Source organism: Chelmon rostratus, chromosome 16, assembly GCF_017976325.1.
Source record: "Chelmon rostratus isolate fCheRos1 chromosome 16, fCheRos1.pri, whole genome shotgun sequence".
NCBI lineage: Eukaryota > Metazoa > Chordata > Actinopteri > Chaetodontiformes > Chaetodontidae > Chelmon > Chelmon rostratus.
In genome coordinates, this window is record NC_055673.1 from 19,446,956 (window position 1) to 19,517,899 (window position 70,944).

The 70,944-nt window shown below is 42.4% G+C and overlaps 5 protein-coding genes across 6 annotated transcripts; 2 read left to right on the forward strand and 3 right to left on the reverse strand.

The window, feature by feature from the left end:
• Nucleotides 1-5,275: 5,275 nt before the first annotated feature.
• On the forward strand, nt 5,276-7,963 carry marcksl1b (MARCKS-like 1b). 2 transcript variants are annotated; one of them, XM_041955666.1, is made up of 2 exons: nt 5,276-5,559; nt 6,552-7,963. In XM_041955666.1, the coding sequence occupies exons 1-2, from the start codon at nt 5,473-5,475 to the stop codon at nt 7,089-7,091; spliced, it is 627 nt and encodes a 208-aa protein (XP_041811600.1). In that variant the 5' UTR covers nt 5,276-5,472; the 3' UTR covers nt 7,092-7,963. The 2 variants fall into 2 exon arrangements, with proteins under 2 accessions (XP_041811600.1, XP_041811601.1); XM_041955667.1 differs by having other exon boundaries at nt 6,555-7,963.
• A 2,511-nt stretch (nt 7,964-10,474) lies between these two features.
• Nucleotides 10,475-16,262, forward strand: LOC121619336 (probable histone deacetylase 1-B). The gene is made up of 12 exons (XM_041954965.1): nt 10,475-10,571; nt 11,307-11,419; nt 11,845-11,962; nt 12,052-12,126; nt 12,747-12,885; nt 13,466-13,607; nt 13,698-13,790; nt 13,877-13,985; nt 14,068-14,448; nt 14,541-14,696; nt 14,779-14,824; nt 15,404-16,262. Exons 1-12 carry the CDS (start codon nt 10,523-10,525, stop codon nt 15,429-15,431), a joined length of 1,449 nt encoding a protein of 482 aa, XP_041810899.1. The 5' UTR covers nt 10,475-10,522; the 3' UTR covers nt 15,432-16,262.
• Nucleotides 16,263-16,511: 249 nt separating this feature from the next.
• eif3i (eukaryotic translation initiation factor 3, subunit I) lies at nt 16,512-20,511 on the reverse strand. Its single transcript, XM_041955467.1, has 11 exons — nt 20,386-20,511; nt 19,859-19,951; nt 19,658-19,745; nt 19,463-19,528; nt 19,177-19,326; nt 18,214-18,341; nt 17,959-18,069; nt 17,661-17,750; nt 17,466-17,539; nt 17,174-17,266; nt 16,512-17,076 (listed from the first exon to the last, which is right to left on the reverse strand). Exons 1-11 carry the CDS (start codon nt 20,386-20,388, stop codon nt 16,995-16,997), a joined length of 978 nt encoding a protein of 325 aa, XP_041811401.1. The 5' UTR covers nt 20,389-20,511; the 3' UTR covers nt 16,512-16,994.
• A 1,680-nt stretch (nt 20,512-22,191) lies between these two features.
• txlna (taxilin alpha) lies at nt 22,192-28,740 on the reverse strand. The gene is made up of 11 exons (XM_041955127.1): nt 28,679-28,740; nt 27,784-27,976; nt 26,729-26,980; nt 26,472-26,563; nt 24,985-25,155; nt 24,458-24,652; nt 24,169-24,288; nt 24,003-24,077; nt 23,801-23,893; nt 23,599-23,694; nt 22,192-23,312 (listed from the first exon to the last, which is right to left on the reverse strand). The coding sequence occupies exons 2-11, from the start codon at nt 27,965-27,967 to the stop codon at nt 22,983-22,985; spliced, it is 1,608 nt and encodes a 535-aa protein (XP_041811061.1). The 5' UTR covers nt 27,968-27,976; nt 28,679-28,740; the 3' UTR covers nt 22,192-22,982.
• A 1,298-nt stretch (nt 28,741-30,038) lies between these two features.
• kpna6 (karyopherin alpha 6 (importin alpha 7)) lies at nt 30,039-45,751 on the reverse strand. The gene is made up of 14 exons (XM_041954934.1): nt 45,635-45,751; nt 42,938-43,071; nt 42,729-42,821; nt 42,456-42,555; nt 42,257-42,351; nt 41,716-41,847; nt 41,496-41,584; nt 41,275-41,374; nt 39,567-39,730; nt 39,394-39,472; nt 37,959-38,084; nt 35,703-35,830; nt 34,936-35,120; nt 30,039-34,439 (listed from the first exon to the last, which is right to left on the reverse strand). Exons 1-14 carry the CDS (start codon nt 45,636-45,638, stop codon nt 34,252-34,254), a joined length of 1,617 nt encoding a protein of 538 aa, XP_041810868.1. The 5' UTR covers nt 45,639-45,751; the 3' UTR covers nt 30,039-34,251.
• Between the last annotated feature and the right edge of the window lie 25,193 nt (nt 45,752-70,944).

The window sequence follows — 70,944 nt, forward strand, 5'->3', positions numbered from 1 at the left end:
GGAGTTAGTTTTACTAACCATGAACACTCAACCGAACACTGAGCAGCAGAATGCATTCAGTTAGCTCCAGTTCATCAATCATAAATCATACTTTTAAGAAATGAAAGCGATCAAAGTCTTGTTACGGAACCTAGATGATCAGTTTCATATTGGCAGGTGAGTATGACATCATACCTTACGTTTCCCCACCCTCTTGTTCGTCGTGACAGCACCGCCTGTGCTGGAAAGCACCAGCATGCCCTGACACGAGAGAGTTAGGTGACTTCCTCAGAGGGGGGGTTGCATGTCATTGATTGTAAACAGAGAGCTGCTGAAAAATGTGTCCATGACTTCTTCTTCTTTCTTTTGGCGCCATAGCTTACACATTACACCGACATTACACACACTATACATTAAATAGTGTACACACACATATAAACAGTACAAACACATTTCATAGTGCAAGTATGTATTGTATAATGAGAGTAAAGCTTGATTAGAAGCCAGCAACATGAAGTGACCTTACAATTTGATCAGATTCCACAAAGGTAGATGGGTATGATATGAATTATGATCATTATTTTTGATGACGAGCTGGTTGCAACAGCTGTTCTTAAGATCGAACTTAGCCTAGGTCTTCTTAGTGGAAATCCTTATATCATTAAATTTAACCAAACTGTGCCACACATACCTACCTAGAAATGACTTGTAAATAAATATTTACACCCAGTAACTGCCAGGTGTAACTGACCTACCTAACTGAACCAACTGACAATGCTACCCTTAGCTCGCTAATGCGTTACCTGTTTAGAGGCAAGCACAAATGAGGTAATGTACTGTAATGACAAAAATGCTGCTTAATAACAAAATAATACATTGCATGAAAAAATGCATCAAATTCTGAAATGTTATGCGATCAATGATAGACTGAATGATCAAATAGCGCCAGTTACGTTAGCATAATCAGATATTTCCAAATCATTCCAAACTAGATGAATAGCCTCCTATGAACTGACACATTTGTCCATGTGAACATACAGAAGTGAAACAGAGTCACACCTACAGTTACATGAGATTAGCACTTAAGTTATATATATCGAATACCTCTAACAGTGACTTCCTGTTAATATAGTTGTTTGCTTTTGACCGGACAGCCTATCAGATGTGTGCCAGGAACCAATTTCCACACCATCCCCAGTTTTAATGGTGCAACCTGATTTAGTAAATAACTATTTTGAAACTAGTAAGTAGTTACTAAGAACTCAAGAAGTCCTGCCATCCTTAAATATGCCTCCTCCATTCCCAGTTTTCTTTACAGCATCACACTCCTCATTCCAATCCTAGAATCCCTCCCTCATGGAGGTTTGTATATGTGGTGGGGGGGTTAGTGGTTGTTTGATGACATCTTATCACATCCCCTGGCCACACCTAATCACTCAGCTATCAGCACGTCATTCTGTTGCCAGTCACAGCCTGTGCCTCTGGCTGTCTTCTTTCTCCCCCACTGTCCTCTTCTTTCCATCCAGGGCCTCGGCTCCATCATACAGATCAGAGACCCCCCTCCTCCTCTTCTCTCCTCCTCTCTGCATTCCAGCCCTCAGCACAGCTATATGAACTCTGTCACAGCTGATGCTCTCCTCGCTTTGTGTGTGTGAGGGTGCATAATGTGTGTCTATGTGTGAAGGATCGCTTCTCTGTGCCTTTCGCCCCCTGACGCTCATCGGTTCCATGACAATGCTTCCCTTATATGCACATACCACTGAGACGCACACGTGCAAACACACACAGACACACATTACACAGAGCAAAGTGTCAAGTGCAGTGGTGAGGAGATGATGATCCGCCAATGTCTTCAATGCCGTCACACAGGGGCTGGGTTTACATGGAAGAAGGAGAAAGGAGCACTTGATGTAGTTCCATCTGTAAAAATTAACCATGGAGGCGTCTCTCTCGCCGCGCCCCCCCCAGGGCCGGGTTACCTCAGGCAGACTGAAGAAACCCATTCACGGGGGAAGATGGCTTGAGGAGACGGGAGGGCCTGCGTGCCAGGCATTCCACAGTACACAGTGGACACATTATTATGACATTTACAAGGCTGCTGGATAGCTACAGCGTGATACGTGTGTGAGAAAAGGTTGTCACCTCAGTGTGACTGCTATGAAGCGAGGGCAAACCACAGAGAAACGCAGAGTGAAGGAAACTGCATTGTAATGCACTCAAGGCTGAATGACAGCAAAGTTTATGCACTCTTTACTGATGTTTTATCACATTTGGCTGCATATAAAAAAATCCAGTCTGGCAAATACAATAAAACCACTTACAATTCCCCGTAATGATCCTGTTTACATTAGTGAAGTGCTGCTACTTATTTCAATTGTGGGAGATGGTAAAAAATTACAGGCTTTTGTGAGTCATACAAGAACAATTTGTTTTCTGGCTGCTCACTTTAAGATTTCAATCATCTATTATTGTTCACCTCATCATCACCTCGTCCTGTGGATTTTCTAGGCGCTTCCACATGGGAAATATGCACATCTTCAATGTAGGTAGAGGTATTTGGATACCCCTGCCCTCACAAGGTTCTTTTTTTTACCTAGTTTTGGCTATAGGCTCGTTTGAAGGAAATTATAATGCAGGAACATGCAATCATACTTTAGACATAACTGCTTTCAACAGTCTGCAATAGGCCCTTCAACCTGACTATGCTCCTGCTAGCAAGGTCCATGAGGAAATGATTTGTGAGTCATGAGTTTGACTTCTCAGAACAGTGGACGCTGTTCCAGCAGCATATTAAAGGAACAGTTCGATTTTTTTAAGAGAGTTAGATGAAATTGATACCGCTCTCTTGTGTTTTTTTTGGCCACGCTCCTGGCCTAACACATAGTCCCGTACACAACAGGACATGAATCATAACTTGTCGTGTTAATAAGTAAGTTTTAGAGGTGCTCGTAGGTTGAGCTTTATATTAACGAGCCAGGCTAGGTGCCTACCCCCGCTTCCAGTCTTTACGCTAAGCTAAGGTATCTGGCTGCTGTACTTGAGGTGAACATGATCAAAAAAGAGATCTGTATATGTTACAGGGAAATACTGACTTCTAATTTATGATTACATATTCCCATTAATACAGCCACATGAATATGGCATTTCTAGTTTGATTTAAATTGGTATTTAAAATATGGGTTTTACCGTGTTAATAAAATGTTTCATGGCCTGTGAAATACTCACATAAAAGTCTTATCTGCATAATATACACAGCTTTTTTTATAACGTGGCTAGTCTGTAAAAGTAACTTCTGTTCAGTTGCACTAAATTTGGTGAACTTGATTAACTGGTATGTGGAGTGGAGAGCTGGTGCCTTGAGCATCAAGCTGGGCTGCTGACAGGCATTCCAATGTTCCCAAGTCTCACAAAATCAATTAGGCTGATTGGTCGCAGTCAAGATCATTTGTGGCATCGAACACTGAAGCCTTTCCCTCACAAACCGATTTGGCGTAGCGTTGACAGCTGTTTGCAGGGAATGTTTGTGTGGAAGAAAATGATCAGGTGGAATGTGCGTGATCATCACACTGATATATTTTGCTCCTGGTATGTTGTTGACATAGCGGAATTAAACAACAAATCCAGTCATGGAGCCATTAGCAGACAGCGTGACATGCAGTTAGTCCCAACGCAGATCCTGTTCTCCAGTCAGAATGCCAAAAAAATGCGTCCCCACGTCCACAATGAGAGCACAATATTGAACAATAGATTAAACCATCATTCACCATTGTTTGACAAAAGTAGGTCTATTTTACTATTGAGCTGCTCCTATTGGTTGGGACAGATGGACAGACGGCTCCTCAGTAACTTACATTTTCTGTCTCTTCCTGAACTTTTCACCTGCACACTGTGAAGCATTTCTTGACCTGTGTCATGTAATCTGTCACATATTTTGCATTTGTTTCTGAGATACTGTGACCTCGACCTTGTGGCGTTTATAAGCCACACATTCTGCTGTGTTAACTGGCATGCTGCAGCTCATAAAAACTAGTCGCATGTGCTGCATTTCTGGAAAATTGTATGTATTGGTAGAACAAACATTGCTATAAGAAAAGGACATACTCTGGTGTTTATGCCATTAACTTTGCATAATATGATGAATCATGGCTGTATATCTGATGAAAGCATCCTTCTGGAAACAGCTGTGATAGATTTTACTAAAACTGATACTGAAACCAATAGAGACTCACTCAAATTTCCCTGCTTGCTTAAGAAATACCCAAAAGTCAGGGTGCTGCAGTGGAGTTTTTATTACTTCATTACTTCATGCCCTGAACTGAGAAAATCACAGGAAACTGGGACTGAAACGATCAGTTGATTCACTGAGCCGTCAATCAACCAAAAACTAGTCTGTGATGTTTTTCGTAATTGGTTCATCATTTGTCATTTCTAATCCAAGAGAGAAAGAAAGAAAGAAGAAAGCTTGCTGTTTCATGATTTTCAATGATAGTAAGTTGAACATGTTTGTGTTTGGGACTTTTGCAGTTTGAATAGATCAGCTTGAGTTCTGAAAAATGTTACCAGGAATTTTCACAAATTTCTGATATTTTATAGAAGAAACAATGAATCAGTTAATCAAGAAAACAATGCACAGATGAACTGATAAAGAAAATTACCATTAGTTGCAGCTAGCGGAAACTACTGCCATTCATTCACATGCTATTAGTCCTGCTGGATGCTGTGTAAGTAAATTGCTACAGTGAATAGAGACGGTGTTAATATATCAAATTGTAAAACATTTTCATTCCTATTACAGATTAGATGTTTACACCAACTTCTGGGAGTACGAATACTGATATCACTCCACCCAGGTCCTTGTCCACACACAACCACACATAGAAATACTTGAATAATTAACTAGAAATTACTCCTATTTCTTGCTTTTTTACTAGCAAGATATTTGTATGATTCCTCATCTTTGACTAAATGCTCAACCATCATAAGAACAGAAGTAAAAGAAAAGAAAGAATTTAATGTCAAACATGTTCACTTTTTATTTTAATGTCATGTCAGTGTTATTTTGTACTCGCGTGCCTAAAAAAACAGATTTCAGTCGCGCTAAATTGGTTCCATTGCTGGGGGTCCTCTGAGAGGCGGGGACAATTAGGGAGTCAGAGGTGATTGGCCAGAGCCGGCTAGACTTGCCCTTAGACTTCGCGGTGATTGGTCAAAGCCCAGCAGATCCCGCCCACGGGTGGCGCCTTGAACCTGCTGTATGTTGAAGCGTTGCGTTCAACCAGTGTTGAGTTTAGAGGGTCTCTCTCTTCCAGGGTGACAGGTCCATCAGCAGGAGCAGCCGAGGGGACGTAGCTGCCGTTCGAAGAAAAACCCGCACTTTTCATCGCTTCACCGCTGGATACATAACTCACCCTGGGGCTGGATTAACTTGACACCACTCTTTTTTAGTTTTTCTTTTTAATTTGCTTTAGAAGACACAGAAACTCACCGAAGACAATGGGCTCCCAGGCATCCAAAGGAAATGTGGCCGCGGAGGGAAACGCTGCCGCCGCTGATGCTGCGGCTGTCAAAACCAACGGACAGGTAATTACTCTCCGCGGGTCGCTCTCACTCTTTTTTTAATGGAGAAGGGAAGTGGAAATTGATAAAAGTTTAATTTCTCACACGAAAACATTGGTTTCACGAAATGTCGACGCCGAAATGATAAAACTTGCATGTGAGGACATTTTGGGGAAGTCAGGTGGGGCTTTGAGCATCGCCGTCTCGTGCCGATGGCTGGCTCACAGAGCACCCCAAAAACTACTAACAGAGCCGGCGTGCTGCTGTTTCTTACCTCGGCCGTCGAGGCGGGTTCATGTTTAAGTTAAGTGTGTGTTTATTTGTGGCTGAGGTTTAACCCAAAATCCACACAGCGTGTTTGACAGTGCCAGGCTTTAAGGGGGAGGGGGTGCTCGAGCGCACGTAGGCAGTCTACTACTCCTCCCTTCAGAAAAGACGAGCCTGGTCGTCGTCTGGTCACCGATGTCACTAACTGGGACTTTACCACATTTCATACTATAGTGAGATGAGTCACATTATTCATAGAGCTCATACTTTAGATCAATATTGGATCATTATGGATGTTAATTAATATTACTTGTTAATTACACTTATCAAGTGACAAAAAAATAGACTTTATTTTAATATTCATTGTATTAATTGAGCTATTCAAAATTTAGGATCGTATTTCGGCCAAACAGCGTCAATTGGAAGTGTTCTCATTCCTCCATCGATGCGCTCCGGTCTGGTCTTTGTTGAGCCGATGTCTGTCTAGTACCCAGGCGGTCTGTGAGGCGCTACCGCCGCCTATCGCCTGATTAGAGTACTGCAAGGCGTCGCCTCTGAGCCGGGCGACACGGTGGTTAATTGATGAGCACGACGATAATCTGGGAAGAAATGAGTGATGCCCATCTAAAACCGCTCCCATTTGTATTTCATGCTTGTGCAAAGAGGTTTAATAAATATAACCGTGGTTTTCTGTGTCAGATGGTGAAGCTTTACAAACGTGACTTATTTTGTGGCAACCTTTTTTTCAGGAGAATGGGCATGTGAAAACCAATGGCGATGTCTCTACAAAGCCCGACGGGGACGCTGCCGCCACCAATGGCTCGGCCGAGGCAGCCAAGGAGCCTGAAGCCGGCGCAGGAGGTGACACCATTGAGCCGGCGCCTGCGGCAGATGGAGAGGCAGCCAAACCCGAAGGCGAGGCTGCAGCTAAGGAGACCCCCAAGAAGAAGAAGAAGAAGTTCTCCCTGAAGAAGTCCTTCAACTTCAAACTCAATCTGAAGAAGAGCAAGAAGAGCGAGGCTGTGAAAGAGGAAGCGCCTGCCGCCGCTGCCCCCGCTGAGGAGAAGCCCGCTGAGAATGGGGCTGCTGCTCCTGCAGAGGAAGAGAAGAAGGAGGAGGTGAAGGAGGAGGCCGCTGCTGCGGCTGAGGCCCCAAAGGCAGAGGAGGGGCCAGCTAAAGAGGAGGCCCCCAAGGAGGAGGCCAAGGAGGCAGCTGCTCCGGCCCCTGAGGCCACAAAACCAACAGAGGAGAGCAGCTCGACCCCCGCTCCCTCTGAAAAGAAAGAGTGATTGTACCTTTAGCTCACAATGAACTGGGTGAACTGTTTTTCAAGAGAGAGAGAGAAAATTTAAGAGTATATATATATATATTTATATATATATGTGTATATGTATACATATGTATATGGATATATGTATATGTAAATATATACACATGTATGTGAGAGACTCCTTTGACGTGCCACTTTTCGTCATGATAACAAGACGACAGACTAGATTCACTAGATCACTTCCCTGGTTACTGCTCGACATGTGGACCTGGACTGAGTTTTAGGCTGTGGGTTGGTCGCTATGTGAGAAATGGATTTTAATGGCTAGAAAGCGAGCTAATGACACCGTGAAGTACAGAAGGATGAAGGATGGATGGAGAAGGATGGAGTCAAAGCATCTTTTCCCTAAAAATCTGCAGATCGAGATGCCTCCTTGCTGAAGGAATGAAGCTAGATCAGATACTAGGACACCACCACCACTTGAAATGACTGTTGAATAGAGAAAAAAAAAAATGAAATCAGAAAATTAAAGAGACTCGCCAACTTTTTACATTCCTATATTTTAACCCAAATTTGAAGTATTTTGTGGTGTATTATAGAGAACCATCTTAAAGATTCAGAGAAGCTATTACTTGTTTGTTTAAAGAAAAAAAAAATAGACAACTTTGATTTTTACCTTACTATGAAAAAAGAACACTTAAGCTTGCTATGTTCACTGTTGCGGTTTGATATGAAGCAGAGTTGTTTATCTGTCGTGTGTGAGCCTGAATCTGCTTTGTCTCTGTAAATACATCGGACTGATTTCTGTTCTTTATTTTGCTAATGTTGACAGATGTTACTGGTTTTATTGTAAAGTTGATAATGGTAAAAAATAAATGTTGGTTACCTGCCCGTTTATGTGTCTTCATGGTCATTTACATCATGCATTGCATTTGCTGCAAAGCAACAAATGTAATGCATTTAATGCAAACAAATAAAAACTACAAACTAGTATACTTTAATGAGAGGGTCAGGAGCCTGTTTCAAAGTGTTCCTAGCACTGTTGTGTGAACTAATACCCACTGGCAGCAACCCAGTAACAACAAAGTAAGGATCAGGCATCCAGATATTGTAATAATTAAAACCAAAGAGACAGTTTAAAGGCTGTTGCGCCATCGACTGACATTTTACATTGTTTTGGTGTCTGTGTATATAAGTCAAAGGACAGTATAAAGAACAAACACTTCAGCTTGGAGCAGCTTCACCATTTCCTTCCATAATTGGCCTCGAAACTCAACTGAAAGAGACTGAAGCTTTTCACCTTTTCTCAGGTGAACACACTCTGGGGTTTTACTGCTACAGCCTAACACACAATACTGAATTTAGCTTTCTACTTGTCACATTACATTTTACCATTCATTTCTCACAGTTGTCACATGTGGCTACAGTGGCTGTTAATCGGCACAAGTTACATAGTTCTGCTTTAATTTGACCCTCAGTATCACAAGGAAACATCCATTTTAAAGACCCGTGACATTAGCAAGTAATCGAAACCCAGGTGGCTGCAGTACAGAAACCTGTGCAGGTAATAAGCTGCAAAAGTTTTATTCCACTCACTCATGCAATCATTAGCCATTATTGGATCTGGCCTGGCTTCAGACAAAATATTTAAGAGCTCATACAATAATCCAACATTGACTCTAAAAGCAGCAGCCCAGTATTGTAATTGATATGGCACTCCCTCCACACATCACATGGGTCATCCTGTGGTTCTCTGTGAAACAACACCCACATGCTTGTCGCTGATTGGTCTAGAGGCAATTGAACGCATCAACACCACCGTGACCCCTGGCCCTCTATTAGTGTTATGGCCCTGAGATCAGCACCATTACCTCTGCCACCGCACCCTCGCCTCACCCTTCACATTGACAGCGTTCCCTTCATGTGACGTCCGGAGTGTGGCTAACTGAACACTGCGGTCCTGCTCTGGGTGAACTGACCTGTGTAGTTCACATGACGATATGATGAGTTGAGCCCTGAGCTACATTTGAGTCTATACTCAAACATTTATGGATTATTTCACACTGAGACAGCTCTCTGCCCATTGAAGCAGACAATTAGTTAACCACAAACAGATTTATTTTATGAGAAGTGTCTTTAAATACGTAATAAGTCAAATCATAAGAGCCCATACCTAAATGGTGCAAATCTTCCATTTCTTCACACTGTGCAAAGGCTGCAGGCACAGCAAGCTGTCAATTATTAATGGCTGCTCCACAAGGAGTGAACCTTTCCGGTGTATCAGCATGTGGTTGTTTTGTTTGGACAGTATACTATACATAAGATTGTGACTGCTCAGCTCAGGAGGGTGCAGCATTTCTCATTCAGCAGTGACGGGGTCTGCAAAGATTTGGGAGCTACGGTCAAACACGAGTGATCTTACACTGACACCTGGTGGTCGTGGTGTGGAATGGCACAAAGCTGATCACCTATTGTCTGGCTCCCCAGTCTGCTCCAGTACTTTGTAATAAGAAGCTGGAATGATCTGCAACAGATCAGCCAACAGATATGCCTGCATCAATATGCAAAGTGAGTATAAAACTAGACAATGAGTGTTTTGACATTACATGCATTCTCCAAATTATGTTTACAGCTGTGTTTTGAAATGTACAGTGATTGGCAAGAACATGCATTTGTACATTGCCTTACACGATTGAACCTGTATTGAATACATCTACTTGCAAATTTTATGCTAAATATTTTTTTGGGTGCCTCCTTAACATCTGGCCAGGAACAACAGATGAACATTGGCCTTTAACCCATTTACAGTTTATTTTATTTATTTAATTAAGAAACTGTCACCGTAACATAAACTACTGAAATAAAATAAGTGCAGAAATATGTTGACAGAGATAACATGTGGTATTTTCTGCTGTTAAAGGTCACACCTGAAGTGGACATGGCCTCTTGTTGTTGCGTTGTACTTATAAATTAAGATGAAACAATGGAGGCAATGTGCAATTGTAGCTATTATTACATAGATTAGATACATATACTTGAATAAAATACCTCCTATATATCTAAGTGTCCTCCTTGTGTACAGCCAGATGGACACGCCACTGAACCTCAGTGACTTATGACTTCCCTGCAGAGGAGGGCTAGACAAAAGAAGTTGCTCATGTGTCATCATCTGATTGTTTTATTGACTAATCCTTAATTGCAGGACGTTACAAATGATTTTGCTCGCCTTTGCATCCCTGAATGAAACCCATGCCGCTTGTGCTGTGTCCTCTGTAGCAGGTCTAGACACTGTCTGGTTGTAGCTCAACCTCGGCGGTCCTTGGTTTGTAATACCGGCGCCTCCCAGTCGGGCGGTTGAGCAGCTGTGATTGGTTGACGGGAGCTCAACGCGACCTCCCTGCTGCAAGAGAGGAACCGGTGGGCACGGAGCAGAGGGGTAATTGGTGTAAAATGGCGCTGTCTCAAGGAACAAAGAAGAAAGTTTGCTATTACTATGACGGTAAATATGCAGCATGCGCACCTCGGTTTATGAATGATTGAAGTGGCCTTGAAGGCGTGTTCATGTCGGGGAAATTTTACATGATTTTTGAAAGCGTGCCGTACAACCAAGGTAGCTAGCCGGTGTAGCGTGCTAACGTTAGCTTGCTATCTCGCCTGCTTTAGCTACATGGTATGCCTAGCTAGACGTTAGCTTGAACCTGCACGCATTATATCATCCGGTGTTCATCTCAGTTTCAAGTTATTAAGCAACCACATCAATTTCCTTATTTCATTTAAAATGTTTTATTGGATTTTGACTGGTGCATGTGAGACACCTTGGTCATTCTGGGAACATTTGAGCCATGAGGCTAACCGGTGCTAATCACATCACTGTGCACCCAACTTGATAACAACTTCCTAGAAGTGGGTGCCGATGCAACGCTTGACAGTTTGATTATTTAGCGAACAGTTTTTGTGCAAATAAGTGCCGTTAAATTCAAAGAAAATACTACATATCTAAGTGTAGAAATTATAAATTCAAAGATGATCTGCCTGAGTAAGCGCTTGTATTATATTTGATTATTGTTGGGCGTTCTGATTAGTCTGATTTCCTGTTTTATAAAATTGTAAAAGTTGAATGGAGTTTGGCATGAAGTTGTCTTCACACAGGAGCACCAAAGTGCATCATGGCTGCAGCGGGCTGTCAGGCAAATTTTGTAATGTACGATTGTCTGGATAATCTTTTCTTTCCAAGGCGATGTGGGGAACTACTATTACGGCCAGGGTCATCCCATGAAACCCCACAGGATCCGCATGACACACAACCTCCTTCTCAACTATGGACTGTACAGGAAAATGGAGATCTATGTGAGTTGTGTGACTCCACACAAACCACCAACACTTAGATCCATACGTAGATTATAATGGGAAGCATGGTGTGAGGGCATTTTGCAGCATTCTGTTCAGGTCTGAATGCGACATGTTTCAGTCTGATGCAGCCCAGTGGTCTAGTAAGTACGGTCTAATTAGTAATGCAATAGAAACGCAGTCTACATCTTGGTGTGTGCAGCACATAAATTCAGAAGTGTGATGTCCCCCCAGAAAGCATTGGCCATTCTGTGATATAGGTATTTTTCATATTAGTTTGTAAGAGGAGAGAATTGTAATAAGCACAACATTCAAATTAGTTGTCGTCAGAATATTCGGATAACCTTGAATAGAGACTTACTGACAAATAGTGAGGTGTCAGCCATCACTTTACCCTCCCTCATTGCCTTTCCTTCTGTTTCCAGAGACCACACAAAGCCAGTGGTGAAGAGATGACAAAATACCACAGTGATGACTACATTAAGTTCCTGAGGTCCATCCGACCAGACAACATGTCTGAGTATAGCAAGCAGATGCAGAGATGTGAGTGTCCGCATATCTTCCACAGGACGCTGAAGCATCCTTGTTGTCCGCATGTGTTGATTGTTTTTGTCTTGTTCTGTTGCTCACAGTCAATGTTGGAGAGGACTGTCCAGTGTTTGACGGTCTGTTTGAGTTTTGCCAGCTCTCCACAGGTGGATCTGTCGGTATGTTATTCCAGCCACACTTCCCACAATCTTCCAGTTGCACCAGCTTCATACAGGAGTGTCATTTCTGATATAAGACTAGGAACCAGAAGTAGAGGCCTCGGTGTCTGTTAGTAGTTTTCAGGAAGTATATCTGTTTGTTTCTATTAAACCTCAGATCTTGCTTTTGAGATAGAGACACACACACACATGCATAAACTAATAGGGGCACTGAGAAATTGAATTTAAAAATATAGGCCTTTTAGTCGCTCTTATACACTAAAAATAAACCATCTTGGGGAAAACAGTAGTCCCATGTGCCCAAAGACTAAATATAGCATGATAGGAAAATGGCTGTATCACTAACTCACTGTTCAGCCAAATGGTTTGACAGATTTAGAAAATTTGTTCAGATTTGTGCTGAGGCAAGCCCAGAGAACACTTCCACCAAAGCAAATTCAACATTTTCATCACAGGCACTGGAGATAATATATGCAGGTGACGGAACATACAAATGACATATTATTATACAGATGATCTCCACTGCACATTTCTAAACATTAAAATAAATAACAGCAGCTGGATCAACAAAGTGCATGAAGCTGGTGTTGTAATTTCACTCTGTTCATCCTGTCCTCTAGCTGGGGCACTGAAGCTGAACAAGCAGCAGACAGACATCGCCATCAACTGGGCCGGCGGACTCCACCACGCCAAGAAGTCTGAGGCCTCTGGTTTCTGCTACGTCAACGACATCGTCCTGGCCATCCTCGAGCTGCTCAAGTAAGCTGCCGCCTTCTTTTTGTACGTAACCCTGCTGCCTCTCCACCGACCTGCGTGGTTTCACTTCTTTTGGGCCCAAAAAAAGAAATTACGGAGCTTTTTGAGTGAAGCACGTTAAACAATTCCTCTTTCCATGCCGAACGCTATGCTTTCTTCATATTCCTGCCGTGTTTATACCTAGATGACAGTAAGTGCCTCGTTATGCTCACTTTTCATCCATCAGTACTATCTTTCCAAAACAGTTTTAAATTTCTGCCTGAGCTTTTGCCCTGTTCGAGTTGCATATGGCATTTATTTGCTTTTAGTTAGACACTCAACATTTTAAGATGGCCGAATGTTGTTTTGGATGAGTGCATATTAAATGCATCAGAGCTACTTATATAACTGAATAATATTGTTTTACTCATTTTAATGCATTTTTGAAAGAAAAACTGAATTGTTTTATGAAAGGACTTGCTACAGCAAATTAACCTCGTTTATTACCCTGACATTGTGAATATGTATTTTGCGTCTGTGTTATTTGACCTGTGACTTGAATGCCTTTTAAGTAGTCATTAGGTTAATTCTCTCTCCTCTCTAGGTACCACCAGAGGGTATTATACATAGACATTGACATCCACCACGGGGATGGGGTGGAGGAGGCCTTCTACACCACAGACAGAGTCATGACTGTCTCTTTCCACAAGTATGGGGAATACTTCCCTGGCACTGGAGACCTGAGGGTTAGTTAGTTTGTTCTGGTTTTCCTTATAAGATCAGTGTTTGTCTTATGTGCATTGGCAGTGATTCAATGATATCTCCAATGTGTGCAGGACATCGGAGCTGGAAAGGGCAAGTACTATGCAGTAAACTACCCGCTTAGAGATGGTATTGATGATGAGTCCTATGAAGCCATCTTCAAACCTGTAAGTGGTTTTATTTTGGTACTGTGTAATCACCACAGACTCTTTCCCTGAGCAAGGCTGTTAATGTGTGCGTTTGTGTGTGTCAGATCATGGCTAAAGTCATGGAGATGTACCAGCCAAGTGCTGTAGTGCTCCAGTGTGGAGCTGACTCTCTTTCTGGAGACAGACTGGGATGCTTCAACCTCACCATCAAAGGTACAGACACAATTCTCTCTCCCAAGACAATCCTCAAGTGTTTGTCTGCTTTCGTGGATTTAATGTGTGTGTGTTCTTCTAGGTCACGCCAAGTGTGTGGAGTACATCAAAAGTTTCAACCTGCCCCTGCTGATGCTGGGCGGTGGAGGCTACACCATTCGCAACGTGGCCCGATGCTGGACCTACGAAACCGCTGTGGCCTTGGACTGCTCCATCCCCAACGAGCTGCCCTACAATGATTACTTTGAGTACTTTGGGCCCGACTTCAAGCTGCACATCAGCCCGTCCAATATGACCAACCAGAACACCAACGAATACCTGGAGAAGATCAAGCAGCGTCTGTTTGAAAACCTCCGGATGCTGCCTCACGCCCCTGGTGTTCAGATGCAGGCGATCCCAGAGGACGCGCCCCACCCAGACAGCGGAGACGAGGACGAGGAGGACCCCGACAAACGCATCTCTAGTAAGAGATTTAGATGGCATCACTGGAAATAGCCGTTTAAGTAGGGATCTTAATGAACAGTTCCTTTGTCAATGGTGTGTTCTGTGTTTCAGTCCGGGCCCACGACAAGAGGATAGCCTGTGAGGAGGAGTTTTCCGACTCTGAGGACGAGGCGGAGGGGCAGGGAGGAGGCCGCAGGAATGCAGCCAACCATAAGAAGGCGAAACGAGTGAAGAAGGAGGAAGATAAGGAAGGAGAGGAAAAGAAGGGTATGACCTGTTCACAAGTCCATTTGGTATTTGTAGATGAAAAACTATCAAACTAATCACGTTTGTTGTTTTTGCCTCCCAGAAGTGAAAGAGGAGGAGAAGGAGGAAGAGAAGATGGACACATCAGGGTATGAGAATTACACATTCAAATTCTGAATAAGTAGTGCCAGTATGTAGTAGTAGTAGTAGTAGTAGTAGTAGTAGTAGTAAAAATCTGTGCAGCACTGCAATAAATATGCACTATTGAATAACATGAAAAAATCGGTTAGACTTCAACTTTTCAGGCAAACAGTAGATATGCATTGTGTATTTCGGGTGGAGTTGAGGTGTCAGGTTGGATGAATTAGAGCGTAGAGTGTAGGTGCCCAACCCAGGACCCAATGGGATCCATCAGGACCTGACCAGTGAGGCCAGGTTTGGACAAAAATGCAGAATGTTGCTTGGGTTCAGGTCGGGTTTGGTCACTATTCTCTCAGATATGGGTCGGTTTCTGACAGCAAAGTTCAGCTCTCTAGCACTCTAACATGTATATACCTTTTATCATCTTATTAGAGGCTCTAGTTTTAGAAATGAAGAACAGTGAGAAGACTGTTACCACTGAAATGTATTTGTACATGAGGAATGGTCAAAGCATGAGAAGTGGTCAAAGCTGTGTGCAAAAAATAAAGAGCAGTTACATCGACTGACTGTAAGTGTTTGTGTTTCAGACCAAAAGAAGAAGTGAAGACAACTTGAAGTCTGGCACAGGGAGAAAAGGATGGTTGTACTGTTGTCCTCAAGCCCCACTGATTCCTCTAACTGTCCTGCTGTGACGATAGGACCCTTTTTGTATTCCTGCTTTATCAAGTGTTCTGATGAGCAAACCTGGCTTACACTGAATTATTTGCACCCGTCAAGTTGCGTATCTGATCGTCAGTTCAGCACGAATGTCTGATTGAGGGTTTGCCTGTTTCTGTTGTGTGTGCTGAGTGTAAACTCCATGTAGTATGAAACAGATAGCAGAAATCCTTCTCAGCTGCTGTGTGAACCAGGTCTGCTTTAATGTGAAGAAAGTTGTTACTGTTCCTATCATGGCATTTCAGATTTAAACAAGTTTGTGGGGCTCACGCAAAAATACGTGCAGAGACATAGCGCTCACATGTAAAAAGGCTTTTGTTTTCTGTTCTCATCTAATATACTGTTAGAATTACCAGCATTTGGCAAACTGGTGTTTGGCGTGCTGTTAATTTATCAGAGAATGCATGTTCAGAATGATCACGCCTTTAGCATGTACATATTACAGTTCCTGATCTAAGTTATTTTAAATCATGAATAGTCTCTCCTTTTAGCCCATCTTCATATGCATATCTGGTCAGTGTTTCCTTTATTTTCCCTCCTGCATTGTTTGTATGCTGAAGTATGAATGGCTGTGAACCTCTCCAGAGGCTTATGTTGGGAAGTGACTTGTTTTAGATATTTTGTACCATTATACATAAAGGTGGAATGAGCTCATTAAATGGCTCTCTATATGTGATTGTTAGGAGTTCTATCCTTGTGAAATGTGCATTATCATAACTTTGTTATAAAGAAAACTGATCCACATTTTTCCTCCTGAGTTTGTATTTTATACACCCTGAGAAGAAAAATGGTAACACTTGCACAATAATCTCTAGTGAAACTAAACCTTGATGGAATTTTATGTTTTCAGATTGTCCCAAAAAGTGAGAGTGGACAGAATACAATTTGCATTTCACCAACAACTGGCTAAATTCAACAATCCTATCCAAAAGTAGGTGTTTCTGCGCGGTTTAGATTGTTGAATGAGAGTTGCACAGATCAGACACACACAACTTTAATTCAGTAATTTTATGATGATGGAATGGGTTACAACAGAGTCAAGTCAAATTCTACTTATTTGTAGAATCAGATTAAATAAAGTTGGAGAATCAGTGAGTGTGGGTTTTAAATCCAGTCACGATAGCTTTGTAGATCCAGGGTACAAAAATCCCACCAAGACAGTTTCCCAGTGATGTTAGAAAAAACAAAAACACCACACTCTGGTCTCTGAGGTGCAGTCACCTCTTCTGACCACTTTTCCTTTATTTGAAGTAATCTGTGAGACGTATACAGGCCGAATTTAAACACTGGCAGCTGACCTCTAAAAGTCTGACCTGCACGCTGACTTCAGATCAGTTCAGATGAAGGGAAGAAGACGAGGTGGTCAGGAGACTGTAAATGCACGTTAGTCTGTTGTTCCTTCTTCCTGACTGGATTGAATTTGATATTCGTTGAAGCTGCGGGGTCAAGGAGCCTGGCGGTTTACGCCTCCAATTCAAAGTCAAAGTACTGCGGGTCAAAGTAATGAATCCTTACGTATCCGTCTTCTCCTCCACTGCTGTAACTGTAGACAACAACCACAGAGCAAGAAAAATGTTAGCAGTGATACACACAAATACATTTTGACCACACTGCTTCACATTTTAGGGCAGTGCATTTACCTCTTGCCATCAGGGTGGAATGCCACACAGTTGATGGGGCCGAAATGACCTTTGACCCTTCCAAACTCCTCTTCATAGGCAGCGTGGAAGAATCTGATGATAGAGAAGAAAGGCAGGTTAAAAAAAAGGGTGAATCTTACAAAAGTTCCTAGATAGTATAAACCTCAACATGAAGTGGCTCAGCATTACAGAAATAAAGCAAAATAATTGGCTTTAAGAATTAAATTTCACTTAATGGGAGCAGACATTTTTTTTCCTGACCTCTGATCAACCTCAGCCACACTTTTCTCACCTGGCCTCAAACTTTCCGATCCTGGTGGAGGTGGTGGTGACCTCCATGGCCTCCTGACCGCCTCCCATCACCACCTGAATGGCACACACCACAAACAAGTGTCAAAAGTTAGTGATGAGATGCAGTTCACCTTTGACAAAGCCGCAAACAAATGTGCACATGGTCATAGGACTGACTGTGCACGTCTTCACTTACATGATCCATGATGGGGGAGATGGCAGCTGAGTTGACGGGCCTCTCTGTCTTGAAAGTCTTGATGTGATCCAGAGAAGTCGAGTCAAACAGCTGAGAGGAAACACAGAAGACAACCAGCTCTCAGTAACAAAATATGATATCAAACAGCAAGATTAAAAACAACATCACCAACACATGGATTGTGTACAAACGCCAAACAATCACTGGTGTTGTATAAAAACAGCGCTACACAACAAAAGTAGTGATTTGATGAGCTTGTTGTGGCTGTGTCAAAGGGCCAGGAGTACACAGGTCAGACCTTGGCAGAGTTGTCCTTGGAGGCACTGATGAACATAGTGAGGTCCACCGATGTCTGGATGTCATTGATCTGCTTGGTGTGCTCCTTGGCCTTCTTCAAGATATCTCCAGACTGTCAATCAATACAACAGGCACAACATTCAACTTTGATGATCAGGAACACTCCTCCTCTTCTTTGTATACTTCAATACACTTAATCACAATATATTCATACAGTACGGATATACAGTTCCCAGACAGACAGTGTGTGTCCAACCTTAGCGCTGAACTGGTTGATCTCTCCGTTCTCATGGCCGGCAATGACAAACTCTCCCAGAGGTCCCCACACAGCGCTGGTAATTTTGTGGTCGCTGCACGGTATCGACAGGTAGGGCTGGTTGTCCTCTGCAGTAAAAGAGGGAGAGACAGTCTTGTCATACCACTGAGGGGAGACCTGCTGAAAAATATTTTCTCACTGTCGGAAGGTAAACACATGAATGTGTCCTGGGCCACAATGATGGGTCACCTACTCAGCTAACATCCTCTGTATGAGTAGACTACACATGAAACAGGCTGTCTGATTCCCATTTGGTTCATCATAATGCAAACTATGTGTTTGGGCTCTCTTACCTGCCAGGATATGCAGCAGATGTTTGGGAACACACTGTCTGTTTTAATTAATTTCACCACTGAACATGTAACTGCAATATTCCCAGACTCCCTTAAAAAATCTCACAAATTCTTAATTATTTGGGCATTCTGATAAATTCGGCAAATGTTACACATTTAGTTATTTGTGTAAAAACAAACTACAACACATTTGGCTGTTCCAAAAGGAAAGTTGTGCATGTTTATTTGCATATCAAGCGGGGAAGTTGTGATCAAATCAAAATGAAGTATAATGCCAGGTGTGAACTGACATACTCTGTCCTCCTAGGATTGGACCACCCATGACAAGGAGCTACTTCATGTTCCAAATCAGAGCCACGAGTTCTGACTTAATAGCAACTGATAACATGAAGGGGAGTGTGTGCAATCATAACTATGTGATTTGACAAGTTTTACGAGGATGAGATCAAATTTATTCAGTGCACATTTAACAAATTAATTAACCCAGACAAAGGCTGCTAAAAGTTGGATGCAGGTGGCATGTGTCCGTAGTCCAGTTAACAATTTCCTGGTGAACAAATGAAAGTGGCACCTGACTAAAAGAGGTCTGTGTGCATTGTGTGGTGTGTACCAATCTGCTGTGGATCCCTCAGGTCAAAGAAGTTCAGGTAGCACTGGTAACCCATCTGCTTGTCTGTGGAGAACATGATGATGTTGCCGCTGAAGTCGAAACCGCACGTCCTGACAGCGGAGTTGGTGTGGAGCAGGGCGAGCTGCTTACCTACGCAGCACAGAGGGACGGAGGCACAAGGGTTAGTCCATGTAAGACTGACAATGCCAAACTGCTGCTTGAACTAGGGAATTTAAACTCTGATGCTGAAATCTGAACTTTCACAGTGAAGCTAGTTTTTACCCACCGGTCTCACAGTCCCACAGTCGACAGCTGTTGTCTGCTGATCCCGTCAATACGTTTTTAGTGTCCCCTGAGAGAAACGTTAAGGAGCCCAACGTGTATAACAGCTAGCACAGCATCACATGAATATAAGATAACCCATTATATTGTTTGGGAAAAAACAACAACATAAACAAGTGTATTTCTTGAAGAAGGATACAGTCACAGTCAACACACCACACAGCTCCTGTGTGTCCATTGTAGGTGCCAAGCCTCTCGCCATTGACAGAGTACCACACGTTGGCTACCTACAGTGGGAGACATTACAACAGATGAAGTCAGTAAGTTAATAGCAAACTTACATGTGCAGTAATACGATGACAGCAGAAGGCAGAGGACATCTGAATAACTGTCATCTCACCGTGTCTTTAGCTACAGAGAAGAGCAGGTCTCCTTCTCTGTTGTACTTGATTTGAGTGATGGACCTCTCATGGCCCTGGAGCAGGATGGGTTTCTGTGGAGAGGAGTGCACATCAGCGTCCGGCCAGTCTTACCGATATAGAAAAGACCTTCACTAGAGGTAACAATAGTTTTGTTTTCCACTGAGCCACTTAATGAAGTGTTCTGACGTTTTTAAATAGGGAAACATGAAGTGATAGTTGTCTGTGATAACAAGCCAGATATTTACCTATTTATCTTTACATACATGGTATAGCTGCACAGCTCTCTACCCTGTTGTCAGCGGTCGGTGAATCATCCTGCATCACCCACATAATACAGCTAACAGTAGCTAGCATTTATGTTAACGTTGGCTAATTTAAAAGCTAACGTTAGCTGTATAGCTAGGTATGCTAGCTAAACTGGAGCTAAACAGTCTCAGCTAGAGAACGAGAGGCATTCAGGGCAAGCTAAAACTCAAAGCAGACTGTCACTACAGTTGATACTAACCATTTTTCTCAGCTAGGTGCTGCCACTCGGTCCAGTATATTCACTACGCCTCCCGCTAAGAGAGAAAAGATTAACACTCGTGTTCCAGGCGCCTGAGCCGCGGCGGAAGAGGAAGGTGACGTACTTCTTGTGTCAAAAGGCAAGGTGGCGTTAGAGCGCCCTCTAACGGCAGTACTCTACTCCCGCACGTAGCATACAGATCATCATAAAACCGAATCCCTTCGACTCTGTATGCATAAACACAGAAGTAACATTTGCACACAGACATAAAAATATCTAAACAATGATTAAATTCTGTTTTTAGTATTTTACTACAGTGGAAAATTTATTTAAAGTGGATTAAAAGTGAAAGGTGCTGCAGGGTCCTGCATTCACATTCATCTTTCTTACATATGCTTAATATGCTTTTTCATCTTTAGTTCTTTCTGAGCCAACAAGATCAATCAACCAACAGCTCAAATATACACTGTTACATCTTTTATTTAACAAGAAACAAAATATACAGGGCCAGATAAAAGTACTGCAAAAGACAAAAAAAGGAAACATCTTTGGTTCCTTCTCATGGTCAATGAACCTCCACATCCACCACAGGACCAGAGGTACAATAAATCTCCGCTGTGAGACAATGGAAGAAATTAGGTTTGCCATTTCTATTTAAGTTGAAAATGACTGATTCTATAAGATGACACCTTGTTACCAATGCTACATATCAGGTAGTACATAAGAATGTCTGAGGAGAAGTGACATGATTGGGAGTGAAACTACAGTTCATAAGTCCAAAACATTTTCTCTAAATTTCCCTTGTTGTTCCCACTCGAATCAGTCACTGCACCTTCTAAAAGCATCGGGGAGATGCACGATATCACGATCGATGTCAAACAACAATTGAGAGGCAATTAACAGGATTCAAACCTAAGCAAAAACAGAGTTCTGCTGTGAGATATGTTGTCTGTTAATACAATACATCCATGCAGGACAGTGGACATAATGAATATACATTCTCAGCTAAGTGCTTGTCAGTTCAGACTGCAACAGAATAAAACCAAGAGGCAAGCGTTGCATAGAGCTCCTTGAACATTCTCGAGTTAAAACCTGATTACAAGCTACTGCAATTACCAGGGCTGGGAGGAGACAATCATAGCCACATAAGTCTCACATACACACACACACACACACAAAGTTTAAAGTGGTCATCATTACAATGTTATAAGCAGACTGAAAAACATGAAGAACAAATGTAGCAGAACACCTGAACTCAAAGGTTAGGAATCAAATGTTGGTCATCAAAGTAACACCTTTATACATGTTCTTAACAAGTGGAAAAAAAAAAATCAACTGATGTATTTTTATAGTGGTGCTCTGTAAGATACATACATTTCAATATCAGAGATTATGCTTCAAACAATAAATACAGACCACAAAATCAAACACTGCACAAAAGAAGCCATATGATGCAAACAAGAAAACAAAGGGACATTTAGTCTACAACCAAAAACTCTGCTGACACAAATATTGTTAAGTGTTCTGAACATTTGAGCAGTACAAGAGCAAAAAGTCAGAATGTGAACTGTCCTTCAAGCATTACACAGAATTCTATTTTATTTTATGTCATTGGAGAATTGGATGAGTCAAAGAAATAATGTTTGACATCTGTGTTAAAACTTCACCTGAAAGAAACATTAAGTTACTAAAAGTGGCCTTCAGGATACTGCAAGCTGTGAATCAAACCCCTTCCAACCACAAAGACACTAAAGATGCACTTGAGACAGACAGAGCAGCCCCCCCCCCCCCCCCCAAACCACACACACACACACACACACACACACACACACACACACACACACAATCAGTCAATCTCTGATGACTCCTCTTGCCATACACCTGTTTGTCTTGTGTCATCCCAAGCAGCACTGTTATTGATCTCGCCAAACTGGTCTGTGTTTGATGCCAGTCAAAACAGGGAATGTGTAGTAAAGCAGCACGACACAGAGGCAGTCTGTGCATTTACATGCACACTAATAATCCTTATCACAGATCGTTGCAGCTATCGTGTAAACAGGGCCGTCTTTGTCAAGTCAAGGTTTAAGTCGGAGCAGGTGTAACAGAGCTGGATTTTGAATCAGTGCATATGCCAGAGAGGTTGTGGACTGAAATCCAGGTTTCCAAACAGCAGCATGTGAAGCTGTAGCATGCTTTCTGGAGTGTCACCAATGGGGTAATTTTCAGACTAATAAATTTAATTATCTACTAACTTGAAAAACAAAACAAAAATAATCATGAAAATCTGATTATTGTGGAAATTATTATGAACCCTTTAATCAATCTATTAAATTAACCGGGTTATTCACAGTAACTGAGTTATGGTGTGCATGTAAATGGACCGACAGATGAGGCACAATCTTCCCATCGCCTTTGAAAGCCTGCAGAGCATGCTGGGAGGACACAAGTTCACCTTGCTATCTGATCTGCTTCTGCTTCTGGAACAGTGTGGGACGTCCGCTTCATCCAGCAGAGGAGTGATGGCTTGCAGGCTGGTGGCTCTTTGTTTGGAGGCGTGATGCTGGAGGGGAGAGAGGAGACGGGGAGCAGCGTTTGTTTCATTCCTGTGCGGCGATGGGCAGAGCCGTCGCCCCCTCTAGTAGGGCGTCTGTGTCCAGTTCTGCGTCACAGTGGCAGGACTGGGAGCAGGGGGTGGTGTCTGGGGCTGGGTGGCTGCTGGTCTCCAGCAAAGAGTCTGTAGGTGGTGGAGAGGGGGAATCGGTCCCTGGGTCGGAGGTGGGGGCTCCTGCAGTGCCGCTGTGAGGATCACTGAGGTTCTGAACCTTCTTGTTGAGCTCGTTGCGTTCGACTTTTAGAGCCCGCCGCAGCTTCTCGAGTCGCTGGACTTTACCCTGAAGAGCCTCAAACTCACGGTCCCGCACAGATTTCTGTAGACGGAAAGATGAAATAGATGGCTTCAGTTGAACTGAATAACTATATCTAAATTAAAAACACAGACAGTGTTCTAGCCATCTACACCTTGTTGTTTTAAGTGGTTTTTACATTTTTTGTATAGTCTTCAAACATAAGAGCTCATTTGTTGTTGGTGAGGACAGTCCACGAGACGCAGGAAGACAGGAATCAAAGTGCCCCAAACGGTACTAAACCGGTTTTATTCAGGGTCAAGCTTTTTTTGGTCAGAGCTTTGACAATAAAACCAAAAAGCTGCTTTACCTCCTCTGCCATCTCCAAAAGAGCTTTGTTGCTGCTCTCCCACCTGGACCGATACATGGCCGTCTCCTTTTCCAGCTTTTTGATCTTTTTAGTCATCTGTAACACAAAGGACACAAGTCAACAGAGTAGAAGAAATAGAGTTCCTCCTCCTCCTCCTCCTCCTCTTCTGTCTTACACTCACACAGTAACACAGACATCTCACCTTCTCCATCTCCTGTTTGAAGGTGGTGAAGACCTCGTTGCTCTTGGACAAAGTGGTCTGAAACTCCTCAAACTTCTCTGTGTAGAGTGACAGCTGGAAAAACACAGGTTTGATCATATAAAGACGCTTGTTGCAACATTTTCACAGTTTAGTCACTCACAGCTGAGCTATAGAAGGTGAAGCGTAAAGACTGCTGGGAAACCTGCTGTTTGAGGTGAACTTCCTGCTGCTTCATCAGCTCACACATCCTCTGAGACTCCACTGCTTCTTTCAGCAGCTGACAAGATGAAGGAAAGAGAAAAACAATTGTAGGATTTGTGTGGAACAACAGGACTAAACTCGATGTTGCCCGTTAAGTGTATAATTACAAATTCTTTCTCTCTGTCGTGGCGTTCCTCCGACTCCTTCAGCAGCTCCTGAGCCTGGTGCAGCTTGGCGTCCACCAGCTGCTGCTGCAGGTCTTTGTGCTTCACCACTTTGTCTATGTGCTGGTGGGGGTTTCACAAGGTCAGAGAAAGAAAATGCCTGTTACACAGCCTGCAAAAATGGTGGTCAATTCACAAGATTGTGATTTATAGACACTCCACTAGCAGTTGGCAAGCTAAACTCACATTTTGCCCTTACAACAAACAGCTGTGGAAAAAGCAGCCCACGCACCTCTTCTCGTAGTTTGTACTGTTCATAGAGCTTCTTCAGTTTCTCAGCCAGCTCTGTGTTCTCTTGTCGCAGACTGGCGTTCCTCTCGTTGTGCTGCTCCATCTGAGCCTGGATGTCGTTCAGTGTCACCTGGAAATGGGAGGTCACTTCCTTCCTTTTCTCCTCCTCCAGACGCGTTCTTTGCATCCCTTCCTCCTGTGGAGGGAAGAAGTGGAACATGATAATGTAACAAAGGGACGTTTATGTCGTGTTGCCTGCTTTCGTGAATCTTAAAGAGATACCTTCTGGCCAGTAATTCACAGACAGATATTTCACTGCTTCTACATATTCTTTTTTTGAACCGATCCTTAGTAAAATCCCTGTATTCTCCACAAAAGAGATGAGGCAGCTAATGTGAGGGGTCAGAGACTCATTAAAGACCACATTAAAATAAACTGCTAAATACACAGAAACTAGAGAAGCTTTGGTTCAGGACAACATTTATCAAATCAGGGCAGCAGTTCTGAGTCTGTATCGATGATTCGTACCTTGAGTGTGCGGTTGTGTCTCTGCAGCTCCCTGCACAGACTCTCCAGCTTGCTGCGGGCCAGGATGGCCTTGCTGTGTTCATTCCTCAGGTTGTCTTTCTCCTGGACCAGCTGGTTCTGCTTCTTCTGCAGCACTCGCATTTGCTTCTGGGTGTTGCGGTGCTCTTCCAGCTGTCACAAACACACAAATACATTTTGAAAAGTCAAAATAAGACTGACGTTACATCGCCGGCTGATGACTGGTTTGTTGATTACATGCATGGTTTAAGGTTGAAATTTATTGATCTGTTTGGAATCATACATACTCATCAATGCAGGATAACTGATTTCATTACTATTCAAACGCTAACACTAATATTGTATGTATCAAACTACTTTGTTTTCTAATAATCACTTCAAACATATAATGTAATATTACTATAGCATGTGTATACTTAATGCTGAAACAACTTATCTTTCAGCTGCCATGTAAATTATATTGTGGAGGTTTTTCTTCCTTCAGCCAATAACAACACACGTCAGCTTTCTCAAGCTCACACACATCTGAATAAAGACTGTCTGGTAAACGTACATGCACAAACACACACACACGGTGGATATAAAACCTTCCTACAGCATACACAGCCCCAGTGCATCATCTGAGGTCAGCGTTAGTGCTGCAAAATGCAACAGAACACCCTCGCATGTATTGAGGTCATAGGACAGAGCTCTGCACTGCACCAGTCTGTGTCTGTTTGACAAAGGTTGCTGCATCACCCTGAACTCTGCTCCATGTTTGCATATAGGTCCAGCAGACCAACTCTGTGTGCTAACCCAGAGTCACACAGGTGCATTTCTTCTTTTATTAACCAGAATGTCACATTTTGAAGTCAGCAGACACAACAGACACGTTCATTGACATTCACTCATAACGTTCAGTGTATTTAGGTCACCCATTTTAGAATATGCAGTGCAGAATGTATATCATCCAACAAAACAGTGTGTGGTCATTTCTACAGAAACTACTGAACCAGACAGTAATTATATATGTGATTCAAAGGGTTTTTTATGCATCTTTAAAACACTTTGCAGCACTAAATGTATGTTCCCTGGGCTGTCTTTCAATTTTCATTCTGACCCGACACAGAAACCACCAGGTGACTTTGCATCAGCTTTAAGACACTTTTATCAGACACTTGTAAAGTCTGAGGTGTTTTATTCCCTCACTATGTGGTGAGACTGACAGACTCCCAAGCTGACTGAATAAAATAAGAAAACCAAAGCAATGTCTGAGAGTCTACACGTACAAGTTTTGTCATTTGGTAAAGATTATTCCACAGAGAATAATTTTCCTTAACTACTGAATTAGAGCAGAGGGAAGTAAATTCCTTTTAATTTATATGCATGCTAGATATGCTTAATTTACTTTTAAAAACATCAAGATAAAATGTAGTTCGACAGGCTAGACTTTAGGATAAAATGGAATCCCATTTGTGGGAAACACTCACCAGTTCGGCATACTTCTTACAGAGGCCTGCAAGCTTTTCCTCCGGGGTGCTCAATGTGTTCAGAGTCTGCATGAGAAGAGTGATCTCTTTGCCTGCATAAACAAAGAAAACAGACAGGACAGGATCAGAGAGCCTGCTAGAAAATTCAATCAAGCTAGTGATTAGTTGATTTAGTAAACTTAACTGTTTAAAATATGCAATAATTCTAATGTTGTTTTTTTTGTCTCTGTATACAAAAAAAGTAAATGACTCCTTACCCAGACCCTTCACTTTCTTCTTCTCCTGAGTCTTCTTCTGCTCCTTCTCCACCCCCGTTGTTTGCTCCATCAACTCTTCTGGTTTGTCATCCTCCCTGGTCAGGCCATTGAGCTCTGGGCTGTGTGACTGGCCGTTGGGCAGGGTGCTGGCATCGTCTGAGATGCTTTCTCGACAGTAGGTGCTGAGGATGTCCTCCAGCTGCCGGCTCAGTTCCTCAGCCATGTCACACTGAGACCGTGCTGCCTCTGCGACTACACACAGTGGAGGGGAAAACCAAAGAAGGCAGGATCTTGTGATTTCTTGTACTCTAGAGAAAGATGTGAACTATATAAAGTATCTCATGACACAAACCTTGGGATTCGAGACGGCCAGTGTCAATACATCCTGCATTTCTAACTCCTGGTCATATATTAGATGTGCTTTTTTCTCCAAACTTTAAGGCTGTCAAGATGATCTATACTTTTTTGATACCACGTGTTTAAAATGATACAATTCTAGATAAATGTACATTCAATAGGACTGAAAAAACCTAAGCTATAAAAAAATATATACTACAGATTATCAACCCAAGCCTACACAGATCAAACAACTGGGAAGAAAATTAAGTGCTCATCAACCGTACATTTTACAAATGTGTTGGGATGTGTTCGGTGACTTTTGCTGTACCAGGAATTAATTTTAAAAAAAGAAAAAGAAAAAAACACCCTATTTTGTGTGTGGACTTTTTTTTCTTTTCTTCTTTTCAGACTGTGGTACTGGCAGTATTGTTTTTTTTATACTACTATTGTATCAATGTTTAATATTCTAGTATCGTGACAACATTGCTACTGTTAATCAGAACAAAAAAAGTTTCATCTCTTAAAAACCCCCACAACTGTCAATATGAGAATATCAGAAACCACTAACTCTAAAGTTAAGATGTGTTATACTGCCATCATGCTCTTCAACCATTAGTCTCACTGAAAGGGACTGACACGACCTCTGCAACAACTTCAAAAATGACAAATGACTGATGAAACACAATGCGATATTAAGTTTTAAATTAAAACTTTACCATCACTTCCTGCCTTGTTGCTCTGTGGAGGTGTGTCTGTCTGTGGCGTCTGTGGTTCAGACTCTTTGGGGCTGTTACTGTCCAAGCTGTCTTTAGCAGCTGCAGGTGACTCCATCCCTCCTGCTGCAGGTGGAGCATCATCACTGGCCTGGTTGGCACACTCTTCCGTATCTTGTTTTTTCATCTCTGGTATCTGGTACAAGTAGAAAAACCTGTAATACCTGGCACACTGGCAATGACACAGAGGTCCAATCCCAAAATCGGAACTCCTTCACACTTAAGCTATTTCACTACTTTCAATCCAAATGGCTCAGTGAAAAATTAAAGACCATAAACATCTTTTCTAGGCCAAAAGAGAATGAGTTGTAAGGAGACAGCCTCACGTAAAACAGCAACTGAATCATCAAACTGACCTTTAAATAAACATGAAATTAATGATGCTAGCTTAGCTATCTTCTTCCGCGGCAGAACGTAGCTAACGTGAATGAAATTTTGTGACACCCATCTGCAAGTTAGGTTAGTTACCGTTAGTTAACCTATCCTTATGTTACTCGTTACAGAAGCACTACGTGTACATACGTTCATGCTACTAGTTTTTGCTTGGCGTGTGGACTCAGAGGTCGTATGGGAAAGTTTAGCTACATTCCTCATCAACTGTGCCCTGTCCTCACTAGCTTTCGCTTTACCACTTGCTATCGAGCTTTCACATTACGTTGGCTAGCACATGCTAACAATTGCTAGCTGCCAGATGCAGCTAAATTAACTGGCACGGCTACCAGTTAATCAGTGTTAGCTTATGCATAAAGGACACGGACATCTAAAAACATAGTTAGACTACAAGTGCACTTCTTTATAAATTATAACTCGTCTTCTCAGATTTTAGGCAATTGTTTACCTTCAAACTCAATGAGGAAATAGCTACTGTGCCTGTGAACTGCAGGTTTCCTCAACAGCGTGAGACAGAAAAAAAAATACTTCCGGTCATAACTTTGCCTTCTTCTTCTTCTTTTTCCTTACACTTCTACCGGCGGTTTACTGCCCAGCAGGATACTTTGCCGCCATCTACCGGATTGACAAATTACAAACCGTGTGTTGCAGAAAATCCAAACTTCAGTGTGGCTCAGTGCAAAAAAAAATAAATAAAATGCATTGTTTGATGTCAGCCTAAACTTCATTACATCTTAAAATCTACAAAATGGCACTGTCTAAGATGCACTACATAAATTAAAAATCTAAACAAAATACATTTTAAATATTATAAATATTATTTGTTAAGCATTTGAAGTGAACGTTCACAGCACACTAAGGTAATATTTCAATGAAGGCTTTCCTGACTGACTTGATACCAGGATCCAGATAGACTTCCTACTAAATGTTCATCAAATAGAACACTGGAAAAGACACCCATGCTAGATTGCTTAATGATGTTCAGTCATTCAGGGAAACCCAATGTGAGGCATTTCTAATCATTTTAAAATCTTACACAATGTGGGACATATCTCCCATGAAATGAGAAATGAGAAAAGCAGAATAACTCAGAAACTGTCTACATATTTTTTCATGTTGCTGTTTGATGGATATGTTTCCTAATCTTCCCAGGCTAAATGTATATACAAGGAGGTGCCCACCTTAAGTAAACCCAGTTGCAGGGATTAAAGAAGAAACATTTGCGTTAAAGGGTTGCAACATAACTTTATTTGTTTTGTACAGTATTTCCACTGAACAATTTTAAATTCAATATATTTTCTTTACATTTTTAATATTGTTGCTGTTTCCTGTATGTATTTTTTTTTCATGTTCATGTTTGTGTGTCATGTTCAGTTGAAGTGTATTAGTTTCTCGTCACTCATTCATACCGTCGGTAAAGTCAAGTCAAGTCACAGTTGAAGATGGGTAATTTTGAGCAAATGAAAAATCATTAACAAGAATAGAGAAAATAAATACATGTAAAAGAAATGAGAAGACCAGAGCAGAGAATACATCAGGACTGGTCAGTGATGGCATATGAAAAGTATTTTACAAACATGTAGCATTGTAAACATTTGTAGCGTAGACCACATTACTTGACCAAGCCAAGCATGGCTTTCGATTTTGATATAGACATGAACACCTTCTAGGACGGAAGACAAGTCAGATTTGAGATATTTAGTGACGTCTGTTCATTCCCCTATAGATAGCAAGGTTCCTGATCATGCAGCCTGACTAGGACAAACTTTTACTCTAAACACAATTATCCAAAAATATAGTCCAGAATATCCTGATCAGGAAAAAGATCAAGAAAAGCAGAAAAGGCTTGTATCCTCACCTCCTATTTTGTTGATTTTTTTTTTTTCCTGTGACGTGTTCTAATGAGGCTTTTTCTCCACTTCTCAGAAGTGATTAGAATTGCATCTGAATCCCTGTCAATGTATCAGAACATACATATAGTTTAACTTATAATACTTTTTAATGTAAATCACTGCACAATTTCTGAATCCCAGATTTCATCTTAGAAAAATGTCAAGTAGTTGCCTCTGTTAGCTCCACCCAGTGGAAGGAGTGTCACCTGTGAGAGCAGTTTGTAGGTGGATCTTTGCCTCTGGGGTGCCGGATTTTGGACAATATTTATTGCAGTCTTCTGGATTAATTTGCCTACTTTCCCTAGCTCCCTAAACAGTACTTCAACTTGAGAAAAAATAAAACTGAGAGGAGAGGAACTTGAGCTATTGCAGCTTCTAATGAAAAGAAGCAAGTTTTAAATGGCCTGAAGGAATCTCTCAGTCATACTGACTGGGTCAACACAAGCCAATTACATCATCTATTGAAAAAACATCCAGTAATTAATTTCAACCAGCCTTCAGGATGACAAAACTTTGGTAAACTATGACAATAAGGTTAGTACCTACAATTGTCTGCTATGATAGTCACTTACATTTCCTCAATTTGCAATCATTAGCCACATCCAAGTACTCGAATGTCTCGATCAGCACAGTTTCTTTTTGCAGAGGGACTGGCTACAGGCCGTGACCTCAAGAATACGCCGAAAACGATTCTCTACTGTTTCCGCCACATGAAATCAAGTCTTTGATTCCAAAACGTTTGCACCTTAGCAATGCACAGTGAAAACCTTTAGAAGACTGCAATAGTGGGAACCATCACACCAATGGACAACAGGCAGCTGGAGAGACCAGTTTTATGCAAATAATTAAGTGACCCCCCTCCCTCCCCCTGCCCCTCCCCCCAGCATTTAGGTGCCCACAGTAAAGAATGCCACTTTTCCAAAGAAACAATGGCAAATAAGGTATCTTTAAAGATAAGGAAAATAGAGCAGCAATGTTCTGCACAAAATGTGTGCACATTCAAGTAAATAAAAAGATATAAAGAAAAATAATCTGTAAGTCAAAGACAGATACATAAGAACCTCCAGTCTTTGTTGGTCAGATTGGCACTTTTGTGAATAGGAGTGCATTTTCGTTCTTCAGAAATATAAATATTTTTCCTGGTTGATGCACGGATTCCTTTTTTTTTTTTTAACCTTGCAATTCTGGCATTATTTGTAGGGCCAAGCACAGAGCTGGCCACGAAGACTTCAGATATAAATGCTGCTCTACACGTCTCTGTCATGTAGAGATAAGTTCTTGATGCTCAATTATTCATGATTTCAACTCTCATGTCTTCTAGGAGCACACGTGTTCTGTGGATAACGTCTCAAGCTCGAGAAGCAAAAACAGAGCGCCTCGCTAACAAATGCTCCCCGTTGATTAATGCTTAAACCCCTGCATGTCGTAATATTCTGCAGCGACAGAGGAAGTTAAAGGCGTATGTAAAAATATAATACTGAAATAAACCAAATGGCAAAATCTAAGTCTGTCCATTCAAAAAGAAGTCTTCTTATATAAAAGATAAAAAAAACCCTATTTGATGAAATTGTATTTCCAAATATACACAATATTAAACAGACTGATCCATCATTTTTTTTTGTTAAGAGCAACATAATTTTGTTCGCAGTTCCATGACTTCATGTTAGGGCTGCTTCAGTAATCCACAGAACAGGGGCTTGGAGACTCTTGATGGGGACATAGTCATAGAGTCAATCAACCGCTTCTTCACACAGTGCCTGTCAGTCAAACATCACACAACCACAGTTCTGCTCCATCCACAAAGCCTCAACCCCGATCCAAGACCAGCTTCTGTCACGGCCGGAGCTGATCCGGGGTCATGGTTTGTAGGGCTAATTTAAACCATCATAAGTCATGTGGCTAGAAACAAACAAAAAAAAAAAGTTTCCGTAAAACCCATGTGAGCTCCGAATCACTTTGGAAGTCCAGGAACACGTGTTTTCATGGTCTCAATTGAAAGGAAAAACAATCTTAATTAAAACTGAACCAAGGGAAACATTTTCATAAAGAAAGAAAATATACCAAGTGCTCTCAAACAAAACAAAACAAAACAAAAAAAAAAAAACAAACAGCCAAAATGGCAAATTTCACACTTGGAGAAAAGCCAAACTTCAACATAAAATGAAAGAATATAACTTTTTTCATTCCATAGACTGGAAACTATTTCACTTGCTACTAGCCACTCATCTGTGTGAAGTGTGTGTACAGTGTCTGCTGGTGTTGTATGCAAGTGTGCATGAAGTGTGCGCAAATATATATTATATATAATGCAAATACATAAAAATTCAAATATATGTTTATACTTGAATTTTTTGTCGCAGTTAGGCTCGTCACTTGTCTGACACATATCCCTGGCCAAACTCTGGTCGTTATCAGACCCACGAGGGGACAAAGAAGCGGTGAGGCTTTCCTAGCCCGGCAGAGGATAGGCTATTTACATCAATACCTACGAATCACAATGGACCCATGCATAATCACTAACAGTTGTCCTTCCCATTCCTCAAAAATGATGATATAGAATGCCATAGGTTATATATCAACTCTACCACTATACAAAACACCACCACCGCCACTACACTAGCACTGTTAACATCACCAAACCAATTAGTTGCGGCCCACTTCCTGCTTTTTCATGCCAGCGCTGAGCAGAGTACAGCAATGTGCCTCAGTTTTTCTTCACACTGCTCTCCATCTCTCTGTGCCAACTGTCTGTGTTTGGCCAGGGATACTCAGTGACTGCAGGCAGGGTAATATAACACCATGCAAAATCCCTACCACATACATCTGGGGAGGGGGAGAGGCACAGGGCCTAGCTAACCAGCAGCAACCCGTTTACACTGGGCTCCAATGAAATCAGAAAATCCCAACGAGGACTGATGAGTCCCATGTCGTGTCTCTACCGCAAGGGGTATTTCACCCAACTTTAAACATCTGAATTCCCTGAATTCATTTCAATATAAAAATATGTCTGGTTTGCTGCTGCCGCCGCCCGCTCTTTCCCCCTAAACCCCCAGCTAAGCCTTGTTTAATAGTTAGATCACTTCATAATTCAAATATTTTGTCATTAATAACACAGCACACGACGAACATTGGATCTCTAACTATACCACCCTCGTTTATTTTTTCTAGATCATTACGCACATCCTCAGGAAACCCGATCCCTTTTCAAATACCTCATTCAGAGCCTTTCCTAAGTTCAGGTAGTTTTCTAAATTTGTACACTTCTTCCCACCCCCCTGAAAATTGTCCCAAAAAAAAAAAAAAATGTTGATAGATGGAAAAAGAAAAAAAAAAAAACTGGCTTGGGCATCTGACTCAGGGCAGTAGAAAGCCCTTGGCTTTGACATTTATACCTCTGAACCCTCTCCTATACAGATGTTTTTTTTCCCCATCAGCAGACCAGCCCTAAGCCAATCAAGAAAAAGAAAATAAAACACAAGCACTTAAAAAGTCAGATAAATAAGGGTTTGGGAAAAATAATCATAAAGCAAAAAGGGAAGTTTTTCTTTGAATTGCACTAAGTCAAACTGACATCAAGAGCTAGGCATATATCACCTCATACAGCCCAGTCGGTGGACTGTGTATGGGGATGCGTGGTTAATCCTGAATATAGGAATGTCCCATTGGAAAAGAAAGTAAAGTGTATATAAAGATATTAACCAACAAACCATCGATACTGCCAATGAGAGAATCTGAGAGCTATCAAATGGCAGGAAGATGTCTGTGTGTGCGTTTTAAGCCAGGGCAGACTCACACCTGGGCTGAGAGGTGATCACTTCCTCTTCTAAGCGTAATGGAGTTTGTGTGGCGTGCTCACTCTGGCCAGGTAACACATGAGCCCGCCCTGCAAGAAGTCAGTCCGCCGCTTGAGGAGAGAATGAAGAAATGGAGGCATTTTTAGGCTTGAGAGTGGGACAGTTTTAACTTTCCCACAATGGGGGGGGTGTTTGTGGTGATTGTATAGGTTGGGGGCTAGTGGCAGATCAGGAAAGCGGGTATAAAGGTATGACTCAGGCATCTAGGGGCCCTCCATGATATGGGGAGGTATGGAGGGGGTAAAAGGTGTATTTTAGAGGGGAGGGGTGCTGACTTATAGCTGGAAGCCCTCCATGGGGGCCTCCTGTTGGGGGAAAAGGAACTGCTGGTTGGCTTGGTCCACCTGAGGGGCTAGACTGTTGTCCTCGTCCTCCACCCCGAAGTAGTGCTCGATTAGGTCGAAGGCCTTCTGGTAGATCTCCTGGTTGTCGTGGCTCTGCAGGAACTCTATCTTGTCAAGTCCTGGAAAAACAACCAGTGTCAGATCAAAGTCTTTTTGCAACTTATCAGCCAGAAATGAAACTTTCACGATAAAAAGAAAAAAAGATAAAGCCACTCACTGCTTTCTAGGACTGGGTAACAAACCTCAACACTTCATGAGCACAGACTGGAATGTGTCTGTTTTAGTTATTTTAATTCACTTATTGTTTGATTTTAATCAGGAAACCTTTAACTACATCTTGTTTAGGCAGCATTTTAGTAGTTTTGCATATTCTGTACAATAAAAAAAGGGATAAAACTTGTTTGTATTCTTCAACTTACGGTATAAAATAAAGTCTTGACTTTAGCCCCACTGTTGTCTATGTCCAATATGATGCTATTTTGCAGATGACATTTCTTAAACAAAACATGAATGTGATGGGCTTCGAGCCCTTTGTTGTATGATATACAGTATATCATCTCTACATCATATGGAGTTTCAGTATGCCTGTGTTTGTGTGGACATCATGTCTAGTACCATAGGCTTCTTCAATGAGGCTGCAGTATGGATTAACTCCAGTGCCGTTGTTCTCCTGCTTGGCCTCCTGCTCGCCTAGCCGCAGGATGTTCTCCAGCCCGTTGAGAGCGACCTGAACGATCTTAGAGTCCATCACCGTCAGCAGATCGCACAGCGGCTTAATGCAGCCCAGGTTCACCAGATATCTATATGCAAACAGGCACACATGCACACATTTTAAGATTTGATTCTTAATGTGTGTTTTAAATACAATAAACAAATGTTTGTTGTTCATGAAATAAACATACATTTAAATATGGGGGGTGCTGACCAAATCAAACACTCATTCTACCACCTACCACCACACCAAATTCTGTTCTCAATGTAACAATTTAACATTTCTTTTCTTACATGTTAATGTAGACTGTCACTGAAGAATATTTATCAGCTACTTTTCAAAATCTACCTGAAGCACTCTTCATATCAGCATAAATTTGATCCACCACACAGCACGTACTTAAAAAGAAAATGTGTAACTTTTAAAGCTGGTTCATGAGCTCATCACAATTTCCTAAACTTAAAGACTCTTCATTTACTTAAATTACTTAAGATACTAAGATACATTTGCTGGAACAAGCAAGTGTTTGACATTTGTGCTTGAAAAATGACCAAAACAATTAATCGACTATCAAAACAGTTGCTTATTCATTTTCTTTCAACGAATTAATGGATTAATCTTTGCAGCTCTATACTACAGCCTACTGCAGTTTATTTACTGTAAATCTGACCTGATCTGTTCTGGTGTTCCTCCAGAGGTGGCATTTGTGATGGCCCAGGCTGCCTCTTTCCTGGTCCTGAACTCGGCCTTCTGTAGAATGTCAATAAGCACTGGGAAAATGTTGGCATCAATTACCGTCTGTGGGACAGATAAAATATGAAATCACTGGCATGTCTCAAAAAGAAACTTCAACATAGTTATGACATCTTTACCATTGCGACTTGCACAGAACTCAAACCCAGTGATCAAGAATGTGGTAAATGAAAGGGTAAAGCCCATCTCATGTCAGATATTGTATTGTGGGCTGGTGTGGACTGTGATAAATGGAATTCCCAAAAGAAAATGAAAGAAGACAAATTGTTTTTTGGTTGAAGTACAAGGCAAGCCAGTGCGCTGAAGTAAGTTTGCAGGGACTGGGACTGTTAAAATTGAGCAAAAATGAAAGCACATTGGTTCAAACGATTCAAATATCTATTTTTGCATCCATAAGCAGGAAAACCAATAGAAGAGACACACCACTTGTATGTTAATATCAACATAAACGCCTTTCAAAGAAATCAACATACCTACACAAAATAAACAAATAAAATAATGTCCTATTTCCAGTCAATGAAAGTGACATTGTGTGTGTGCAGCTGTGCAGGTCCGCATGTCCTGAAGATTTCAATGTCCAGGACAAATGGGAGGAATTCTGGTCACACATGATCTGATTATAGACTCTGCTCTCCCTTGTTTTTGTCTCCAAGTGACTAATGGAGTCAACAATTTTTTAATTTTTTCAGTATTGAGCGAGAGCGCAGCAGCTGGCAGCCACAAAATGATGCAGTTTAATCAGCACGGGTGTTTGAGCAATGACGTCAATGAAGTGTTTGTTTTTGCCACTGACAGGCTCAGATTGTTACGTATCTGACAACATTAGGAAAAGTATCCCTACAAAGATACCTTCTTGTTAAAGTCTAACATCCAGTTGGTTTACCAGAAACTGCTGTTTTATCACTCTGGCCAAAGCCACCAGACTCCATTCAAAGAAACACCAATTTTATCATCGCAAAAATAACCTTATTCAAGTGCAACTACAACAAAATGAAACTCGTCAAAACCTTCTTGGGTTGTCTTTTGACTGTTCTAACAATCATCACTGATTCTGGTTGGTTGAAATAAACACTTGAATCACAGATTCGGGAGAGGAGTGAGAGAGAGGGCGGTCATCAGAGAAGCAGCTGGGGAAACAGCGCCTGGAGCCAGGATATGTAATATTTACACATCTAACTCAGGAATTATTTTTCACAGGACATTATGACAGGAGAGACTTAAATATGTTGAACTTCAGCAGATTTTCCCGGTTAAAAAACAAACAGAAAAAAAACAAAACAAAACAGTGATTACTGGATAATCTAGCCTGGTTATATGACTCCTGTCCGTCGTGCAATTTGGTCAATACAGCCATTGATCTTAAATCTTTCCAAACTGCAGATGACCAAATGACAGGACAGTACTCATGGTAAAGCTGGGATTACTTGGTTCAGAGGGTTTATTGTTACATATCTAGAAGATGTCCTGGTAACGGCAATGCTCTTGTACATTTTAGTTACACTTTCATTGATGTGTTCAGTCCGTGTAAGTCAAGCATCAAATGCAATGCCACATTGCTAAGTCTTTCGATTAGACGATCATAGATAAAATGAAACCACCATTTGTGATCCTCTCACATTATTACAGTGGCATCAATGTTGACATTTATGTCATTATTACAAGACAATATGGCACCTAAATTAAATTTTCTGCTGCCATGGCTGGGAAGGATTACTGGAGGAAAATGTCAGATAGTGGGGTACCATGAAAAATTAATGAGCTTATTACTGACAGTGTACTACAGTGCACACTTTCCCTCACTGTAGTAATGTATCAATGCTATTTTATAGATATGAACATGCTAGAATGTGCAAAAGGCCTGAAAATGCAACAAATATTTACTACATCTCTGATATAATAAATCATCACAGACTATAAAGAAAGGGTAGTGTCTCAGTCAGCAGTAGGACATAGTAGGACATGGCTGAACCAGAAAGAAGCAGGTGTTTCATTTAGAACAGAACAAAGAAAAAACAAGCTTGTTTCAAGTATCAGAATGGACTCCACATCACAGGCAAAGCATGATCAAAATTATTCCCTTCCAACCCAACTAATTTATTCACTTCTCATGGGTAAACTGAGTATCCTGCAAGACTTCCCCATCTTAGTTATGAGCTTGGTGTGAATGCGTCACCTGTATTTGCGCTCGGTTTCCTGCTGTGATGTTTGAGATGGTCCAGCATGCCTCTTTGCGAATGGACTCTTTAGCACTGCTGAGAAGGTGCAGCAGACAGGGCAGGGCTGAGCAGTTCAACACCACCTATACACAAAGACAGAGTGGGTTCAAACCTTACAAGCCATTTAGAAAATTGTCTCCTGATTTAATAGAAAAACTAAACTAGAACTCACAATGAATTCATCCTCATTACAACTACTGTCTCTGCAGTCAAATATCTTATGCCCCAGCACTACACTTCTCAACTGTCCTCCAAAAACTTTTGCATTGAGTAAAATATTCATTACTGTATTTTCCGCACTATAAGGCGCACCTAAAAACCTTTAATTTTCTCATAAACCGACAGTGCGCCTTATAATCCGATGCGCCTTTTATATGGATCAATATTGGTTAATTATGGTTATTGTAGTTGGGGGCGTGGCCAAAGTAACAGCGGTAAAAGTGTAAAGGGCGTTCCACTCTCTGCGTGCCGTCATCCTTTTACTGGCGCGTGCAGTCAGCTGTCAACCTGAATAATAAAATGACTATTTCACTAAACAATGAAAAAATATGAATATATGCTAAATAATAGGCAATTAAAATATTAATCAAACGTGGTTAATGTGATTTCTGCTCCTGAACCTCAGCGTAAAGATGCAGGTGACGGCGCACAGCGCTGATGTGCAGACCCTCTGCGCCGTCACCTGCATCTTTACGCAGGATAAGCTGTCATCTGTGAGCGCGCAAAATGAACAAACTAAAATAAAATACATTTTAAATTAATGCTCATTAATTATTTTCAGGAGCCGCATCAGGGGGATGAAAGAGCCGCGGGTTGCCGACCCCTGATCTAGTGGATGCATAACCCGCACAGTACGGTAGTTTCTTTCTATGCTCCTTATAATGCGGTGCGCCTTATATATGAAAAAAGTTTTAAAATAGGCCATTCATTGAAGGTGCGCGTTATAATCCGGTGCGCCTTATACATGGTGAGTGTTGTGCATTCCTCTTTGCTTTTCAAATGAGAAAATTATAATAATAAATAATACGTTATAAGGAACACCTAGCTAAAACTAATGCAGCCCAATGCAACAGTCCTGCAATAAACACTACCTTTGTGAAGGTTGTTAGAGATACTGATTCAACTTTATGCTCAATTTGGAGACTACAGGTTGTGGTGCTGTTTGACTGTGTTGCTTTATAATGACAGGTGCTTCTATTATTTTGTCCATCCCATTTATATAACAGGGTTGGTGAAATAACAAAAACATCTCTCCCTGTAATACAATTCAACAGCACCACAACCTGCAGTCTCCACATCTATATATCATACTGCATTAGTTTCTATCAGTTTATCTGGCTGTTCTCTGTGACAGGCATTTCAGTACTATGAAACAAGTTAAATTACTCTCACCTGTGTTTGGATGTCATCTCCAGTGACAATGTTTCCTACAGCTCTCAAGGCAGGGGAGGCCACCTTATAGTCAGTGTGCCTGCAGACAGGGAGGTTTAATCAAGAGAGAACTCTAAGTATTCACAGGCCATAACTAGTGTGACGAAGACATCGGGGACAACGGCTGGACTTACATGAGTAGTTCTACGAGGCGCCTGCACACACCAGAGTCGATGACAGCCTGGATCTTGTCATTGGGACCGTCTGAGAGGTAGGACAGGGCCCAGCAGGCATCTGCCAGCAAGTCTGGGTCACTGCTAAATAAAAGCCTAGACAGCACTGGCAGACAGGGTGAAACCTAGACAGCACAGACATATTGCATATTTATGATGAGGAACAATATGAATTCAACAATGCCCAAGAAACACACAAAAACATCAAGTCAAACTTTTCAGCAGGAGGGCTTGGTCCAATTAGTAACTGAAAAAATTCAAAAAAGTTTCAAGCATGTACACAGTAACGTAACAGTGCTGGTTATAAGATTGTAGGGGAGTCAAATTAGGGCTGGTCGATAAGGCCAAAAAGTTCTATCACAGTATACGTAATTTTCTATCACAGTAACAGTATGTATCACAGTATAGTAATTAGTCGGTCGATTAAATAATGAATAGTTGAAAATAACCATGCCTCACATGAGACAACACTTGAGTTGAAAACAAAAAGTCTCCAAAGAGTAAAACTAACTTTCTTTCAAAGCAGAAGCTTCAAAGTTCCAACTGAGAACAATAAAGATGCAGAAGAGGTTGTTTATCGCCACCAATTGTCTCTCTCAAGTCATGTGAGAGCATGGTAAGCAGGCCTGCTGCCCAAATCACATGACCTTCAGAGGCTGGATTGCTACATCACGCTGCCCATCCCAAATATATAGCAGAGACATTTAAAACACTTTTTTCATATGAACTCTGCTTCTTATGTGTTGAATACTTGCTCACTTAGTGGAAATACTTTGCTTGGTTAAGGCGAGGGGTAGTGCCTGGGTAGCACGTGCAGGAGGAGAAACAGGATCCATACTACACGTATTTGAACGCATCCACAATGTCAACCAGAGAGTAGAAAGCAATTTACAGACAAGCAGAAAAGAGTGCGGAGCAGTTACACTCTGTGCAATGTCATCAACACACCCACTTGCTTACTTTGCCACAGGGTAGCAGTGCATACACTCTGAAAGAAGGTGTGTAAATATAGCTTAAGGGGTAGCTCCTGCAGCAAAAACTGTATTGTCAAATCTCTACCTGTGGGCTCACTTCTACCCTCACACATCGCCATATATCACCCGACCCTAATTCAAATATATATTTTTGTGATGTAATAGTTAGTCTAAAAAATCCTTCACAAACTGCAGCTGTGAACTGGGATCAACCAGCATTTACTGTTGGTCTGAATGGATAAATACAGGTACCCCCACCGTCCTGTGCGACCCTCTTTTAACCGCACTGCTGAGTGTAGGTTATTAAATTACTTTTTCATGAGCATAACAAGTTAAGAAAAGAACTCCTATAAAGTTACACCACATTTCCAGCACTGCAACATTTGATCTCCGGCGTGAATGTTGTTGTAACTGCTGAGCTGAAAGTCCATAACCATGTTTTGCAAATATTTTATTTAGCAATGACAGCAATCGCACTTCAGCTGTACAACAAGGTTTTTGCATGAATGTAAGACAGTGAGTTAACTTATGGCTTCATAAGTTAATACAGGCTTTATCCTGCACCTGATCTTTTTTCCGACTAGTATTAACCATTATGTATGTTTTGGCAGCCACACTTTTAGAAAATGTGGAAAACTGAAAAAGCTGAAAATTATAAGTGTTTTTGGTGTTGGCTTCATGAGTGGAAGTGATACCTTTTCAAAAGCAGGTGGAGGGTTTTTTCCTCTACAGAGATTTGACAGAGCCCACACTGCATTCCTTGTCATGGTCAATCTAGTGGATTTGGTCAGAAGCCTGAAATGACAAAGAAAGCAAAACTCAGTACATGAGAGCATCAGAAAGACTGTATGTTATTACAGAAAGGTTGAGGCCTGAATAAGTAATGCCTCTACGGAGGCAACGAGGATAGGCTTACATTAATAGTGGTGGAAGGATGTTGCAGTTCAGCACATAGTCCCTGCACACTGCACTGTCCCCCGCAATATTCCCCAAGGCCCACACAGCCTGCAGAAAAACAAAAAAAACACCATGCTTTTGTTATCTATTGACACTGGGTACCAGGGTATGAAAGACAAAATATACACAAAATAAAATCGAGCTGGACACAACACATAACGCCAGACACACTGTGTTACCTGTTCTTGGACATCCTCAAAGTCGGAGTTAAGTAGTTCTATGAAGATTGGCACTGCTCCAGCCTCAATCACCGTCTTTGTCTGCAGGGATGTGCCTGATGCTATGTTGGTCAGTGCCCAAGCTGCTTCGAACTGCAGGGGAACAAAATATCACAGAAAAAAGTACATTACATTTTACATTAGTGATCCATTCAGGTGTTGGAGTTTGCACCTAACTGCCTTGTGTGGAGTAGAAAAAATGATGGCCTCTCAGGAACTTGCTGGTGGAGTGGAGCTTGACTTATTCATCATCAGATAGAGTGTACAGATGCTTGAAGATACAAAATCTAACACAGTTTGCGTATTTACCTGATTGGAATGCAGAAGACATTGTTTGAAAACTCAAGCAGCCAACATAGCAGGTAACACTTCCTGATTTTCCATGAGGCTCAAATTAAATCGGCATTTGTCACTTGACAGATGTGAAATGAACACCTTATGTGCACGTTCCATGCACAGAAGGTGTTCTGAACTGTGTAAATGAGTGTTTTTACAAACTGACCTGTAGTGTGCAGTTGACACTCTTCTTCAAGAACTCCACAAACCTCTCCACGACTCCAGGCGTGTTTATAACTTCATCAATTGGTGGGTTTGGCTCTGAAATGAGCAGAGTTAAAACTTGATGTAAGCAATTTTGTTTGGTCCGTAACAATCTCACAACTGGTCCTACAGTTAAGCAGAGTAGATACCACAATAGATACCTTTGGAAAGTAGTTTTCTGAACTTTTGTGTTGTGGCAAGCTGAAGCTCTGGGTCCTCTGAGAAAAGCATCTCAACCATGTCTCTGGTAATGACTCCTTCCTGCAACAATACATGCACAAGCACTCTAAACAGCTTTACAGACTTTACTAATCCACTATTTGCAACAGGCTAGATAATATCTATCAAAAACAGAAATGTAATGTAAAATAACCCCCCCCATAGCCTCTCTTTGTCTATGTTGTATGACTGGCATTAGAAAAATAGACACTCACTGTTACTGGGGAGCTGAGGTAGGAGTCCACCAGAGGACTCTCAAACATAGCTTCTTCTTCATTGAGAATGTCCACGTTCCTCCTCTTGAAAAGCTGTGACAAAGAAATTGGCAGAGCCAACAGAGACATTGTCAAGTAAGACTACTTTTAGTATACACAGACTACATTCTGACAACTGATGAGTGGGATGGACAGGTTTGGTGTAATACCTGTTGTTCTCGTTTCTGTTTCCTGAGTTGGATGCCCTCCTCCTCTCTCCTGCGCCTCATCTCCTCTGGGTTCAGTGCTTTGTTCTTATAGCGGTTCATCCTGTAGTTATCTTTGGCCGGACTGGCTGACGGCTCTGAAGGGCCATAGACATCACGATTAAGACAGTAGGAAACAAAGTTGTGCGCCTTTTGCTTCATCCAAGTTGAACTTGAGTATGCCATGTGTAAGGAAGATTAAATGAACATGTGGTAAAGAATTTTTTCCCTTCAACATCTCTAATAATAGGTCACGATGATGAAACTGTATGTACTTGCAGTAAGTCTTGTGCAAACAACTTAATCAAAACTGGACAACACAGTTTAAAAGCACACACGATCACACAACCACGCACGCACGCACGCACACACATACACACACACAGCTAAGCTCCTCATCAACTAGTCAGCTGATGGGTAGAACAAACGTATTTATTCAGTGGAGTAAATCGCAGAGTTAGCATAAATTGATGCCCACACAGGACAAACTGCCCATTCTCAGCATTTGTGCAGTCATGCCACAGAACAGGGCACTGGGCAGATCCCTGAGTCACCAAGGGCTTCAGAGGAGAGAAAGAGAGGTGGGGAACAACATTGAAACCTGCCACCAGCGCAAGGGTGGTGCCAACTTTCTGTGCCAAAAGCCCCCCCCACCGCCATCGTAACAGCGGGGCTTTCCGAGGTTAAATATCGAAACAAGTGGCGCAAATTGAGGTCATGTTATGGTTTAGGGGCATTAGCACAACCAGTCTCATAAAAAGCTTATGCATGTGTGTAATGTGCCCAGATGGTAAAGCCACAGGCATAGACAACACAAAACTACAGGTTACGACTGGATGCTCTAATTTCTGTACTGTGTTAGTTAGATTAGCTGCTGTACACGAACTGCGCTGACTGACTGCTGTTTGAGCAGGATGGCACAGAAATAGCCCTGCTGAGAGCACATGTCTCCATTGGCATTTCAGAGGGGACCCTACCTACAGCAAGGAGTTTCAAAAGGAAATATGCTGCGCGGTGTTTAAGTGTTTGTTTACTTAAATCGGGGAAAAGCCTATGCCCAGTGGTGTCTAGCCATACTGACAGATTATGCTTTATTTATTTATTTTAGGCTAGCTGCTGCTGCGATTTCTGCCACAATGTTAAAACAACAGACGTGGACTTGATACCCTCTGTTGTAGAGTGATGGCAGAAATCTCAACAGCAGATGTATCACAACCTCTGCAAATAAATCTGACACTGTCTATATAGCTATTTAGCATAATTCTTGTGCAATTTTAATGTACCAACCTGACCCTTACATTAAGTCAGATTAAGTGAATCACAACAGCCTGTTTTGGTGATGAATCAACTAAAGGAGCCTGAAGGAGAGAGAAACAGGACTCCTGTTGTAATAATAAAAAGAGCAGAGGATTGTGGTCCAGCTTCATTTCTGTGTGTAATACTTCCATTTGACTCATACAATGAGGACGGTTTTTGACAGTTTAAGTGTTGAAGGCTATCCCTACTCATCTTTCATTCGTCATTATAGATATGCAACCTACAGTAATGTCACTATAAATTGCGAACGAAAAGCAAAACAAAACAAACAAAACAAGCATAATCCTCTACGGGAATAGTCTGGAAAATATGGGGACCCCTGGTGTCACATGTACACGCTGGTTTATGAGCGTCACCGTCAGATAAGCCAGTGCTATTGCTCATTGATGTTAGCAAGATGTCAAAAATGTTCCACGTTATCATTCCGCGTGTACTTTACAAACTCATTAATTTGGGCTGATTTCTTTCCAAAGAGGAAGCCTAACGACTTTCAACTGTATTGACATTCAGTGCAGTCCGATGTGTCCTAAGAATGAGCCTTAATGACAGAGCTAACATAGGCGAGCTAAAGTTAGCGCTAGCCACTGCGCGCACACAAATCTGTGCCTAACAAATATGACTTATAAACTGTGTCACCTTATAGCTGATGACTTACAAACTTTTATGACTCGTTGGAAGTATCTTGCCAAGCTACAATCGACATAACCACCAAATAACACAGAGCAAACAGCGACATAACGTTTGAAATCTCCACTAAGCAGCACTAGCGTCGCAGTTGCACTTTAACAACTTGCTAACGTTACCTATATTGTAAAGAAACACGGGAGTCGGAGAAAATAGCGAATTTTACTTGGGTTTTGCCGATAAGCACGCCGATATCTTGACATAACAACATTGATGTGGCAATGATAGTGACTTCAGACCTAAACTAAACGTCTGTCTTCGCACCTAAGAAAGGACGGTACAACGCGGTGCTAGGTTAACGTAGTTGCGTTAGCTATTAGCTAAGTTTCCTTAAGTTGGCTTAGGTATGGCGCTGTATGTTTTTCCGGGTTGAAAATATGTTAGTACGCCTTGTTTGCCATCTAATGAACGATGAAAAACGTTGTCCTTAGGCTAGATAGTGCATTGACAGTTCAAAATACAGAAATTTACTAGCGTAAAATCGCAACTCATTATGCGCTACTACGTAGCATCGCTAACTAGCTACCTAGCTAATGAGTTAGCTGACTAGCTGGACAACAGCGACAGGATGAGGATTTCATAATCATTACTCCGGATGACATTGCCGAATCTTTTACAACCTGAACTCATATCTTTATTCTCGGTTTGCAAGAAGCTTACCCATTGTGTCCTATGTAGTCTGAGTGTGTCAAGTCGCGAAGATATAAAGCAATTTTAAATCCTTTCTCTCTTCTAGCTTTCCAGAATTTGCTCTAGTAAGCAATATGTCTGCCGGAGACGGAAACGTAACATATAACGCCGACTTCCTGCCACCAGAGGGCGCACCAGGCTCACAAAACACTGTCCTCACAACTAGCCAGCTTCAGTAGGGATTTAATAATCATGCATGAATTATGACCACTTCCACTTGTTTCTAATCCTCTTTGACCATGAAAAAATACAACTTTTTGTCCACTTGTAGATAGCATTCTTTTCAGTTTTCAACATGTATTTACACACACACACACACACACACACGTCTCCTCCCTACAGTGGCCCTGAGGGTCAAAAACATTTCACAAAACACAACATACAAAACACAACACCATTTCACAAAAGTCAATGACATTTGACAAAACACAACCACATTTCAGATTACGGAAAGGGTGGGACAGCACTTATTGTTAGTGATAGGACAGAACCCAAGTCAATAAAATGATAAAATGGCCCTTCTGATGTCGTTTGTTGTAGAGCAGCCGTACCATCTTCTCAGTCCTAATTCTTTCACGCGTGCTTTCAGGGTTTCACAGGACACTTGTCATGACACGTTGAAGTGTCATCATGTGAATGATCTTTATTAAAACTGTCGCCAGGGATTGGGTTCTGTCCAATCACAAACAAGTATTGCCGTCCTACCTTTTCAATAATCTAACATGTTGTTGAATTTTATCAGATGTTTTTTTGTTTTGTGAAATGTGGCTGTGTTCTGACCCTCAGGGCCACCGTACCTTCCTTCCTTATTCATTATTAATTTCCTACAAAAATGACAGAAAAATATTGTTCATGATTCCCAAAATGCTGGAAGTAATTCAGCGGCGCAGTCTCTTCATTTTGACTGACTTGTACATCAGTTCACCAAGTCTTCTGTGCAGCCAAGGTAAACTTACTTGTTGCTACCTGATTTTATTTACCTGTAAGGGTCTCCTGCTATAGAACGACTGGCAAAATTTTCCTGAGCCAATTTCCATTGGCCAACTTGGTTTTGAGAAATCTGTCTTGTACTTACACCAGCTCACCAGTGGGTGGCAGTGTATGGGATGATGCACTGGCACCCAATGTAATCCTGATATGCAACTATACCATCAAAACTTACGCGTATACAAGAAAACAGTGATCACTATCCATGAAAGGGATACAGCCTCCATACAATGCCAACGATATACATTCATAATCAGTTTAATATTGGGTTTATACGGATATATTGGTCAAAACTGCTATGTTGAACTATTCTTTCATTCCTCACTAAAGTGCAATACCAGTTAGGGAAAAGGGGAAACAAATGACTTTAAATTACAGTCTTTTTTAAAAACTATTTATTCTCTTCACACAATATAGTTCTAAGACAATACATACATTACACAAACATACACGAGAAGCATATATAACAGAGATAAAGACAAGATAGAAAAAAAAAAAACATTGGGGCAGGGTAAGAGGCACTTTAAAGTGGCCCACAGATAATCACAGGCAAAATCCATGCTGATTATTCGTCTGTTTATTTGTATATTTTTCCACCATCACATAAAAAAAATAGATATCCGTGCTGTATCTGGCAGAGAGCAAAGAACAAATCGGCGATCGTGTGCCGTCCCCTAACTGTTAATCAGATCTCTCATGCATTCTCATTGTCATCACTTTTTAAATCGCACTCTTCTTCCACGGTCAGTTCCTCACTCCTCTCCACATTTTGCGTAGCCTCTGGCACGGTTCAGATACCCCTCTGACTTGGATCTGCATGTCTCCTTCTGGTTTTGAAATGCTGTGTGTATGCGTGTGCGTGTGTGTGTGTGTGCTTGTGTGTGTGTGTGTGTGTGTGTGTGTGTGTGTGTGTGCGTGCGTGCGTGTGTGTGTGCGTGCGTGAACCACCACGGTTCCCCAGTGTTTTCCTCAAAGTGAATGTGACAGAGTAATACAGGTGAGGTGCATCCAGGGTCAATTTGCTGGGAGCATGTAGTGGTAAATTACTGCACTATATTGCGATGCAGCATTGTCCTCTGACACTGGCCGGTGAGGGGGGCTTGGGAGATGCACCAGAAAAAAACTTTAGGGGGCAATGTTGTACAAATAAAATGGAAGTAACGGGGCATTCACTGCTGTCAGTCTGGCTCGTTCCCCCATTAGAAAGGGTGTGGGAGGTCAAGACAACTGTTGCACCACTGAGATACTTTCCCATGATTACAATTTCTTTGCAGACAAGAACAAATATTGTCCATAGATCCATGCTCTTACAGAGGAGCCACGGGCTCTGGATTGAGCTTCACTCAGCCGAGCCACGAGGGCTCAGGATTCAGAGCCTTCAGCAGGTGTGCTGGCGCAGAGATGAATCAAAAGGCGCTGCTTGCTAGATAGCAGCTCTCCACTGGTATCAAATAACACAAACACACAGGACCAATTTGTGGCACGGAGGCAGCTTTCAAAAGCTCTCAGATCCAGCCTGCGGGGCTGTAACTGGGGCTCATCGAGTCTGATTTCACAGGGTCTCCTTCGCGAGTTCTTTACCTTTCTCATTTCTAGGCCTGCTGAAGCACATCATACAGCAGCCTACACTTTGCAGAGCAGCAAAGGCTATCCATTAGTCAATGCCACAGAGTAAAGACTGCCTCTGTAATGGAATCATAAGAGCCGAGCAAGGCATATAACCAAAGGGTTTTAAACTGAAGTAGACAGGGTTTGGCCGCCTCTGCTGGAGTCTCCCACTCACCATCAGCTGCTAATGTACATATAATAAACAGTACAATCGATACCTTCATTTTTCATCCTAATTCACACTGCTGTAAATTGTACAGAAAAAAAAGCAGATCTAAATTGACAAACAGGAAGACCTCTCCTGCTGACCTCATTAGCGGCCACTGCCCGTCCAGACTGAGTCAGCAATGTTGAAAAGCCGCACTGCATTGTCAACAAGCAAGCTAACAATGCTGCTACAGCGCGGCGAGAGCAACAACTAGATGGTGATTAAGTGCAATTTCATCACAATGTGTTTTTTTACAGCGCTGGTTATTTATATTTCGTTGGCAGAAGCATTTTTCGGCCACCGTTTGTCCACATTTTGCTGCATTTTAAAAAAGGCTTCAGCAACGGACGGAACATCTCTCTGTGCTGAATGCTTTTTTTGACTGTTGACATAAATCCTTTTTCATTCGTAGGGAGACTGTACTTTATCCCGCGGAGGGGTTTCACAAGCAAATGTATGCCCTGTTTTGCATCGCGCTCCTTGCAGTCTACCCATGATAAAACATCAAGCAGGACTCAGATCTCTGCAGGTGGACACCGAAGCAATAAAAAAAAAAAAAAAAAGCCGCTTTGCACATTTAGTCTTCCCAGCCAAAAATAATATGCACGACATAAAGAGGCTAACGACATCAAGGAGCGTGTTTGCAGGGTAAAAACTCAATTATGAGGCGTCAAAAGCAGTTTAGTTTTGATTGTGCTTATTTGATTGTGCAAACATACCCAGTTTAAACGGCCCCTTAATTCAATTACACCCAATATGATAATAAGGCTAGTTTGCTGAAATGTGAGAATGCGGTTGGGCCGCCTGCGGGAGAGGGAACATCTGCAAGGCTCTGTGCTGAACGCTTTGTGTGAGAGTAATAAAGGGTGAGAGAGATAACGCCATGGGGAGGAATAGCGTGTGGGGAGAGCAGTGTGTCAGTGCGTGTGAATGACGTGAATGGAGAAGGGGAGATATGTCTTCATAATATAGTGTTGAAAATCCATTCAGCGCTGTCCATTCCTTACTTTTTTATCTGACGGCTGGGCCCCCCCCTCGCTCTCTCTCCGTCTCCCTCTGGCTTTCTGACATCTACCAGGTGGCGGGGCCGATAAGTAAGATGCTGAGTAAGCGATTTTGGAATATTCTTGGGGATCATTCGATCATTCCTCGCGTGCGAGAGGGAGATTTGCGGGAGCCATTTGAATACTAATGTGTAACTTTCACCACACAGGATAAAAAAAACTCGGCGAGACGAATCTGTAGCCGCGGATTGAGTCAGGGACTAAAAGTGACATTGTCATTGAGCAAATACGGCGACCACTTTTCATTCGAGGAGAGTAGAGCTGCGTGGGATCTCACTTCACGTCTTCAAATGGGGTGTCCAAATCTTTCTGAGACTACGATCCAGTCACACCTCTCAGATATCATATTGTGGTTTTCTAAGGAGGTCTCAGTGCTTCAATCAATGTGCTTGTCAGATGGTCAAATCAGACAAGGGAGAGGGGGCTGCATCTGAAATTCAACATCTAAGTCCAGTGCACAGAGGGATCGGCCAGGTGTGCGGAGTAGATGAAAACTGCTTCCAACACCACAAAGATTTTCAATGGCAGCCCGTCCAAAAGTGTGCGCTGACTAACCCCAGCTTTACAATTCAGCAGGCCTCAGCGGCACACTTTTCTGAGAGCGCCACAAACACGTGTGCCTTGTTCCATTGATGAAGATTCAATCTGAGGGTTGAGGGTCCTTTTCCTCATTTAGGTCATTTTTCTCTCTTCACATTCAAAAGTAACCTGAAAACAGTTTTTTTTATTTTGTTCCACTTACTGTATGTGTCTGTGTATTTGTTTGTGTCTTTGGGTTAGGGGAGGGGTTTATCAGTGTCCGTCGCAGTTTTTTTTTTTCTTTGCTCTTTGTTCCTGTTTTCTCTTTTGGTAAATTATATATGTAATTTTCTATACATGTTGCTTATTCCTTTATGCATTTCAATGTAAAGCACTTTACCTGTAGTTAAATTTGCTCTATAATTAACATTGTACCTTTACTCAAGTACTCAAGTGTTTTCCAACTTGATACCACGACTGCGACTTTCAATCTGAATACTTCTTCTGCCGGTGTCTTTATGTAAACGTCTCATATGCAGCAATGACCTGCTGAAAATTAGAGAGGACCCCAAGCAACACCAGCAACATGCAGAGCCGCATTGGAATCGGTCCGCAACAAAGCCTGAGTAATGTTCTTCAGGAGCCCCAAATTCCTACCTACACCCACCCTCCTCTGCATCCCGGTCTTTGTGCAGCGGCTGTTAGCTGGATGGCTCATCAACCGAGACAAATGATCGTGTGAAATGGCACAGCGATGTCACAGCGTGGGCTGAGTAATTCTCCAGTCTGATGCCAAAGAGTGAGAGAGAGGTAGACACGCGTGGGGGGGGTGGGTGTGGGATGGGGGGCAGTCTTGCATCAGAAAACACTTAGGGACGTTAGCAGAGTAGATGAAGCAAAGAGATCAATATGGCACAATTATTGTGCACACACTGTAATTGATGAACACGTGGCCTGGGAGGGCTTCCTCTCGACTAAACCTCACAAGCCAATTTCAGCCCAATCGAACCGGCTCAATAAGGCCTATTAACTCAAACCACTTTTATTTACCCGCGATACGCCTCGCCATCGGTATTGGAGGACGTTTGTATCTTTATTTTTAGACGCTGTAAAGTCCTTGACTATCAAGGGAGATTCCACCATGACTATTCCTTTTCTATTTACAATACAGCACATTCAGCTGTGCCTCTGTGTATAATCCCTGAAATACCAGCTTTCTCTCAACTCAACCTTTCGTCATGCTTCCTCTGCAGAAAATGTAAGATAGAAATAAAAATAGTCCTCAAATTATTCAGCTTCGACTCCGGCTGGGATACTTAATTAAAGCCGTTTGATGTCTGCGTCCCTCTATGGCTGGCTCTGATGTAAGAATAGGACAGGGGTGACTATAAAGGTGATGTGTATGGCTGTGGATGTGTTGGAGCACCTAACTACCTCGCTACGGGCGGCCACGGCGGCCATAAATCCGCCCTCTGATTGGAGAGAGGAGGTAATGAGGAGCCTGGTGCGCTCTGCAGCCACACACACACACACACACACACACACACACACTCTCACAGACATCCCAACGCACACACATTTCTCCGTAAATAACACCACCGCTGACCCTGACAGCGGTCTGATCATCTCGGTCTGCCACAATCACCTTCCTCCAGTAAATCTATCTAATTAACTCCGCAGCTGAAACCGAAGAGTCTCTCCTCCCGTCAATCAGAGGCCTCGGCGACGTAATGCTTTCTGACAGGACACAAAATTAACTGAATAAAATTCAGTCCCTCTACTTGGCGCTCTTGCTTTTCTCTGCAGTATTAATTGTTGTTTTCAAAAGTGTTGGACGGGTTGAATTGATGGTCACAGAAAACAATTCAGTTCAAGGCGGACAAATAGCTTTTAAGCTCACTTAAAAAAAAAAACAAGGCCTGACAGCGTGTCGCTTAACTGGATGTATTCCTGTACTGTGCATAACGCTGCGCCGCCTGTGCTTGTTTTTCGAGCGCTCCATTATTGATGTAACAGGCAGATTGAGTGGAAAATGGGAAAAACAGCATGGCGTGATGATAAGTGGATTAGCAAATTGCCTCGTGCCCTTTCACAGGCCTGAAAAGTGCCTCTCTTGTTCCTTCTTTTTGACTCCTACCAAACCAGGCCCAACCTCTGCTGACCTTTCGCATGTAGCATCTGAGTAATTGAATGAGGACCTGGATAAAGTTAATTGGCTGTTTCCACATACTTTGAAAGCTGCTGATAATTAATCAGAGAGAACAAAAGCCACTACATCACCACCTAATTATGGGTGAGCACTTGGCAAGCTCGACACACAGGATCCTCATCGGTGTGTTTCCTCTTTTATCTGCAGCATGCTGGTGTGTGCGTCTGTTTGTGTGTGCATCATGCGAGCGTTTGTTACCTGCAGTTCTGCCTCATTACATTCTCACCAATCGGTTTTGATTACAGCAAGCAAAATATTTTTGCAACATATGTCAGATATTTGGAATCATTTCTCAAAAACTAATTACCTCATAATTACGGAGGGTCAGTGAAAAGTGTGAGCGAGTTTTACATAGATTAAAGCTCTAATCAAGTTTTGGCTTTCGTATATCAGATATTGGGAGGTGCAGATTAACTGAAGGGCAAGACTGCATTACACACATTCATTAACTCATGTTTGGCCGTTATAAGCAGGGATGCACATATGTGATATGCAGGTGTGACAAAAATCTGAAATGCGTAGCATCAGTTGTCTCAAAACGTGTCTAAGCTTAAAGCTTAAAGCGTACGAAGCGGTGACTGTTACTGAGACACGAAGCGGCTACTTCAGCGTTCCGCCGCCTGCAAAAAAACGTCAAACTGAACCCGAGCAGAAGACAAGTCTTTTCTCTGTAAAAGATGTGGCACAAGCTAGCCAAAAGTCCAGTCGCCCTGTTGCTAAAAAAGTTGACTGAAGGATAACAGCGAGCTCTGCGTAATGTTTTTCTCCAAGCATTTCATGAGGCTAAGTGCTGAGGATTTTCCTTCATTGAAGCTGCTTGGAGTGAATGTCGGGGTTGCGTATCACTCACATGGAGGAGGAACATGGATCAGTAGGAAGTTAGGAGCAAAGATGCAGTCTGCTGAATTTTGGGGGCTGCTGTTTAACGGATCAGAGGACTTTACACCATGTCTGTGTCCAACAACAGAGAGTTTACCTTGAAGGTGCAGCAGTGCAGCATGTGAGAGGGGTTTCTCACATCTCAACATGATGCCACATACTTGCCTGTCAGCCCAGATGCACATTTACCCAATGACCACAAAGACATTTGACCCAAACCCAGCTGTTGACCTGCGGATGGAGACGACTGATCTTGAAGGAGTGGGAGGTGCATCTTCATCATCGTCCACGCAGGAAGTTGAAGCAGAGGACAGTGAGGGAGACACCAAGGAGGACGACGAGGAAGACTGGGTTTATTAGGACCACGCCATGTATGGACCATCTCCTGGTACTCACCCGAGTACCTGACAAAAAAGTTATGGACACCCCTGATTATTAGGTCAGCTCTTTGAGGCTATACCAGGCACACCATGCTTTGAGCTAAATGCTAACATCAGCATGCTAACATGCTCACAGTGACACACACGCTGATGTTAACAGATGTGTTCACCAAAAGCACGTTTATTGATACAGCACAATTCACACACAAATGAATTTCAAAGTGCTTTACATGCATTTAAATAGAACCTGCAAACATATTTCTGGGTATATGATGGGTATTAGCATGCTGGCACAATTAGCACTAAACACAAAGTACGGATGACGCTGATGCGAATGGCATTACCTTTGCAGGTATTTGTCATAAACCAAAGTATTGAACAAATTGACACGTTGAACAGATGACAGATCAGATCAGATCAGTCAGTGATCACCCGTGTTATTGTAGTTCATCCTGAGGGGAACATGAATGTCTGCAGCAAAAGACACATTCAAAACCCCAAAGTTTCAACTTGTTGGTCACAATTTACCAAAAGTCAGTGGATCAACAAAGTCATTAGGATTCATCCTCTGGGCACCATGCATATCTATTCCTAATTTGACAGCAATGTGTACAATAGTCATAAAGATAAGCTTTATTTTGATTTCTGATTCTGACTACAGCTCTCTCTTTACTATCTGTGATCTAATCTAACCTACAATGAATCATTAGGAACGTTGATTTATTTTGGTCCATTACTGAATGATGGATGTTTTTCCTTGCAAAGACAGATACAGCCACACTTGCCAAAGTCAGATGATCAGACATGCGCTGATCATTCCTCTCTAGCTGTTTGAAGAAATACAACCTCCCCGTGGTTCCAAATCTAAAATGTAGCTTCCCTTCAGCGTTTTCCAGCTAAACTGGCTGTCTGCGAAAAGAGATGCAAAGCCTTTTTCTTTTGTTAAAAGAGAAATACAGATGCAAACCATTTGAAAAAGTAATCAAACTCCTGTAACACCAGCTATCTGCACACTGAAGTGCGCTCCTCTAAAATCAAATGACTCATCCCCAGATGAAAACACTTTGCCTCGTATGTTCCTGCTCTCTGGTTTGGAATAATGGCTATGTCACTGCTAAGCTGCACCACTTGGTCCAAAGTTTGCAATAATTAGGGGCCAGCGCCATTTCATTTGTAAGATCATTGAATCCATTATCTCAACTTGTCAGACGCTGTCATGATTGTGAAGATGAAAATCATCTCTTCGATGCCCCTTGGTGGGAAAAATAACAGCATTCCTTTTTATTAGAAACTCCCGGTCTTATCTATAAACCAGCTGGCTCCTTAATCAATTAATTAATCATTTTAGCATCAGACCTCATTTCTGATGTTGTCATCAGCTTTTATTTCATTGGTCTTTTTTTTTTTCTATTTTCCAGATGATAGCAGACAAAGTCATCTTAACCCTCCGGGGCTGACGGCCACGGCGGCACATTTTCACACAGAAATATGATCTATCATATAACAAAGCACAGAAATATGAATCTGTAGACTCTCCACTTCTGAGTCCTCATTCTCGCGAGATTGTACGTGGCTCACGACGAGCTGTGGGAAGTGTCCATCTACATTTTCTGTGAAACTAACCAATGGGCACTCTGGAAATCACTTCCGACCCGCCCAGTTAACGCTGCAGATTTCATACAGTTGTTACAGGAGAGGAATAGGAACATCACAGCAATGATGCATGTTGTGAGTAAATGTAGCCTCGGCTAAATGCTGCTTCTCTCCATCATACATAAAATGATCTGAGCATCAAGACTCATGAACTTTGACAGCAGTGACTGTCAATTAGCAAAGGTTTACTCTGTGTAAAAGTGAATTTCACTTTCAAATAGTATAGATGAATGGATGTGTTTGAATTTTCTGTGCAGATCAGACTTTGTCTTTAATAAGAATTTTCTTTATTTGTGTGTGTGTGTGTGTGTGTGTGCGTGAGAGAGATTTTTATACTGAACTTAAGATTATTATGATTTCAGTCCCTCTAATATTTGGTGAAAGCAGAGCGACAGACACTTCCAATCAAAAACCAACATGACAAAACCTCATTTTAGACATTTATTATGCATTGATCTACTATCTTATTCATACATTCCACTGCTTTTGTAAACCTTAGACTTTGGTGAACCCATTTCAGCCACCAGAACAATTGGTCCACATGAGCAAAGGTATGTTTTCAAAAGAGGTTTTAAGAATTTCCAAAGTCTGACTTCAACTTTTCAGCTGTAGGGCCGAATAACTTTTATATGCACACCCTTTGACAAACATGTGCCTCATGCCACAGAGGGCTGATATGTTTCTGCAAATGTCGATATGTAACACGTGGGTATCATGTTATATGCAAGTGCCTTTGAAGATATGTAAAAATGGCAATGGAAAATACCCTTAGACCTTGTTAAAAGTGGAGAATGTTTTCCCATCTCCTCGTCTGTTTCCTCTCTTTCCATTTTTCTCCCCAGCCCCTCTGTGCCTGTGGCATCAGCCTTTTATTAAGGGATGTAATATCCACCATACCATAGGGCCAATATTCCTCAGGGCCCCCCCTCCATCTCCTTTTTTGCACACACACTCATACCCACACATGCACAGCATGGAGAGAGCTCCATCTTAAAGAAATGAGGGGAGCTGGGGAGCAATTAGATTCAGCTGGAGACTTTTTAATGTGAATTCCTCTCCAACGCAGCGCTGCTTTTTCTCTGGAGAAATCTCAAAGTCAAATAAAGGATCTTTGATCATGTACAGCCATATGGAATAGGAAGGCATGGGCGAACATGGTGTGTGCAAGCGTGAGCAAGGTCAAACAATGCACAACTCATTTAAACAGCATAGAGATCCAACCTAAATAGTGAGCAACGAGGTCTTACTCCACGACTTTTTCCTAAAATAACTGGCCTCAGTTGGAAATGAATGGAGTTATTGCAGTGAGAAAGTTGACGCTGATGTGACCTTTGGGATGAAGGAGTCAGTGAGTAGCAAAGTTGGTCTGAAGCATAAAGATTATGTCTTCCTGTTAAGTATAGAGTCTGTAATCACGGCCTGTTAGCCTGTTACCAGTTAGACGTCAGAATTGAGGTCGACATACTTTCCTGAAATCATCAGTTGAAGATGGGCAGCTGAAGGAACGAGGCGCAGGATGTGTCAGGGAGCCTTCCCTCATTCTCTATTCACATTTAAAGATCCCTCCACGCTGGTTTTAATGTAAATTGCTGTAAAGTGAATAACTAACTTCCATGCCATTGTGTGTGCTTCACGTCGCCATGTCTCCCTTGCGATTGGACAGCTGGCTTCCTTGACTATTTGTGATGTCACAAATCATGCTTGTATGTATTGTATTAATCAATATCCTCACACTATCACTCTTTAATTAGCGGTTATTAAATGATTAAACTTATATTATTAATAGTATTTATAATCAATTATTTCAAGTGAGAAATCGTGATTTGTCAGTCAAATACTACAATACCCATGACCTCTGTTGTATGGAGAAGAAGCCAGTGAGAGAAACTCATCAGAGCGGTAGCAAATTCAAATTCTACCTCAAAAGTTTTTAGTGCACTTGTACGCTTGTACCTTTAGCATTTTTCTTTTTAAATCAAAGAACCAGATGTACAACAGGGCAGTTTTCCATCTTTTCTGCTGATGGTGTAACTCAGAGATTTGCATGTCAATCCAAGCTGTAGAAGTGCTCCAGCTGTGAGTCACATAACATTGTCTACGGGAAAAATGAATGAGACTTTCACTGCCAGAACCAGTGGCGCCCAAAATAGCAGGGCTGACCTGAATGCTTTGAAGCGTCTACCCTTGCCACAGTGATCAATGTCCAAATCAGTATTCAAATGCTTTGTTTGCTGTTTTTTTTTTTTGAGGAGGAAGGAGACATTGCGTCAGCTGCACTGAAAAGAGGCAAAAGACTGGTTAAGAGCGAGAAATAAAGGCCCTTTATGGCGTTTAATTATTCTAAAAGCCGTGCATATAAGAACCAGACACGTTTTTATGCTTGTGAGTTAGATAAGAAGGAGGGCGCCATCATGAAACCAGAAAATCTAAAATATACATTTCCCCTTGGAGTTTCAGATTTTTTTCTCAAAGAAAAACGTGTGACAAGTGACTTACAGAGCAGAAACATGCTGTAGCTGTAAGATACAATTCAATTTCAGTCGGACTTCGAGGTTAGGAGGAGAGTTACAGTCAATAAGAAAACACAAACATCAGTTGGCACGGAGGGGCGAGGAGGTGAAATCTGAAATCTGAAATCTTTTCCACCTCGACACACGGAGGGCAGGCATGGACACTGTGTGTGTTTTGCAATCGGACAAAAACGGTGAGATGCGTCATTTTCTCCACCACTGTGAATGACCTTCTCAGCAAGCCATCTTAAACTACCTTTACTTCTTTCAGGCTATGCATCAATTAAGTCTCAACAATTAGATTTCTAATCATGCTTTACTGTTATGTACCAACATTACTACAGCTGACAGCGTGGCAGGTAGCAGAAATGAAAAAAAAAGCTTTATATCTGTCGCAGATCAGTTCATGTTAACATGATCAGTAGCCCTAAAAGCAGACTCAAGACATTCAAACAATATAAAAACGGCAAAACAGTTCTCATGCATGGAAATAAGTGAAATCATGTCTGCAGTGTTTCACACACCAGCTTTACACCAGCGTAAAAACCACTCAATAGAAGAATAAATGACTTGTCATGATAAAACCACAGCGGAAATATCAGAAATATGAAAGTAATTCTTGACAGTAGAAATGAAGACATATAATAAACATAAACAGCTTCAAAACAATGACAAAGATCTAAATAAAATATGCATCCTTTAGAAATCACGTTCAAAGAGCTCTTTGAAAAGGACTCCCCTGTCTTTACCTCGACTGTCAGCACGCTGTGAAAGCAGCTCTCTCAGCAGATGTCGACTTTATATTGTATGTTTTTCACTAAGTGTCTGTGACGTGATTTTTAAAATGAAGATACGCTTCTCTTCATCTTTTGTGGGGAAAACACAACACATGTTTACATGTTTCATCAGCAAAGACGGAGCGAGCTAATAGCAATTACTGTCATTCTACGCTAGTATTGTTTTTCCTCAGACTGTGCGTACATTTTTTCCTGGATTTTTAATTTTTTTTTGTTTTTTTTGTATTGCGCTTCCAGAAAGTTGAGGAGCTTACAAGGAAAGAATGCTCAAAAGTCACACAACAGAGGCCTAGATGTCTTGACGTTTGGTCCCTAGTACTGGCCAACCCGCAAAGCACTGGATCCTGCAAATCCCATAATGCCACATTAGCATCTTCTCATCCCCTAGTTTGTAACACAGGCTTTCTTTAAGTATCCATACTGAGGTAACCCTGATGACATCATCAGGATATTTTGTTTCCAGATGTGTGACAGATTGAGCAGCACTCCTTTCTTTTCCTTTACTCCAGTCCTTATGCTAAGCTAAGCTATGCTAAGCTCTACTGCCTCCAGCTCCGTATTTACCCAACAGATATGAGAGCTGCATCAACCTTCTCGTCTGCCTCTCGGCAAGAACGCAAAAAAGTGTATTTCCCAAAATGCTGAATTTTTCCATTAACTGACTGAAAAAATTGGTGGAGTTCCTTTCCAAGCACTCACTGCATTTTGAAATGCAGCTATTACAGGCTAAACTTAAGCACTCTGTGAGCAGGAGAAAAAGGACAATGACAAATTCCACCTTTATCAAACCTAAAAAACTCACAACAAACATTATTAATGCACACAGTAAGAAATCCAACCAATATACTGCCATTCTATGGTTGTTATCTCCTCTGTTGTCAGTCAGGTTCGCTGGCATGGATCGGGGAAAAAAAAAATAATATGGAGATTTGATTGAGTAAAAGATTAAAATGGCAAAGTCACAAACCCAATCAGACAACATGTGGTACAACGTGTTCTCTATAAACCAACTGTTCCCCCCTGCAATCTCTCCTTCAGTAGCTTCAAAGCCGGATTAGACTTTCTCCACTTAGCACCACGTATCTTCTGTACTCGCTCCTGCGCTTCATTGAAACCGCGCTTTAAAATAGATGCAGCCCCATTAAATTCAGATCTTTCACTCTTTAGCGAGTTAGGCCAGGACATTTGTGAATATGATAATGATTTAAAACACATTCCTGTGGGTTTGAACAAAGCTTAATATGCATGTGTACAAGATTCTCTGGGATCCAGAGGTGAGGAACTTGGCATCTGCCTCTTGAAGCAGATTTTAAATTGCATATGCAAGAGCTGAGCAAGACGTTGCTCTGTTCCTCTTTCTTGTAGGGATACCTGTTCTTTCTGGGTGAATAGCCAAGTTCTGTGTTTATTCCTCAACGCTTACTCCAGGAAAGCGTCGTCGAGGCCTGCCCCCGTGCGTTTATGGAATTGCTGACTTTGTATGTTTCCGAGCACACAGAGAGGTAGCAAGGCATTAGAAAAATACTCTGTCTCCTGGCTCCATGGAGACTTAAACTAAATTTACTATCAGCTGTGCCTGCCTCAGAGCTACGCTGCTCCCCCCTCTGAGACAGGAGAGGTGAAAGAAAGAGAAAAGAGGGATGAGAGACAGAACCACGGTAATCCTTAACAAGAGAAGTTGAGATAAACTTCACCGCGAGCGCTTTTGTTTGTGTGCGCGAGCCTGTTCCTCTGCCCTGTCTGGCTCCCCGGCGGTGCTGTGGCAGAATTAGTGAGACTGTCAGAGCCAGACTGCATAGCTGTGACCTGGATAAACCGGCGCAGGAAGAAATCTCACCTCTAGTTAGTCTCGGCAGGACGCAATCTAGCAGTTAGGTGACAGAGAACAACTGCTGCCGCTGCTGCTCCTCCCAGTCGGCGCAAGGATGCAATCGCTCAGCGTTTCTGGTCCGAGCACGGGCCGAGCGGGGTGCTGGGCCATGCACGCACACACACACACACACACATGCATGCACACACACACTACCAGTGGTGGAAAGTGACCAAGCACATTCACATGACCCTGCAGATAAAGTAGTTTGAATTAGCTCCACCTTTACCAGCTTCGGCAGGATAGTGACGTCCACATAGTTCTAATCCAGTAATTAGACACGTGCATTTACAAATACAGTGCATTATTCACTGTGCAGATGGGACTTCTGCAGTGCTGTCTGTAGCCACTGGGGCTAAGGTTGAGCTAGCCCTTGTTTGTGCATCTCATGTATTACCATTTGAGTCACAGAGCTAAGCATCTGATTAGAATGGAGGACTGTGAAAACCCAGATGGAAGCACTTTATTATTCTGAAGGTGTCGCCAGAATCCTCAAAGCCTCCTCTAACCGAGGTGTTTAACCTGTTTCTCAAGTCGTGACTCTGTTTCTTAATCCATACACATCAATGCATTGGGCTACTTTGTATGAAAATCTAAAATACTGTAAAGAAACCAATTTGAAAAAACAAGTCAATATATACTGCGCCAATACAATATTGGTTCATGTTGCACAATTGGAAAGGATCAAAATGAGCTGTATTGTATATTTCATTGCAGGCTAGCGTCTTTGTTTAGGGTTAAAAACAGACTAAAATTCTGCTTTTCTTGGAAAAGAATGGATATCTTTTTCAAGATGAGAGTCAAGAAATACCTTCTTAACTTGAAGAGTTTTTTTTTTTTTTTTTTTACAAATATGGTTTTTTTGGAGATTTTGGATTGTTGTTGTATTGCTCTGTGAATGCATGAGAGGCACGGTCTCTGGCTCAGGTCAAGCTACGTGTTGGCGATCAGTAAATTCCTGCTAAGCACAGGCTGGTTGTTTGTTAAACCACAGTGTCTCACCTTTCATTCTACACATGTTAAATCCAGAGAGTGTGACATGTAGGTTTGGAGGATTTGGAACTGTTCAAAGGCACATTTGACAGATGTAATGTAATAAGCAATGACTCGCTGTGGAGTAATTAGTAGAGCAATTACTTTTTTAATAAACCATATTTAATATAATGTTGTATAAAGACTAAGTAACTTGCAGAACACTGCCTGCAGACACTCGCCACACACACCCACTCACACACATGGTAGCTCGGTATATGTGAACAGCAGGGCAAGCCAGCCTACTGGGAGACACACAAAGAAGTCAGAACGCGGGGCAGCTAGCCTCCAGAAACCCTGCCTGCTGGAGAGCAGTGAGACAAAAGCAAAAAAACAACCCAAAGCCATTTCCCCGGAACGTCCACTGTTATTATCCCAGCGTCTTCACGGAAATAGACATCCATGTCTGTGGGGGAGGACCGTGCAGGACAGACGGAGGAGCCCCCACCCCCAGAACCCAAAGCCTAAAACGCCCGCTACGGTAAATCAGCCGGCTGTAGAGGCCACACTCTCTTCCTCCTGTACCGCACACACACACACACACACACACACACACACACAAGTGCTCTGTGCGTACAGGCCAGCACGCCGTTCCTTTCTCGCCTCTAACAGTAAAAGAACGCCGGCTATCTCCCAGAGGGGAATAATCAGCTCATACTTTGTACAGATGGACAAGATGGCTTAGATGCACCCGGCATTTCTCAGCGGGGTGAAGGCACAGGCTTAGATCGGGCGGTGGCATGATAGGAATTTATTGATTGACTTTGCCAATTACTGTGCATATGAATTAGAGAGCACTGCCTTTTCCTCCCCCCATTGCAGCTTCTCCATCTCTCTCGTATCATTGCATCAACCCCTCACACCTGCGACCGCATCCTCCCCTCTGGTCTTCTCTGCCTGGAAACCGCCCCCCTCCTCATGCCTCCTTCCGTCACTTTTTTAATCCTGCTGTCTGACATTACACCTCTTCCCCCGTCTTCTTACATCTTTCCCTCCGTTCCACATGACCCTCGACGGCCCCCTTCGCTATCTCCCCCCCCCCTCTCCCGCAATCCTCATCTCATTTCCCTAAATCTCTTCCCATCCCTCCACGTCGGCGTGTCCCCCGCTGTGATCTGGGTGACATTTCAACAGTCACGCCTGTCACGCTACACAGAGGGGGGCACTGCCCTCCACGCGGGACCCGGGGAACGGAGGTCCTATTAATGTGTGAGTGTAATGCTCGTACAAAGCGAGGGGGGCTCTCATTAATGCGCTGCCTTTTTATTTGAAAGTACGGCGATGTCTGCGTTTCATTGAGTATGCAGGAGAAGAGGACCAGGAAAAAAAAGATGAGGCAGAGGGAAGAGAGAATGAAAGAGCATCTAATTACATGACAGGCTTAGCCTCTGGATCCCTGTGATTGAATAGGGCACCCTTTCCTGATATTACTCCACAAAGCTTTCATAATATCCTTCCTCTATCTCTCATGGCTGTCATATTCTCCCCTACTGCTTGTGAATCCTTTGCAGCAGCGTGTGTGTGTGTGTGTGTGTGTGTGGTCATCCTCTCTGGCCTCACCAGGACTGCCAATTGTGGGCCACGCTTCTCGCTCTGGTCCCCAGCCCTCCTTGGGCTGTCTGCCTGGGCTATATTACCCCCCAATATATTGACCCAGCGAACGAGATGAGGCCTGCTTGCGTGTTTGTGTGCCCCCCACCCCCCTTTCGTGTGCGAGTCCTCGCGGTGATAACTAGACGTTACTCGGCTGCTGCTGCTGCTGCTGTGCAGTGGATGTTGCTTTTCGGCCACTGGATAACAAGGCCGGCTCTCTGCTGGAGGAACTCGGGGCTTTCTGCTCCGTCTGGCTAAACAGACAGCGCCTCGGCTGTGGCAGACTCTGTGGGCGTTCAGCCGCACTCTGCTGCCTCTCTCCAGAGAGATTCTTCAGCGTGTCGGTGGATGGTCTGGTGGGTGTGCGGAACGAAAAAGGCCTTCACATACATATGCATGTGTGAGTTTTTGGCCCCTGAGGAGGTCTAGATTGCAATTATTACAGAATTGTAGCCCGAGGGAAACAGGTACTTTGAAATGTTAAATCTTTTCTTACATAAGTACATTATATATTCCAGAAGAAAACTTTCATTCCTTGACAGATGGATTATTTCCTCGGACGTATGTGCAAATAATTGAAAGCTTCCCAGTTTGATCTTCTTCCTATCTGTCCCCTGGTGCGAAGCATCCAAACATCTGGTGCGTTCAGAAATTGGGACGCCAAATGTCGGATCTATACTCTGATGCCTAACTGGGCCAATTCAGCGCACTTGCAGGAATTTCAATTGATATATTGGGAGCATTAATATCTTGTGGAATTCAGCGTGAGCAGGCAACGTTTGCCGTGCGGCAACAAGCCAGCTGACGCTACAAATCGTGCGCATGAACCCGAAGCCTTTGCGCACAGACATGGAACTGGGGCACTTGCTTTTATAAACAGACTGGCAGATTGGATCTAAACTCGACGAGACCTCGCATCACGTCGCTGGAAAATGCAGCGACGCGCGCTCGTCGTGAAAAATATCAAGGTGGCTGATCCATCGCGTGAGCGCGGGTCATTTCGGCGCGAACCCGCCGTTCGGAATTAATTTCAGCGCCGGAAATTCTCGTCACTCACGGCCTGTCAGCCTGCGGCGTTATTTTTCATCTATCTTTTGTTCCTCTGTTTGCAGTAAGACATGACATTCTCCAAACAGGTTTTAATAAAACATTTTGTATCTGCCACAGAAAGGGGGCCACTAAGCCTGAAAAACTGCTAACCTTGTTTCTGTGACAGGCGAGCAAAGCTTTGCAGAATATGACAGGGACGGCTGCATGAAGAGCCTCGGAGGAAAGCTCTTTATGTTTACTCCTCCATACAGTTTTTGCTATTCACAGGTTTTCCTGTCTGCTTTTCTTGGCCTCTGCCACCTCTCCAGGCTTTTCTCTCTTTTGCCTCAATCGCATTCTCATTTCTCCTCCCTTGAAGAGCCCTCCGGTGTGCTGTCAAAGTCACCCTCGCTGGTCCGAGATGAACACTGTATCCCTGATGTCTATGCAACATCACCAACAACAAAGCAAACTCTGCCTTCGCGCAGAGACATCAGTTTACCCTGACCTTGATTTGGCAGTAATCGTCCAGACTGATGGACAATCAAAAGCGCATCGCACCCTCGGAGCGAAAAATAAATTAAAGTCTGCTCGCCCGTGCATTCCTTTTCAAAACCAATACCTCACCGGTGAATGTGTCGCGCTCGTGTTCCCAACGAAAAACAGGCCCAGAAAAGTGTTTGTGTCACAAAAGGTTCAAAAATAGAGTAAAATAATACAGCAGTATGTTTCTATCAGTGAAAGGACAACACAGTGTAATGGCTTTCTGGGACTTTCCCTCCTGTTTCCTTAGGTCGCGCAGGTTTTGCCACATTTTCCGAGCTCGGGTCGGCACACATGAGGCACAGCGGGCCTCGTTTTATGAGCTTTGACATCCACAGCAGCGTGGAATAAATCACTGCCAGTGATGACATGAGGATGAATTTCATGTTTTTGTCAACAGTATGTCTTAGTCCCACAGGTTTCCTGCTGCATGGCTTCATATGTAATAAGTCATAATATTCAGTTTCAGTTCATGGAATAAATAAATTGTTAATGGACAATCATCAAGGCGGTGCCGCTCTTTATATACCTCTCCAAAGCATTCCATACGTTTGATCATATTTTATGCCTGTCACTGTGGTGGAAGTCAGGCAGGAGCTCTTCAGCTCAGTGAGGGTCTGTTGACTCTTTCAAATGAGATCTTAAGACACATCTCAACATCATTTACCCTGAAGGGCCTTTTCTTTTTACCTGACGGCTGTTATATATGGTCCTATCCTGTTGTTTTAGTTGTTGTTGTTTGTTGTTTTCCTTGTTTTAATTTTTTTGTCACACATTATTATTGCTATTTGCTTTTATGTTAAGCCCTATGTGTTGCATTTTACGCATGGATTGTGCTGTATAAATAAAGCTTATTATTATCATTAAGGTGTCATTGAATGTCACAAGGGTCTATTCTGGGTCTGCTGCTGATCACTTTATACAGTACATAAATAATATCATGATAGATACGTATGTATGGAAACAAATCGTGTTTCTCACCTCTCCCTCTCCACCTTCAGCATCTTGATCCAACTTATCACTCCTCATTGCATTTTGTATGAAACGATGGTCCTCTTTAATCTCTGGTCGAGACGGGCGCATCTAAATAGAGCAATTATTATATCAGCTCACAGGACATTTTGACTGAACACCACTCTGTAGTCACACTGCAAGCTGGAAAGATTGGTTTTAAACACTATGCTCCTTACAGATGTGAAATCTGTCATCTGATTTTAAAACACGCCCCTTGTTAATACTGTAAATGTTTATTCTTGTGCACAGGACTCGCTTGATAAAGAGATCTGGATCAATTTAAATCAAGGATTCCATAAATATTGGACATATTATCGTAATTGACCCAATCCTGGTTAAAAGTAAGTATGAAAGAGTGAAGGAGAAATGGATGAATGTGGATCATTTGTAACCAGCACAGGAAGAAAGTCAGGATCCAGCGCTTTGATGTACGCGCCCGGGCTATGACATGGTTTTTTGATGATTAAAATGCCAGGGCGTGTGCAACAATCTGGACCATCTCGTGTCAGTTGTCATTTCGACGAGACGGAAAGGTCAGGATGCAAACTGGTATCAAGCTTCCTCTGATCCAAATCACAGATCAGAGGAGCGGCAACCTGCACTTTAAAACCGCTGCTCGAACTTTTTACTGCATTTCCACGCTCATTGATTTGGACAGGGATGGCAGAACAGACAGCCAAAGTAGTCGAGTGAAGGTTATCAAGTGATTCATAAGGTCTTTGGATATATATATATATATATATATATATATATATATATAAGGTAGTATGTATTTGTGTGTAAAATCACTGGTTTGCATGCCTAAGATGAGACATGGACATTTTTTTTCAACAAACGACCAACTTGACTAGGACATTAGAGCCGTGGCTCTGACAGACCGGCTGGATCAGATACGGTCACATTTGGAACGAATGAGAGAAATGTCAAGTCCGGATCCGGAATAGCAATGAGACTCTGAGTGTAGGTTAGCTTATCCTGAATGAACCCAAAAGGACACAGGCGAAGATCTTGTAGGATAACTTAGTCAGACAGCCTTTCTCGAACTTAACCCCTTGGCTACTTTACATCCCTTCAGCTCAAAGCGGCGTTCTGGAAACACTGCTTCTTGTTTAATGCATCACACACTATTCAAGTGAGGGGATTTGATTTCCCCAGCAGCGCTCATTTACTGCCTGAATGATACAGCTGAGTGTTTCCTCACCCCCTGCGCCACCCACATGCACTTTCATAGAAAAGACATGTTAGCATATTCCTTAAGTTAAAAGGGGGGTTTAGGGGCGTAGCGAAAGGATTGTACAGTGTGCATTAGCTGGCTAAACTGCTCATTCACAAGCATACTTGAGTGGTTTGAATAATGCGGTCCTTTAAGCCCTTGAGTGGAGAATAGGTAGAGGAGGAAAGGTGAGACTCTCCAGGCTCTTTCCTCTTTAGATGAGCTCAGAGGATGGGCTGAAGTGTGCGGCGAGCGATCACCGGCGAAATACATCACTCCTGCAGACGGCCCGGCGCAGATCAAAGCAGGACAGCTGCTGGGAGGTTTCAAAGAGCAGCCGTCATCTCATTACATACACAGCTTTCATGTGAAATGTTGATGAAACAGAGTCTGTCTCTCCATCATTCACTGGGTACAAGACAATTACATTAATTTAGCCTGTGAACTGCTTTTTAGGTATTCAAAAAACGCTCTTGCCGTCACAAGTGACAATACTAGGACCAATCATTGCTACAGCAACACTAAATAATTTGACAACCTCCCATAATAATCCCATTTATATGAGTAAAATATTCCACCAATGGGAGAATTGTGGCAATTACAGGCCATATGCATTCGTGAAAGGGGAGTATTAAGTGTTAAAGGAGTCAAAACACATTCTGATGTCTGACTGTAATATCTAAAGAAGTACACACAAATCAATACAAACGCAAGTGCCGATCTTAATGTATTCAGCTCTTTCACTAAAACCTCTTTACTGTCAAAAAGCAAAACCTCAATGAAACTGAATTACACACATCAGTCCAGCGTCAGTTCTTATCACATCTGCATTGCTCCTCTGTATGATTCCACTTAAAAATACCAGCACTGAATCGTTTTTCACTCATTTCATTCATTTATAAGTAACACATAAAATAAACCACTGCGGCGTTCTATTGTGACTTCTAAATTTACAGAAAAACAGGAGGAAACGCTCATGGTACGTCCTTTCAGTTCAGCTAACATAAGCAGAAGCTACGGGACACATTTCAAAGCAACACTTTCGCTAGGATGAGGGGTGAAAAAGGCTGGTTAGCTTAGCCACATTGCTACATAATGGTATTAATTAATAACAACAACTAGACTTGGAGGCTACAGTCATGCTAGCGTCTCGGTGAGGCTGCGTTTAGGCACGGCGGTGATTTGAGCTAAATAGTAGCATCCGCATGCTGTTTGGCAGGTGTTTGCCATATTAGCTTAGCATGTTAGCATGCTAACATTTGCTGCTTAACATTAAACAGAAAGAACAGCCGAAGTTAACAGAAATGTTGTCATTTTTGCATAAACCGAAGTATTGGAGAAATCCTGCATTTAACTTTTGCTTTCAAACTGATTTAAGCTCATGTGTACACATATGTATCCACTTCCTGTCTCTCACGTAGTAATGTCACTGCTGCATTGCCACTGAAAATTTAAAGGCAGCATGACAATACAGAACGTCTTGCAACTTGCATAGCATGAGCGCTTGAATCTGACTGACAGAGGCTATACCTGCCTTCAAACTTCATTTACGGTGAGAGAGAGAGAAATGGAAGCAAGCAGTGGTTGACTGCTGATCAAGAAATGTCAGCAAGCTACAAGTGCTTTTATTGTGCACATGAATATTGCCACTAGTTTTGAAGCCAGTCTTTCTGTGATTAATAGAAAAAACACATTTAAAGCAGAGGATTAATTGTTGTCATGGTTCGTCACTTTCAGAGCAGGTGTTTCAAAACAAAAAGCAACGGAAAAAGAATAAAAGGGGAACACTGGAGGATTTAGTGCAGAAAAGCCATTCTAAGCCATAGCGACATGGAAAGGTGAGAGAAATGCTTTGCAGGTCAGTGTTACCGGAGACATAGACAAAGCCAGGCTGCAAAAACACATCCAGCTCCTACATGGGAACCATTTATGTAAACATGCCGTTCTCATTGGAACCGTTCCTAGCGTAGTTGGCTGCATTGAAATTAGACCATCTCCGAGAAGTGTGCTGGCCTGGCTTGCAGCACGGAGATAAAGTCTCAACCAGAACAGGTTAAGGATTCCCTTTAAATGCATTTGCTTTGCAGGTCCAGAACTCAAGCCACAGTTAAAGCTATTATGTTATTGAAATAATCAGATCCTTCACCAAATGCTGCCATCAAACGAGCATAACCCGAACACATGGACACAGAGAGGTTGGTTAAAAGGGATGGGATTTATTGTAGGGGGCTGCAGGGTTTGAAGATGTAGATGGGGGAATGATGTCTGGAGAATGCGGGGGAGCGTATTGGAGGGTGGGGCGATGGTGTGAGCGTGGCTGGATGGAAGCAGAAGCAAAGAGGCAGGTTGGCAAGGAAGGCAGGTGGGAATGTAGTGATCCCATGGGGGAAAAACGGTGAACGTCAAGACGAATAAACACGGAAACAACAAATTCTCAAAATGACAAGGAGCTTAAAGTGGTCTATGACCGTGAGTCTACCACAATGACTGAAGCAACGATCTGATGAAAAGAGGGCGACATCAGAACCGGGGTTGATATACTGCAGGTTGACGGGCTGATTGAAGGCTGACCAGGACCGCCTGGCGCCCTGATGTGAGTGAGGGGAAAGCAATGCCCACGTCAACACACACACACACAGACAGGGAAGTGAACGTGTCTTGTTACTGCAATAAAACAATAAAATAGGAGATGATTTTGATAAGATAGAGGAATATAGATGTACAGAGTCATTTTTATGTACACTGTACACAAAATTTACAAGTTTTTTTCTATTTTGCAATCATATTCATTTAGTGTTTCCAACTTTTCAATGTTTTTGTTTCGTTTGTGTTCATTGTGAACACTGATGCACCTGCCTGTGTCTTTGCTGTTTTTTCACCCGGAGCAGTTAACTAGCAACCGCTTCCCCGAGGCTGAATTGCTAACGCAGGCGGTTTCTGGCAAGGTGTCAGCTCGAGAGGGGGTGGGATCAATTGGGGCCAGAGCAACCCAGGTCACTCCTGTTAGGGCCACCGGCTAATTTGGCTATACCACTAAAGACACCCTGCAACCCCTGCTCCTAACCCTTCACCCCTCCCTGGCCCTGTTCCTGTGGTGACAGTTAGCAGCAATTTCTTTCACCTTACCTACCTGGATGCCTTTCCTTTCCTGTTTTTCTGGCTTCACTCTGTTGCCAGTTGGATCGCGACCTCAGGACCCGCTTTCCTATTCTGCTTCTTGTCACGTCTAAAGGTGCGTTCAGATTGAATGTGAAACAAATGTTCTGCTGTACCGTAGAACCCATGTATGAGTTTCAGATTGAAAACTTTGCATGCAGTTAAGCTACCTCTAAAATTTGTGTTGAAGTCAGTCTAGACTCATTTAAGGCCTGCTAGTCAAGGTAGAGCTGCAAAACATCCAAGTCTCTGTATTAATGAAGCCTACAGTAAGTCTTTTTGTCTGGCACATGAATGCAAGGCCATTTTCCTCGCAATTTCACACCATCCAGCCATATTCCCTCCTCTTTCTCAGACCCAGTCATCTATCTGCGTGACCTCCAGCTAAGCCCGTCCTTGTGAAAGAAATTAAAGAAAAGCGCCGCTGAGTGTTGATGAAAACAGAGCATATATTTGAAGACGGCGTATTAATGATGTGACAGGCGCTAATTCAAACTGAAATTCTCACAAATATGCACACACACACACACACACACACACACACAGACAGCCACACACACACGCACGCAGTGAGACTCCAGGGAACGATGGATCTTGATTAAGTATGGGGAGGGGGGGGGGGGGGAAGTGGAAGACGACACGTCAGAGTCGTTTAACGTAAAGTTATGACACTTTTATGAGGCCTGCTTTGAAAATTGGCGAATACAGTACACACTCATTGACACCCTCACACACAAACACACACACACCCACACGCACACAGGCAGGTATGTCTGGCTCAACAACAAATTCCTTTACACAGCACATAACAGGCTACAAATCAAGCATACTGATAGGCCCTAAGCCATCTTTTCCTGTACAGCTGTGTCTGCTTGAACGCAGTATCTCTCTCCTGTCTCACAGTCAATTTCAGAGCCTCTCTTGATGGAATGACCTTGGACCGAGGACTTTAAGCTTCATTTTGGCAACTGTCAGCATGTGTGTAGGTGTCTGTGTGAGCACAGAAACGCCCACGT

Excerpts from the sequence above, each read along its gene's own strand:
- marcksl1b (XM_041955666.1), top strand. The coding sequence starts at position 5,473 with ATGGGCTCCCAGGCATCCAAAGGAAATGTGGCCGCGGAGGGAAACGCT. Across the intron at positions 5,560-6,551 it reads CTGTCAAAACCAACGGACAG|GAGAATGGGCATGTGAAAAC; the intron begins GTAATTACTCTC and ends CCTTTTTTTCAG.
- LOC121619336 (XM_041954965.1), top strand. The coding sequence starts at position 10,523 with ATGGCGCTGTCTCAAGGAACAAAGAAGAAAGTTTGCTATTACTATGAC. Across the intron at positions 11,420-11,844 it reads ACAGGAAAATGGAGATCTAT|AGACCACACAAAGCCAGTGG; the intron begins GTGAGTTGTGTG and ends TTCTGTTTCCAG. Across the intron at positions 14,697-14,778 it reads GGAAGGAGAGGAAAAGAAGG|AAGTGAAAGAGGAGGAGAAG; the intron begins GTATGACCTGTT and ends TTTGCCTCCCAG.
- eif3i (XM_041955467.1), bottom strand. Across the intron at positions 19,746-19,858 it reads TCTCTGTAGCTAAAGACACG|GTAGCCAACGTGTGGTACTC; the intron begins GTGAGATGACAG and ends CTCCCACTGTAG. Across the intron at positions 18,070-18,213 it reads TCAACCAGTTCAGCGCTAAG|TCTGGAGATATCTTGAAGAA; the intron begins GTTGGACACACA and ends ATTGATTGACAG.
- txlna (XM_041955127.1), bottom strand. The coding sequence starts at position 27,967 with ATGAAAAAACAAGATACGGAAGAGTGTGCCAACCAGGCCAGTGATGAT. Across the intron at positions 26,564-26,728 it reads GAAGAAAGTGAAGGGTCTGG|GCAAAGAGATCACTCTTCTC; the intron begins GTAAGGAGTCAT and ends TTGTTTATGCAG. Across the intron at positions 23,894-24,002 it reads AAGTTCACCTCAAACAGCAG|CTGTCACTCTACACAGAGAA; the intron begins GTTTCCCAGCAG and ends GTGTTTTTCCAG.
- kpna6 (XM_041954934.1), bottom strand. Across the intron at positions 42,822-42,937 it reads AACAGAAACGAGAACAACAG|CTTTTCAAGAGGAGGAACGT; the intron begins GTATTACACCAA and ends TCTTTGTCACAG. Across the intron at positions 42,556-42,728 it reads ACCTCAGCTCCCCAGTAACA|GAAGGAGTCATTACCAGAGA; the intron begins GTGAGTGTCTAT and ends GTATTGTTGCAG.